The sequence below is a fragment of the Notamacropus eugenii genome, chromosome 6, assembly GCF_028372415.1.
Source record: "Notamacropus eugenii isolate mMacEug1 chromosome 6, mMacEug1.pri_v2, whole genome shotgun sequence".
Lineage (NCBI taxonomy): Eukaryota > Metazoa > Chordata > Mammalia > Diprotodontia > Macropodidae > Notamacropus > Notamacropus eugenii.
This window is the reverse complement of record NC_092877.1, coordinates 377,575,842-377,647,930: the sequence shown is the minus strand read 5'-3', so window position 1 is coordinate 377,647,930 and position 72,089 is coordinate 377,575,842. Positions and strand designations below refer to the sequence as shown.

Sequence of the window (72,089 nt, the reverse complement as noted above, 5' to 3'; positions counted from 1 at the left end):
AGTAATACCACATGAAGAGTGGATGAAGAAACAAGAGAAACCTAGTTTGGAGAAAAGCGAGTTGTATTCCCAAATTTTTGAAGGAAACTCATACAGAGGAAGAACCAGTCTTGTGCTGCTTAGTCCAAAAGGATAGAAGCCAGAGCAATGGACAGAAATTACTGAAAGACTGACTTAGGTTGGATATCACAAAACATCTCTGCCATTGGAAGTGTCCTCAAGTGGAATGGGTGTTTTGGGCAGGCGACGAGTTGTCCACTTGCATTCTTCAATCACCAGTCAGGATGTCAGAGAGGGGAGTCTGCTTCAGGTATTGGTCAAACTGGATTGCTGATGGAATTGTGTTAACTGTAAACAATGCAGTTGACAATGCAGTTTTATTCAGTACCATTTCTCCCCCTTTCTCCTGTATTTTTCAGTTTATGGAACTGCAGCATCTGAGAACTGGAAGGCACCCCAGTGGTGACCTTGTCCAACCCATCTCTGACTAAGAATCGCTACCACAATATCTCCAAAAAATGAGGGAATTATCCAACATTTCCTTAAAGACGGGCAGAGAGTCCTCTAACTCCTAAAGTTGCCATTCCTACTGTTAAGTAGCTTGAAATGGGTTTCTTTTGCACTCTCTACTCATTGCAATGCCATGGCTGGCTTGCAGTGGAGGTGAGCACATAGAGAGTTACCCAAGAGAGTTTCTAGCACCCTCCTCACTCCCTGAGGAGTCCAAACATTATTACTTCTTGGTATGGTGACAACCAAAAGTTCTATGAAGTTCAACATTTCTATAGATTCACTTTTCTATAGCTTCTCAGTCACCCACAGGACAAGATGTACCAACTCTGCTGCAACAAGCCCTTGCAATCATGTCAACATTCAGGCTGGGGATGCTGGGAAGAGACAAGCCACTACACAGAACCTGAATTCACCCTTGGAGAAGTTCTGCTTTGGAGACACTCCTAGAATTCATCAAAAAGGAAGTAGTGGCTGTCTAATGAGCAGGAGCCATGGCATAAAAGATTTAGAACTGCCTTCAAGTGACCTCAGGGGTCATCATCTAGTCCACCCCTTTCATTCTACAGATTAGGAAAGTGAGACCAAGAGGTTAAAATGACTTGTCTAAGTTGATGAATGGACCCCAGACTTGGACACAGGTCCTTAGATTCCAAGTTCAGCTATTTTCACTGTACAAATTACCTCTGTTTACTCCCATTCACACCATTCTCTTCAGAGATGGGCCCTGGGAAGTTCAACAAAAGAGTGTTTAAGATTCTTTAAAGCAGAGACTGAACCATTTAAAAAATATCCTTCCCCTGTGCCTACTGCAATGCCTTGCATGTCAGTGAGTATTTTAAGGAATCCATGGTCTCCTCCATGGGGTATTGACTCCTATGTTGCAGAAGTGATTGTACATTGAGTAGATGCCCACTGCATACCAAAGGAGGAAGGGAGGAAGGACTAAGGGGTCCTTGAAAAATGTAGGACCTTGTCGATCAGTCAATAATTTCGCAAATATTTACTTTACAGATGGGAAAAGACTGGAAGGGGAAGGTGGAACAGCAATGTATCCTGGGTGGCAGGCATCTCTTGTCCCACCCCTCATGCCTTTTGCTCAACACCTACTCCATGCCTTCTCTCAGCAGACTCCAAGGTCACCTCCCTAAGGAAGCAAAGATCTCTATGGCTGATTGTGGGGAGGCTACAGCCAGATGAGAGAATGAGGTGAAGCTAGACGAAAGAAGAACTCACCTGAGGCTGGACACTGTTGGGAGGTGAGGGGGCTAGAAGTTACCTTAGGGGAGAATTATATTTCAATTAATTCTTCCTACTGACTAAATGCTAAACCCCCATATTTCCACCTTCCAAAGGAGAACCAGTGCTGTTGGTGATTGTCTACATTTCTGCACTCTGGGACAGCATCCCAGTTACCTCTCCTAGTTAGCCCATCTTTAGGAGACAGTTGGTGGGATGTGCTTAGAGGTGGAGGGATTAGGACTTTGTTCGGGAAAATGATCAATCTTTATTTGGCTACAGTAATCTACAGTTCTGCTGATCCCAAACTACTAATTCTGATCAGTTGGAGAGATATAACATCATGATGGGAAACAGGAAGTACCAAGAAGTCCTTAGAGAAGATGACCTAGAAAAGTCCCATTTCCTTGGCTCTCTGCTAACTGACTATGATGGTGCCAATATCTGGAATGTGCTTTAGACTGGCTGGCACAGAATGGAGAAGCAGAGACTTCCTGGGATATTGACCAATCCACCTGATGAGTGGGGTTGAGTGGGGCATCTAATTCACTTTCAGAAAGAAATCTCCATCCTGTAAGTCACAAACATACCAGGATTTGGAGGGAGGAATAACTTTGGGAATAATGTTTGGGTAAACAGAACAATATGGAGGACAAAATTACGTTGTCCCTTTCTGGAATTCTGTGGCTTTAGTTTCTAATGTTTGGAATCTTGAAAAGAGCAATGGATTTGGAGTTAGAGATCTGGGAGTGAACCCCAGTGGTGAGGTTAACCAGCTGTACAGTATCATAGGATGTCCAAGATGAAAGGGAATCTAGCCTAGTGTGTTTGTGTAGAAAACTGTTTTACAGCATCCTTCAAGAGTGGCATCCAGTGCCCACTTAAAGATCTCCAAGGATGAGAACTCATTTCCTCCCACTGTAGTCTTAGACTTGAGTTCACTTTAATAGGTGAGTTTTTGCTTCATCTCACCAGGGTTCAGGCATCCATGCTACTTCTTGGCTATCTCCTCACTGTGTATCCAATCTCCTCCTCCTCCATTTTCCATCTCACCATTATATGTTGTCTTCTATCATTAGACTGCATGTTTTTAGAGGGCATAGACTGTCTTGCTTGGTCATATTTGCACAGTGCTTGGTAGACATGAAGCGTTTAATATGTGCTCTATCTATCCTATGCTATCTGTCTGTCTGTCTGTCTGTGTCTGTCCTCTGTCTCTATTTCTCCCTCTCTTTTTCTCTCTGCCTGTTTATCTGTCTCTGTGTCTGTCTATCTCTAAGCAGAACAAGTTTTCTTCTACAAGACAGTCCTTCAGATTCTAGAAGAAGGCATCTATATCCCACCTTAGTCTCTTCTGCATGATAAACTTTACAAGTCCTTTGCCAGGTCCTATCTCAGGACACAGTTTTCTATGTTGGTCATTCTAGTTATCTCCTCCCCACCCTTGATGTGTTCTCTGTTTGCCAATACCTCCCCTAATACGTGGTGCTCACGACTGAACATAATTGGCCTGATACTGTCTAGTGAGGCCAGGGTGCAGTCAAGGCTCTAACCTCCATCAGCCTATCCATGCCATTTTTTTGTTAATAGCACCTAAGAAAGTGTTAACTTTCTTGACTGCTGTGTCATACTGTTTAATCATTCTGGCCCTACAGTTCACTGAAAAACCTAGGTTGTTTGTTTTTTGTTTTTGTTTTTTTTAAAACACGAATTCACATGGAAGCCATGTGATAAAATGGAAGGGGCAGTGTCCTTGGAGTCAGAGGACCAGCTTCAAATCTCACCCTTGACAATTACTTACCTGTGTGTCCTAATATGTGTCTCTTTAACATCCCTGAGAGTCAGTTTCTTAATTTGTGAAATAAGGGGATTTAATTAGAAGCTTTCTGAAGTTCCTTCTAGCTTGAAAGCAATGGTGCTAAGCACCTATTGTTGCCCATTCATTTTATACTTGTAATATTGATTTAAAAAAAAAAATCCCAAGGGGTGGAACTTGTAACCAACTTGACCAGTAGAATACAGTAGAAGTGTGTCTAGACAACAGTTCCCTTGAAGAAGACTCCGTGGTCTTTGAGTAAAGATTGGATGGCCACTTGCTGGGTACATTGTTGTTGGAATTCTGGTTCAGCAATGGATTGGATTAGATGGCTGCTTAATTTCCTTCCTGACTTCCTTCCTGTCCCTCCTCCCCACTCCTGGAGTCTTTTTAAAAAATTAATTTATCAGGCAGAGCCAAGATGGCAGAGTAGAAAGACGCATGTACACATAGCTCCGAACCCACAACCCATAGAACATCTGTATAAGGTAACTCACGGCGAATTCTGGAGCAGCAGAGGTCACAGAACAGTGGAGCAAAGGAGATTTCTGTTCCAGAGGGACCTGCAAACCTCTCGCAAAAGGTCCATCGCACTGCGGATGTGGAGCCCAGGCCAGCCCTGCTGCGGCCGTGGCACTGAGAGGAGCAGATCCGAGCGGGCCTCAGGGACAGGATCTCCACCAGCCGCGCGGGTCCCTCCACCCACAGGTGATGGGGGTCAGTGAGAAGATCTCTTTAGTGGGTCGAGAGGGGAGTGGGGTGCCCCCATAACTCAGACCCCCTCGGGAGGCAGCAGCGGAAGCGGGAGCAGACGAGGCTCCCCAAACAGGCAGGAGCCTGGATCCATTGTTGAAGGTCTCTGCATAAACCCCCTGAGGAAACTGAGCCCGTGAGGCGGCCCTGCCCCGACCTGAGCAGCTGAACTTAATCTCACACTGAATAGCAGCCCTGCCCCCGCCCAAAGCCCTGAGGCTGGGAAGCAGCATTTTAGTCTCAGACCCCAAGCGCTGGCTGGGAGGATCTGGAGGCGAGGTGGGTGTGAGGAGAATATTCAGAGGTCAAGACACTAGCTGGGAAAATGCCCAGAAAAGGGAAAAAAACCAAGACTATTGAGGGTTACTTTCTTGGTGAGCAGGTTTCTCCTCCCCTCCTTTCTGATGAGGAAGAGCGGTGCTCACCATCAGGGGAAGACACGGAAGTCAGTGCTTCTACATCCCAGCCCACTCAATGGGATCAGACCTGGGAAAACCTCATAAAGAGCTCAAAAAATTTTCAAAATCATGATAGAGAGGTGGAGGAAAAACTGGGAAGAGCAATAAAAGACTTGCAAGCTAAGTATGAACAACAGATCAGCACCCTGCTAAAGGAGACCCAAAAAAATGCTGAAGAAAATAACACCCTGAAAAATAGGCTAACTCAATTGGCAAAGGAGGTTCAAGAAGCCAATGAGGAGAAGAATGCTTTCAAAAGCAGAATTAGCCAAATGGAAAAGGAGATTCAAAAGCTCACTGAAGAAAATAGTTCTTTCAAAATTAGAATGGGACAGATGGAGGCTAATGACTTTATGAGAAACCAAGAAATCACAAAACAAAACCAAAAGAATGAAAAAATGGAAGAGATAGTGAAATATCTCATTGGAAAAACAACTGACCTGGAAAATAGATCCAGGAGAGATAATTTAAAAATTATGGGCCTACCTGAAAGCCAGGATCAAAAAAAGAGCCTAGACATCATCTTTCATGAAATTATCAAGGAAAACTGCCCTGAGATTCTAGAACCAGAGGGCAAAATAAGTATTCAGGGAATCCACCAATAACCACCTGAAAGAGATCCAAAAAGAGAAACTCCTAGGAACGTTGTGGCCAAATTCCAGAGTTCCCTGGTAAAGGAGAAAATACTGCAAGCAGCTAGAAAGAAACAATTCAAGTATTGTGGGAATACAATCAGGATAACACAAGATCTAGCAGCTTCTACATTAAGGGATTGAAGGGTGTGGAATAGGATATTCCAGAAGTCAAAGGAACTAGGACTAAAACCAAGAATCACCTACCCAGCAAAACTGAGTATAATACTTCAGGGGAAAAACTGGTCTTTCAATGAAATAGAGGACTTTCAAGCATTCTTGATGAAAAGACCAGAGCTGAAAAGAAAATTTGACTTTCAAACACAAGAATGAAGAGAAGCATGAAAAGGTGAACAGCAAAGAGAAGTCATAAGGGACTTACTAAAGCTGAACTGTTTACATTCTTACATGGAAAGACAATATTTGTAACTCTTGAAACTTTTCAGTATCTGGGTACTGGGTGGGATTACACACACACACACACACACATGCACACGCACACGCACACACACATAGAGACAGAGTGCACAGAGTGAACTGAAGAGGAGGGGATCATATCTTAAAAAAATGAAATCAAGCAGTGAGAGAGAAATATATTTGGAGGAGAAAGGGAGAAATGGAATGGGGCAAATTATCTCTCATAAAAGAGGCAAGCAAAAGACTTATTAGTGGAGGGATAAAGAGGGGAGGTGAGAGAAAAACATGAAGTTTACTCTCATCACATTCCACTAAGGGAAGGAATAAAATGCACAGTCATTTTGGTATGAAAACCTATCTTACAATACAGGAAAGTGGGGGATAAGGGGATAAGCGGGGTGGGGGGGATGATGGAAGGGAGGGCATGGGGAGGAGGGAGCAATTTGAGGTCAACACTCATGGGGAGGGACAGGATCAAAGGAGAGAATAGAAGTAATGGGGGACAGGATAGGATGGAGGGAAATATAGTTATTCTTATACAACACAACTATTATGGAAGTCATTTGCAAAACTACACAGATTTGGCCTATGTTGAATTGCTGGCCTTCCAAAGGGAAGGGGTGGGGAGGGAGGGAGGAAGAGAAGTTGGAACTCAAAGTTTTAGGAACAACTGTTGAGTACTGTTCTTGCCACTAGGAAATAAGAAATACAGGTAAAGGGGTATAGAAAGTTATCTGGCCCTACAGGACAAAAGAGAAGTTGGAGACAAGGGCAGAGAAGGATGATAGAAGAGAGAGCAGATTGGTCATAGGGGCAATTAGAATGCTTGGTGTTTGGGGGGGGAGGGGACAAAAGGGGAGAAAATTTGGAACCCAAAATTTTGTTAAAATGAATGCTAAAAGTTAAATAAATAAATTAATAAAAAATAAAAAATTAATTTATTTATTTCATTCTGAATTTAAGAAATGAAACAAATATTTCCACAACAAAGTGAAATAGGAAAACAAAGGATTGCACCTGAAATTGCAAATTCCTTTCAAATATACAACGTTATCATATGATTTTCTTTTTTCTCCTCCCTGCCAAACTTTGAGATGACTACAATTAGTCTCTCTCTCTCTCTCTCTCTCTCTCTCTCTCTCTCTCTCTCTCTCTCTCTCTCTCTCTCTCTCTCTCTCTCTCTCTCTTCTATTTCAGGATGCAAGCAGCATCTTCCGTCATGGGATTTTTGTGGTTAATTTGGGTATTTATAATAGTCAGAATGACTTGGTCTCTCAAAGTTGTTTTTAAAACAATATTGCTGTTACTATATACAATGTTCTCTTGGTTTTGCTCATTTCACTCTTCATTATTTCATGGAGGTCTCTTCAAGCTTTTCTAAAATCATTGAACTCATAATTTCTTTTGGCAGAGTAATATTCCATCCTGAACATCAATCCCAATTTCTTTAGCTATTCCCCAATTTACAGGCATCCCCACAATTTCCAGTTTTTTTCCATCACAACGAGCTGCTATAAATATTTTAGAACATATCGATTATTTTGGGAAGGAGCCCTAATGGTGATATTGCTGGGTCAAAGGGTATAGGCAGTTTAATAATTTTTGGGTATAATTCCAAATCTCTCTCCAAAATCAACTCACAAATCCACCAACAATGAATTAAGACTCCAATTTCTCCATATCCTCTCCAACATTTGTCACTCTCTCCTTCTATCATTTTAGCCAATCTGATAGGTGTAAGATGATATCTCAAAATTACTTTAATTGGAATTTCTCTAATCAATAATGGTTTAGAACATTTTTTATATGGCTATAAATGTTTTGATTTCATCATTGGAAAACTGCTTGTTCATATCCTTTGACAATTTATCATTTGGGGAATGATTTGTATTTTTATAGATTTGACAAAGTTCTTTAGACATTTGAGATATGAGACTTTTATCTGATAAACTGTCTATAAAAACTTTCTGCTTTCAGTTTTCTACTTTCCTTCTGATCTTGGCTAAATTTGTTCAAAACCTTCTTAAATTAATGTAATTAAAATCATCCATTTTACATCTCACAACCCTCTCTATCTCTTGTTTGTTCATAAATTGTTCATCTATATATAAGTTTGATAGGTAATATTCCATGTTCTTCAAATTTTCTTGTCATGTCTTCCTTTATATCTAGGCCATATATCCATTTTGACCTAATCTAGGTAAATGGTATAAGATATTGGTCTTTGCCCAATTTCTGCCAGACTCCTTTCCCAACATGTTTTTTTTTTTTTTTTTACCAAACAATGAATTCTTATCCCAAAACTTAAATCTTTACACTGATCAAACACTAGGTTATTATAGTCATTTGCTGCTGTAGATTGTCTGTCTACTTTGTTCCAGTGATCCACCTTTCTGTTTCTTAATAGTTTTGATAATTACTGCCTTAAAATATAGTTTAAGATCTGGTACTGGTAAACCTTCCTTTGCATGTCCTGACCTCTTCCCAACTCAGAGAGTCAGTGTCCTCCTGTATGTGCACATGTAGCTTCATATTTAATCCTATTGAATATCATCTTATGGGTTCTACCTCATTGTTTTTGTCTTGTAAGATCCTTTTGGATTCTGTCATTCAAATGTGTAATCTGACAGCTTTGCATGATCTGAAAATATGGTAAGCTTTCATTGAAAATGAATATCATGTAAGGAGCAATGGAGAAATGCCCAGTAGTTATGAGCATGCTAGGGTGGTTCAGTGAATAAGGTGCTGAATTTGAAGTCAGGAAGATCTGAGTTTGAATCTTGCTTTCAGACTTCTGCTAGCAACGAGCCTGAGCAAGTCATAACTTCTCTGTGCCTCAGTTTCCTTCTCTTTTAAAAGGAGATAGTAATAATATTAACCTTCCAAGGTTATTGTGTGGTTAATATAATTTATGTAAAGCAATTAATATCTCTAATTGTTGGGTACATGAAGGATATAAGTAAAATATGTTTTCGGGAAAATGCATGATGAGAGAATATGGACTGGAGACTACCTGGGGCAATGAGTAATAGGTGGCCAGCTTCAGCACTTCTGCTGTCGATAGCAGGAGAAAGTCAGAAGGGTGTCCAGGACATTAGGTGGTCCCCTTGCAGTGAACTGATAAGAAAGCAGGTCTAAGAGTCCTCTGGGATGGGCAGACAAGGATGGGCTATGATAGGCACTGATGGAGAGAACTCCCAAATTTATGAGATCACAGATTCATTTGTGTAACGAGGATTAGTTACCTAACATTTCCTGCAGGTTATTGCTAAGATCACTGAACAGAACAGGACAAAAGAGGCACTAAGTGGGGCATCCCTCCTGGCTCTACTTCCAAGCTAACAACAATCCACTAATCACCACATTTTGGGTCCATATCACTTACTCCATTCCAAACCCCCTCAATTATACACATCTCTATGTTGTCCATAAGGCTATCCTTAGAGGATTGTTCCATGCTTTGTCATGATCTAGCTGTGATCTTGGCTCAATTCCTTGTCCACTCTGAGCCTCTGTCTTCTTATCTGTAAAGTGTTGTTCTGTTGGTATAGTCATACCCAATTGTTCATGGCCCTATTTGGGTTTTTTGCTGCAGAGATACTGGAATGGTTTGACATTTCCTTCTCCAGCTCATGTTACAGAGGAGGAAATTGAGGCCAACAGGGCTAAGTGACTTGCTTAGGGTCACATAGCTTGTAAGTATCTGAGGCCAGATTTGAATTTACATAGATGAGTCTTCCTTACTCCAGGCCCAGCACTCTGTTCACTGTACTACCTAAATGTCCATCATCTGCAAAGCAGTGGGCAAGAACTCACTTTTCAAAGAGTTGTTTACAAAAGGGAACAGTTTATAAAGTATTAAATGTTACAGAAAATACCCCTGTTTTTTTTTCTGTTGATTCGTTGACTTAACAGGTAGGTATGTGCTCATGGTGGGAGATACTGTTGCAACAGTGAGGGAGTTTCTGAGAAGTGAAAATTCATTGAGTGTATTTTTGCAGATAATAAACACCCTCAGGTTAATCAGTGGAACTTGAGTGACTCCAGTTTGTGTGAGGTGTAATGGAGAGAAAGAACAAAACACCTGTGAGCCTGGTTCCCAGCAACTGGCAAAAAAGATCAGATGTGCTTTCTGTCTTAGTCCATGATGGAATGGAGACAGCATTGGTCTGGTTGGTGGCCAGGAGAATCCCACCTTTGATACACAGATTGTGAACTTCGGTCAATTCCTTCCCCTCTCTTGGATTTAGTTTTCTTATTTGTAAAATAGATCTTATAGTACGGTGGAGAGAGAGCTTGTCCTGAAGCCAAACAACCAAGGCTTGTATAACCCTTCACCTCTAACTCTGGGTTAATCAATCTCTGTCACCCTGGCAAGTTAATAAGTCTCTGCGTCTCTGTTTTTTTCTCTTGTGAAATGATATGGTTGACTAGATGGCTTCTGATGTCCCTTTGTGCTCTAGAAATATATAAAAACATGATAGACCTCCAACGACTAGCACCTTTTAATTTACCTTTGAATTATATATATATATATACATACACACAAACATATATATGCATATACATGCAAATATGTATTTGTATTGTGTATTGTATTTGTATCACATATACATGCATATCTATACATTCATACAAATATGCCTATATCAATATCAATATCTATGTATCTATCTATCTATTTAAACTCATCTGTATACATATTGTTTCTGCTAGTAAAATGCCTCTTCGGGGCCAGGGACTTCACCATTTTTGTTTTTGTACTGTGTTTAGCAGTCTCCCCAGTACACAGCAGGCATTTAATAAATACTATGGATTGACTGACTGATTTAAAGGCTTAATTTGGGAAGCTTGTAAGATAATGCACCTTGAACACTTTGCAGGAGGTCTTGGTGTAGGGGTAGGAAACATGCATAGTGGAGAGAAAGCCAGTGTCGGAGTGAGAAGACCTGGGTTCATATTTTGCTTCTGACATGTGCTGTTTGGGAGACCTTGGGCAAGTCAATCTCTCAGTGTCCTCAAATGTTGCAGACCAAACAGAGACCTGCATTGGTAGAAGATGTGCCTCACCAGGAGTTCTGTATGCTGGTGAAAGCATGTCTGTTTTCTCAGGGGAAAGAGTGCTTAGAAAAAAAAAAGCTGCGTTAGCTATTATCATTCAGATACTTTTTTAGCTTTATGGGGTTCTGAAGAGAAACATTTCTATGCATCTGCTGTAGCAACCAAAGTTTGTATTGCCAAGGTTCTAAGATTTCGTTGTCTTGTATCTTCTCTGGTGAAGGTCACAATCATTCTTTGCCTTGAGAAGTAAAGCTCTTCAGGGACCATATAAGTCAACTTACTCATCTTACAGATAAGGAAACTGAGACCCAGAAAGATTATTGAATGACTATCCATTACACTTCCCACAGTGACAGTGGCAAAATATGAATTTGGGTCTTCTGAATTAAAAACTGATAGAGGTTTCACTGTATTACTCTGCCTCTCCAGTGAGCTGGCATGGCACAGACGGTTGGTGGCTAACCTTCTGGGCATGAACATCTCTATAATTTAGCTTCAATGCAGCCTAGGGCAGATACGTATCCTCCAGGGATCAGACCTCTGTGTGCTTCAGAGTAAGCCTGAGAAAATGCAGGAATATCCCATCAGACCTCACCGCACACCAGACACCACCATTAGGATCCCAGCTCAGCACCAGGTAAGCTGCCAGACCTCCACAGCCTACAGAAGCACCGGCCATCCCATCCCCAGCCCTAGAGTGCAGCACCAGACACAAGGGTCCCCTGTGGACCTCAGGGCAAGATCAGTACAGCACCAGGTGAACAGCCAGAGCCTTCAGTCACCAGCACAAGAATCCAGAGACAGTGCCCTTTGCATCCTGGGAACAGAACTCAAATTTAAAAGAAAGGAAAAAGGCCAAAAAGGGAGGGGGAGATGAGAACAAACAAAAACCAAGAATCTGACATAACAATGACAGGGAAGACCAAGATACAGACTCAGAATAGGACAACAGTGTCAAAACACGCATGGGCAAAACCCCAAAGAATAACAGAAAGTGTTCTCAAGCCCAGAAAGAATTCCTGGAAGAGTTCATAAAGGAGCTTAAAAATCATATAAGACCGAAGAAAAAAACGGGGAAAGAAAGGAGACTGATGCAAGAGAATTAAGTTTGGAAAACTGCCTGAAAAGTAGAAGTGAACAGATGGAAAAGGAGATAAAAAAATCCACTGAAGAATTGCTTAAATTTAAATTATTTCTTACTCCCCAAAGAGTACAATTAATCAAATGGGGAAAAGTATAGAAGTTAATTGAGGAAAAAAACACCTTAAATGTTATGATTGGGCAAGTGGAAGCTAACAACTCTGAGACATCATGAATCAATGAAACAATTCAAAAGAATGAAAAAAAATGCAAAATACCTCATGGGAGAAACAACTAACCTGGAAAACAGATCCAGGAGAGACAATACCAGAGTCATTGGACTACCTGAAAGTTATAATAAAAAGAGGACCTGGCTAGCATCTTTCAAGACATTATGAAGGAAAACTGCCCTGCTGTCCTGGAACCAGAGGGCAAAATAAGCATTGAAAAAAATTTGCTTCAGGAAAGAGATTCCAAAATAAAACCTTCAAGGAATATTATAGTCAAATTTCAGAACAATGAGGTCAAGGAAAAGAATATTGCAAGTGACCATAAATAAACAATTCAAATATTGAGGTGTCACAATCAGGGTCACGTGAGACCTGGCAGCTGCAACATTAAAGCATCTGAGGTCATGGAATATGATTCCAGAGGACAAAGGAGGTAGAACTACAACCAAGAATCATTTACACAGCAAAATTAAGCATAATACATCAAGGGAAAAAAATGGTTCATTCAATGAAATAGAAAAATTTCAAGCTTTTATAAGGAGAAGCCCAGAATTAAACCAAAATTTTGACCTTCATTATCGTGACCCAAGAGAACATAAACAGGTAAAAAGGGAAAAGAAAACAGAAGGAATTCAATAGAGCTAAACAGTTTATTTCCCTGTACAGGAAGATGATAGGTGTAACTCTTAAAAATTGTATCACTAACAGTACAGGTAGAAGGAGTAAACATAGACAGAAGGTAGGGGTATAGGTGTATTTGAGGGAATGACAAAAAATAAGGGACAAGAAAGAAAAATGGGTGCAGAAGGAAGGGAGAGGTAGAATAGAGTAAATTAACTCACATGAAGAGGCAAGAGGGGAAAATGGAAGGGGGAGGCAGTGGACATTGCTTGAAATTTACTTCATCAGTGTTGGCTCAAAGAGGGACACAATTAGATGAACATAGAAATCTATCTTATCCAACAGGAAAGTAGGAGGAAGGGAATTAAATAAAGGGATGGGGTGGGGATTGACAGAAGTGAGAGCAGATCTGGGAAGGTAGTAGATAGAAGCAAAACATTGGTGATGTAGGAAAGGGTGAAAGGAGAGAAAGGACAAACAGGAGGAAGAATAGGATGGAGAGAAATACAAAGCTGGTAATAGGAATGATGAATGTGATAGTGGATAGCAGAGTAGATAAAAAACTGGTATCCTATAACATGTTGCTTACAAGAATCACTCTTGAAGCAGAGAGACACACATGGTAAAGTAAAGACTTTTTATGAACTGATGCAAAGTGAAATGAACAGAACCAGGAAACACTGTCTACAGTACCAGCAACATCATGTGATGATCAACTATGAATGACTCAGTTTTTCTCAGCAACATAATGATCCAAGACAAGTACAAAGGATTCATGAAAGAAAGAAAATACTAGCCATATCCAGAGAAAGAACTGAAGGACTCTGAATGCAGATTGAAGTATTTTTTTTCACTTACTTTATTTTTTCTTGTGGTTTTTATTTTACTTCTTATCTGTTTCTTCTTCCACAACCATGATGAATATGGAAATATGTTTTACATGACAGCATATGTATAAACTATATCAAACTGCGTACTGTTTTCAGGAGAAAGGAGGAGAGAGAGGGAGGAAAATTTGGAACTCAAGATCTTGTAAAAAATGAATGCTAAAAATTTTCTTGATTTGTAATTGTGGGAAAAATAGAATACTGTTTAAAGCAAAAAAAAGAGAACTGGAAAGGAGTGTGTGTGTGTGTGTGTGTGTGTGTGTGTGTGTGTGTGTGTGTGTGTTGAAGAGGTTACAGATAGGGGCTACAGATGAAATGGAATGGCAATGAGATGGTCAAGGAATGGTGTGGCTGGAGTTGGTAGTGTAGTGGAAGATGGCAACCGCCAATCATTACCAGGCCATAGTTCAGGCAGGAAAAAAAGTCCTCTAGGACTTGGAGGCACTGGGCAAGAGATGGTTAAGGAGTGCTTTGGGATTCTTTTGAAACTGTTTGTGTCCTTTGACCACTTTTCCATTGGGGAATGACTGGGTCTATTTGTGTCAGTTTCCATAAATAATCTGGATATCAGACCCCTAGCAGAGATATTGGATGCCAAGATTGTTTCCTCCCAACTTATTTTCTTATTCTAGTTGCAATGATTTTGTTCAGGTATATCTTTATTTTAAATAGGAAAGCGAATTAAAATTTGCCCTGTTTAACAAATTTGTGAAGGATTTTAGGAAACCTTTAAAGAAAGACCAGCTAACACCCAATAGTATCATGGATTCTTCTAGGTATCTGTTGCCTTTTGGAGACTGTTATTGCAATGAAATACAAAAAGGGCAGGAGTACTAGGAAACCCAGAATGTTATCCACAGTGCCCAAGGCCATCCCCACTTGACACTCCTTTCCCAAAATGGAATTGGAGGAGCTCAGAATCCCTGCTCTTACTAAGCTGCTGTAGACAGTGTGTAGAGGCACCACATTAGCCCAGCACACATTCCATCTTAGACCAGAGAGTTACACACTTTGGGATTCCCCTGCCCTTCACTTGTCCTGTCACTCAACAGGAGATCTTCTTCTTACACAATTTCTGCTCACTCTCTCCAAGGATGACAGTTTTCTTCTCTATACACAAAGCCCTGCAGACACCCAAACATTTATTATAATAACTAGATCTTTCTCTAGCCAGGGTTCAAGCACCAGAATGACCAACACCAGCCCCAAGGCTACATTGACATGTACTGGAGAATGCCTAGTGACCAGGTGCTCCTTTGGCTGCAAGTTCCAACTGAGCTTCCTTTCCCACACACATATTTTGATACTCTTACCTTTTAGCTCTCTGAGATATATCCTGCTACTGTCATTGAATTATTCAGGTGACATTTCCAGCCCTTTCCTGCCCAGAAATTCCCCAACTGTAGCATTCTCCACTACCTAGCAGAGGCTGCTGGGGGGAATGGTGCCCTTGATCTTCTGATAGAGATAGAGACTGGACTAAATTTATGCATACTTCTAGCTGAAGAAAGCCCCTCTATCAAGGTAGGTTGGCACCTTCTCTTCAAGTTAATGAAATAAAGCTGTCAAGAGTGCTGCGAAGTTAAAGGACATGACTGGCTGGTATTCCTTGAGCCATATATGTCATAAGTGTGACTCAAACCCAGATCATCCTGACTCTGAAACTGGAGCTCTACCCAATGAACCACACTACCTTTCATAAGTCTGAGTCACTAAAATGTAGCATTCCTCAGACACAAGGCAGAAGGATGACGTGGTGAAGATGTATTTGAGGGTCCTCCATCTCCCTTAGAGCAGAGATCATTCATCTTCTAATCTCCTATTCTTTTGGCTCCTTGGCCACCTAACACAGGTAGTCAATGCCTCCAGGATCATAGGGTCCCACATTTGCTTTTCCTGTTCATATATCCAAGGCTTTTTTTTTTGCTTTTCATACCCCCCTTGCTGTCCTGTGTCCCACCTTTCCCCAGTACTTTTCTCTGCTGGCTCATCTGATAGAGTGATTTGAACTAACGTGTTCAAAAGTGGTTCATCTATTACTCCTAACACATAAAATTTGGATTCTCTGGGCTTATTTGTTTTGGGTTTTGAGAAAGATTTTCAGTGAGAAATAGTAAATCCCTAAACTGGAAGGGATTTCAAAGATAAAGGTCTCATATCACCTGTTCCTTACTCCCTGTGAGACCTAGGCAAAGTCACATCAAACCACTGATAATCAGTTTCATCTGTAAAGTAAGGGAGCTGGACTAGGTATAATCACCAAAGTCCCTTGAAACTCAAATTCTATGTTCCTCTTTGCTAGCTTCCATGGAGAGAAGGTAGGGAGGCTCAGAACAAAGGAGCCAGAGGAAACTGATTCCTGACAAATGGGGAGGAAACTGGTGTCCTCCAACCAAATGATTCAGTGTCAAAGGAGAGGAGGAAAAATAGCCTTTTAATACTCCCACCTGAAGAGGAAAAGATTGGATGTACAAGGTCATCTCTGAGCGATATGATTCAGCTGCATGAATCCCTCCCCTCTGCTCTAAGAATAGCAAATAGGGACCCCCACCCCCTGGGGAACAAAGACCCTGGGGGTGATTCTGTTCCATTTCCTCCCCAGACAAGGACTAAAGGACAAGGTTCCAAGTTCGCCACGGAGGTCAGGAGTGCCTGCCAAGCTCTCCGGCATGGAAGGAAAGAGGGCAGATGTTCATGAGCCATAGTTTACAGAGCTGTGAATCCCAGTAACAGGCAAGCAATCCCTTCCCTGGGTGCACATCTGGGGCCCTGGAGGAGGTGTTGCCAACACCCTCCTCGAGGGAGGGATGTAGCCAGCCAAGAAAGTGCAGGCAGCCAACCTTTGGCTGCCTGAGGCTGGAAGGAGATGAAAAGACTCGGACAGCGACCAGCTCCCTCACTGTGAGGCCGGCTGCTCCCTCCAGGAGGGCCCCCGCTTTTATGGTGGGTGGGACAGGATTCAGGACTTCAGCTCTCTTTATGGTAGAGTTTTATGAATTTAGAAGGTGCCCACTGGCCCTTCGAAGTGACACATTTAAGATAACAAAGCTTGCCAGGAGCCAGGAAGTGTGTAATGGCACCCAAAAGGAATGAAAAGGTTTGCCAAGTTTTTCCTGGATTTGAGGTAGCCCTGAGGGATGCTGACAAATGAAATTATCTAGGACTTCTGAGAAGGGGCTGCTCCCCTCTCCCTCCCCTCCCCACCCTGTTGGTACATTCACCTTTTCCAACAGACCCTTTGGGTGTACCCTTTACCCTTCACTTCTAGAGATGAACCCCCTCTGCCCTGCTCTCCTCAACAGCAAATAGGTGGGCCCCCACCAAGAGTGTCCTGTTACATGTTTAACACACACACACACACACACACACATACTTACTACAGGATAAACTTTTACATTTAATCTTCATTATCAACCTTTTCTCTTTCTTTTTTCACTTTCTTAAGTCTAGACAATCAAAACAATCATTCAAACCCTGATTGATAGTGTTCACACTGTTTAGCCAATGCTTGCACTGAAAATTTAGCAACCATCTTCTGGAATCCAGAGCTTCCTCCAACACACCTTTTCACTCATCCCCTCTCAGTAGTTGTCCTGGGGGGACATAATAATACCAACTAATCTTTGGTGACGTGGTTGATAGACTTCCTCGATTAGTTCTTTCAGATCTTTTAGTTGGTTGTTGTTTTAAATTTTAACAAGAGACCTTTAGAGACAAATATAAAAGTCTAATACATGTGGCACTCTGATAGAGATGTATTTGAGCAACTGGGCAGAGGCATTACACCTTCCCACCCCCATTTTTGCTATCTTCTCTCCTGCCATAAAGCATCAAGTGCCTTTACCCCATGACCCCATTCAAAACTTGATCTCAGGCATTCTCATGCTAGTATGAAATTGTCAATGGGTTCTTTCCCAGGAGTGTTTGCAGGGGCACAAAGATTCCTTTGCATGGGCTACAGCCCATCCCTCAAATACTCTCCCTCCTTACCTCTCTCTCTCTCTTTCTCTCCCCTCCCCCCCCCTCAGAATCCTCATTTTCCTTCAAAGCTTAATTCATGCATCCCTTCCTACATGAAGCCTATTCTGACTTCCTCAGTAGCTAGATAATGAGATATTTATAAAAAATCACAATATAATATCTGGCATAGTATTAGACACTTATTTCCTTCTCCCTCTCCCCTTTCTCTCCTGTCATTACTTTGCATGCATTTTATGGGTTTTTCCCTGTCCTAATGTTGTTTTCCCTGGTAGAAGTTAGTTCCTTTATGGCAGGAAATGCTGGTTTTTCTTCTTTTTATCCCAGAACCTTGACTTGCTACCATTTAGCAGAATGACTGGCACGTAGCAGAAAAGCAAGGGGCTCTTCCTGGCACCCCAGGAATCCTACCAAGTAGCCACCTACTCACTTAGCCCTTGTTGTCTAGCTTGTTTTATGGAGATGGGATCTCACATACTTTCACGAAGCCTGTGAGTGATTCACACAAGACACATACAGGCTTTTGTGGTATTCTGTGGTTTTATGTGCAAAGCAAGTCTCATTTGAGGAAGGCCACTTTAATTTTAAATAGGCCTTTGGACTGCTTTGTTCTAAATGTCCCAGGTGAGTAAACTATTTCCAAACAGTTATTGACGATTGCTAGGTGTCTCAACATTTTCATCATCACTATGGGCCAATATTGCCTGGTGTGATGTCAAAATGATGATCAGCACTGAGGAGCAGGGCCAGAGGCCAATTTCAACAACATGCACACATATTGTGGATATTTTATCTCCCACTAATCCTACCCCTCTTCATGGTAGCTAGACCTGCTTCTGTCTCTTTCCTCTCACGGTTTCTCTTACACTAAATGCTTTTCCCCCACTTGTCTCTAACCTAACCCCACCTATGCTTCACATTTCAAATCCCATCTCCTTCAGATATGCCCCTTGCCAGGTTCTTGTGTGCACCTACTTATCTCCACAGATATTTTGTGTATGGGGGGAAAAGTGTTACCCATGTTTAGGGGTAGACTGGTACATTTTGATTACCCTTCGTTTGGCTTCCATTGAGTAAATGCTGTGAGGATTATTAATTTTGCCTTATCATTAAGTATCATTAATCATTAAAAGAATGATTAGTTTTTAAGGGTCAGTGGTGTCAGAGACTGATTTTGTGTAAGTGGAATGCATACCACTGGGGGCTCAGCAGCTATGGTGACAAGTAATAAGAGTGTATTCCTATCCCCTTCCATAATCCCTACATGTATTACTTAAGATCATAAGAATGTAATGCCTTGAGAGAAGTGACTGTTTTGCTTTTTTGTATTTGTATCTGCAGCATTTAGCCCACTTAAACATAAGCCCAATGTCTCATACATACTAACAACTTAGTAAATGCCCTCTCTCTCTCTCTCTCTCTCTCTCTCTCTCTCTCTCTCTCTCTCTCTCTCCCATACACACACACACACACACACACACACACACACACATGCACAGACACACACACACACACGAATGCCCACATACCCCATATGGTTTCTTACATTTATCAGTCTCTTTCCTGACTCTTTATGGCATTGTCATTCAACTCAATACAACAAGTATTTATTGAGCACCTACTGAGCACCAGACATTGCCCTAAGCAGTGAGAAGACAAAAAACCTCCGACCAAAAACCAAAACAGAAAAAGAAAGAACACCTCAGGGAGCTTACGCCTAGTGTCCACACAGATGAGTAAATAAGTAATTTAAGAAGGGAGGGCTCTCTAAGGATTCCCTAGCTCTATTGACTCCTTGCCCTGATTCATTCATTCATTCATTCAGAAGGTTTCTGTGGCATGCCCCAGTCATGTACCATTCTAGGCCAGCTTTTTTTTAGGCTTATGTGAGCTCAGCAATTCTGGCAGTTATGTGGTACAGTGGATAGAGTGCTTGACTTGAAGACAGGAAGACAAGTTCAGATCCTGCCCTGGTTACTTATAAATTGTGTGGTTGCCCTACGTAAAATATACAGATAATAACTATTTCTACTTCCCAGGTTTGTTGTGAGGATCAAGTGAAATAATATATGTAAAACACTTTATAAATGCTAGCTATTAAGTCTGACTGACAAATTGATATTAACTAATGACCAGGCACAATGATGGAGGCTCAAGATCTAGATAACATTTGGAGAAACACTCCCTCAACCCTGAGGCTAAGCCTAGATCCCCAAGGAGATATAGGAACCACTTTCTGGGGACCCACCTGGTCAATGCAAGTGGGATTCAAATAGCTCCTGTCTACATGTCAAGTCGAGAGCATTTATTAAGGTTTATTTAATAAACTCCCCCTCTTCTGTGGGAACTATGTGTCAGGCACTATGCTAAGCTCTGGGCAAAGACAGGCAAAAACAGTCCCTGCCTCAAATTGCTCCCACGCTAAAGAGGGAGAAGAGATAACGTATGAGCCAGTTACGTAGAATGTCAATGGAAGGCGTTGTTTGTCCTTCATTTTCGACGAAGACCAATGACATCAGGGGGTGATGTCTTGACTTGCTCATGAATTGGATTTAAATGAGGCAGAGCTGCACAAAATCATCAGCCTCATTTTCTTCCAGAGTTATCAAAGTCCAGTGATAAGACAAAAGTCAGGATGACTGGTGATGGCCCAGGGTGCAGTGGATGACCTTGGAGTGTTTGATATCTGACCAAGCCCCAAGCATTCCACAGTGCCTGCTTTTACCGCCTTTATGACCATTGGAACAAACTGTCCTCATTTACCCATTCTGTTGAGGGAATTCTTCACATGCTTGGAATAGACTCCCCCTCCATCTGATAAAAGAGTTTGAGACCCCTCTGTTAGCCTCAACCTGGTTTAATCTGTCTGACAAGACAGTTTTACTGAAGTGTGGCTGCTGCGTATGCTACAGCTTCTTGGAGGCACAGGTGAGAGTTGGGTGACAAGTGGACACCAGCGGTGAATGAGCAGCCCGGAATAGAGCTCAGCGAATCTCGAAAAGTGCTAGTTGTTTCTCTGTTGTTGCTTTGTTTTTGCCTTAAAAAAGGGAAAGTAATTTCAGAGGGAATTGTAGAAGTTGGGCTTTTAAGTTAAGACTTGAAAGGAAGTTAGGAGGTGTAAATGAGGATGGAGAGCAACCCAATTACAGGAGACAGAGAGTTGAAAATGTCTTTTGAGAGGAACAGAAAGGTCAATGCCATTGGATCACAGAGTCACTGCCACAGAGTGGCAGGGTGGGGTGTGTTAGGAAAGCCTTAAAAGCCAAACAGCATTTTATATTTGACCTGAGAAGGAATAGGGAGCCATTGACTAGGGGTGATGGGTGGGGTATGACATGATTGGACTTGTGCTTTAGGAAAATCACTTTGGTGACTGAATGGAGGATGGATTGGAGGAGTGGGGCAGGGAAGACTTGAGATAAGCAGGCCTCCCAGCAGCTATTGCAATTATCCAGGTGTGAGGTGATGAGGACCTGGACTAGGTGCAGTAGCAGTGTCAGAAGCAGAGAAGAGGGATACTGGAGAAATGTTGCTGAGGGTAAAATAGAAAAGAGATGTAGAAATGAAATAGACATGTTGGAAAGGTGAAATAGACAAGAGATATTGCAAAGTTTGAAATAGACAAGAGATGTTGCACAGGTGAAATAGACAAGACATAGTACAGAGATGAAATTGACAGTCTTTGGCAATAGATTGCTACAGTGGTAAACAGAACATATACAAAATAAAGAAAGCTAGTTAGGGAGAGGGCACTTTCAGCGGGGGGTACCCGGAAGGTTTTAGTTAGACTGCTGGGCTTGATCTGTGACTTGGAGACAGAGATTTTAAGAGGTAAAAAGAGGAGAGTGACTTCCTGACACTGGAGAGAGCTGAGAAAAGATACAGACATCACAATGCAACTCCTGTATGAGAGGAATAGTGTGGTTATAAAAACTGGATTGCAAAGGTAGATGAAAGCTAATCCTATTTGGACTTGCTCTGGTACAAAAACTCAGAAGAATCTTCTGGTTTGGTTGTGTGATGCTGTAGGGATGACCTATGGATTTCACCAAATTAGGAAGGAAGATTGACCCCTTTATACCCAGTCCCTCCCCCCCGCCCCAGCCTAAAACTTTACTCTAGCTGCCCCTTACAGATGAAGGGGAAACACAGTGGGTAGGATAAGCCAGGACTCCCACTGTGCCTGTCAACAAATGAGACAAGGTTTCTAAGAATCAGCACCTTCACTAACTAAATGGAGAATGAGAAGGGGAAGGGTTGAAACACCTTAGACACTGACAGGTTGTGGAATGTTGCCCCTCCCGGCCCTCTGGACTCCAGGGCAGTACCCAGCCAGGCAGCACAAAGGACTCTTTGAGCAGGAGATGTCTGAAATGCCTCAGCCTCCAAGATCTCAGGAAACATTTTTTCCAAAGAAGACTTTGTACCCTTTCCCCCAGCCCTTTCTGGAAGGCCAGTTGGGTAGAAATGGTCCCTGTGGTTGGAGCTTCCTAAATCATTTACCTTCTGTTGGTTCTGCATAAACTTTGCCTACCTCCCTCTCTTCCCTAAGCACACTGAGCTGCCTCAAGCTTTCTTTTTGTCTCTCCCTCTATCTTACTTTCTCTCCCTCTCTCTCTCTTCCTCTTCTCCTCTCTCTTCTCCCCCTCCCTTCCTCTTTCCCTGCCTCTCTCCTTTACTATCTTTGTCTCTGTCTCTCTCTGTCTCTGTCTCTCTCATACACATACATGTCCCTCTGTTTTGTCTCTCTCATTCTTCACATTCTCTCTTTATGTGTCTGACACACACAGTCTCTCTCCCTCTCCATCTGCCTCTCCCCCTCTCTCTTTCTTTCTCTATTTCTCTCTCACACAGTCTCTCTTATCTATCTCTCTGTTCTCCTCTCTTCCCCTCTTCTTTCTCTGTCTCTCTTCTCTCTGTCTCTATTTCCCTTTCTCTCTCTGTTGCATCAGTGTTCTAAACATATCTGTTTCTTCTTTCAGCCCAGGTAGTGTCTGCCAAGCACAGTTTAGCTGCTGTGTGCACTAGGCCATGCTGTGTGTGGAGGGGGCTTATTGTTGAGCCAAGGGAGAAAGCAAATTGGCCTCCTCTCAGAAGTTCTCACGAAGGTAGGTCAGAAAGAGTCAACTAACTGGGAACATTGAGTAATGAGATGCTTCCAAAGCCCAGTGAACTGTCCCAGCCCCAGTAGTCTATGATAGATGCCCTTTGGTTTTGGTTGATTTTTAACTGTGTGTGTTGAAATCCTGTGAACCAAAAAACAGAAGAAAAACACAGTGAACAAGGGTGCTAAAGAAAGAAAGAAAGTAAGAAAGGAAAAAAAAGACAGAGAAGAGAAAGAAAGAAAAAGAGAAAAAAGAAAGAAGAAAGAAATAAGGGAGAGGGAAAGAAAGAAAAAGAGAAAGGAAGAGAGGGAAGAAGGGAGGAAGGATGAGTAGAAGGAAGGAAGAAAGGGAGGGAGGTAAGGAGGGATGGAGGAAAGAAGGAAGGAATAGCAGACCATAGCAGTGTATATTATATATATAGATATCTGTCTATCTATCTATCTATATCTATCTATCTATCTATATCTCAAGTTCTTTGAGGTTACCCAGGTCCAGCCCTACCAGTTTAGATGCGACAAAACTCACATCCAGTTAGGTGATGACCTGCCCGTGGTCACATAGCTATTAAGGATCTGAGACAGGATTTAACTCCAAGTCTTTTTGACTTCAGGTCTGGGATTTGAATGCAGCTCCTGAGCCACCGAATCCAGTGTCCTCACTTCGGCATGCTGTTTCCCAATGTTTTTGTTCTGCATAATCAGGTCTTGTCATCTGTAAAATGAAGGGGGTTTGGTCCCTTCTGGGTCTGAACATATGCTCCTAGATCCTAGCATGCCGTTGGGCAGGAGTCTGGGCCCCTCAAGCTGTTTTCCTCTAGGTGTGATGGTTTTAGGGCTGATCCTCTCATAATCAGCAGAGCACACTGATGACACACTGATGAAGTAACTCTTTGTGGGTAAGGGCACAGCCTGAGGTCAGGGACCAGAGCAAAGAAAACAGACTCAAAGAACAAGCCCAGAGCCCCTGCCCTCGCTAGCAGCACAGTCTGAGAACGTAGATTCCCTGGCCCAGAAAGAGGAGGGCTGAGAGAGAATGCAAGAACTGAATCTCCAGATATGTGTCTTTTCCTGTCAAATGCATCCAACTTCGGTAATGTCTGTTGTTTTAGCTTTCCCTCTGTAAGAAACTGCATTTCAGAATTTCTTGAAATTAATTTCCCCATACAAGGATCCTTCTCCAAAATTCTCCCTTCAGTCCCTCAGAGGCATGAATGAATAACCAAGTGTATTCTCTCATGGCAGTTCACTCAGTTTCTGGCTGATAGATCTCTGTTAAAAAGGTAGTACCCTGAATATCAGGTCTTCCTTTCCCTTTCTTGTGGATACTGATCAGGCCACAGCTGATCGGGGCTTCCTGGCTCCAGTAATAATGATAATCATCCCTATTGCTATAGCACATTGGGCTTTGGTAAGCACATTATTCACATCTCTGGAGTGTAGGATGTTCAAGAATCACTGTCCCTGTTTCCTAGATGTGAAGACTGAGGTTCCAAAAGGAACAATGACTTGGCTATAATCACAAATTGGAACCTAGCTTATCGAGGGCACAAGAAATTCTCCCGCAGTCCTGACTGTCGCATTGGAGAGGATCCAATAGATGAAAGGAATTTCAGAAACAAACCAGCACAAAGCTAAACTTCTCTGGAAACAAAGAACTGAAAAGCCAGAAAAGCAGTGGGTTCTGCATCTTGAGCTGATGGTAACCTCAGGAGGTGTCTTGTCCAGCTGCTTCATTTTACAGAAGAGGAAACTGAGGCTCTGGGAGGGGATGGGTTAGTATGTAGCAGTCTCCGATGTCAAATCCATCGCTCTGTGCTCCTTTCCATACTGCCTTTCACCTCTCTGTGTCTCAGTTTCCTCTTTCATAAGATGAAGAGGTTGGAGTAGATGACTTCTGGAGTACTAGTCATTCTAAATACTCTGAACCTTCACATTCTGAGATACAGACTGAAAAGACTCGAGTTTGTGTGGCCCACAGTAACAGGGTGTGGAGAAACAGCGACACCCAGTGACTGAGTTGAGTCGCCTGTGCAGAGTCCACCCTGAGCAAAAAAAAAAAAAAAATAGTATAGGAGGCAAAGAATGGTTTCAGGGCACCCCACTGTACTTCTCTCCCTGCCTCCCATCTCTGCCCCATCAAGACTAGCTTGAACAACTTTGACATCCCCAGCCCTGGGCACATAGTAAAATATTTCCTCAATACTGGCTGCTTGGTTCGATCACCTGAAAGAACATTTGTAAAGCACTCAGCACAGTGTCTGGTATATGGTAAGGGCTGTTATTATTATCTCCATACTCAGAGCTCTTGAGTAATCAGTCCTTCATTTGGAATGCTCAGGAATCTCCTCATGGGCACAGATCCCTCTGCTGGCCTTGGGGGATTCTCAAACCAATTCTTCAGAGATGGTATAGTCTTCATGCCATGACTCACAACCAAACCCCTCCAAAGACTATTGGTGCTAGAAAGATGGGCTTTTGTCTCAAGGAAAAGCTTGAGGGCATTAAAAACCAACCACCCAATAAACAACAACAAAACTTTTGTAGTTTCCCAAAGGTAATTCATGGAACTGTTCAGGGCAACCAAATAAAAAAAATAACCCCCTGGGCACTCAATTGGGGCAGGGGGTGGAGGGGGGTGGGGGGTTGGAGATAGGGAGGGTTGCCATATTGCACCAAGTGCCAGTCCTGCAGTTAGAAAGACAACTTCATGAGTTCAAATCTGGCCCCAGACACTTACTTTTGTGTCCCTGGGCAAGTCACTTAACTCTGCCTCAGTCCCTTATCTGTAGAATCAGCTGGAGAAGGAAAGGACAAACCACTCTAGTATCTTTGGCAAAAAGAAACCCCACCAAGTGGAGTCATGAAGAGTCAGACGTGACTGAACAACAACATTCTATTAGGACTTTTTTAATTAAAAAGGAGGGAAAGACACAGACCCTGATGCCCATCTTTGAAGAGCTTACAATCTAGGTGGGGAATAAAGCAGAGCAGATCTAGCACTGACAGGGAACCAAGAAGATGTCTGGTTCTACTCTACAATTGAGGAAACTGAGGCCCAGTGCACTTCAGTATTTTGCCTAAGGTTACATAAGGAGTAAGCATCAGAGGTTGTATTTGAACACGTCCTCTGATGTCAGAGCTACTGTCTTTTCACTATGTTGCACAATAAATTAGCAAAGGCTGCACAGACCCTGGGTGGCATTGACTATAACCCTCCACTCCTACACTGCCCAATTGGACCAGAATGATCAGCTCACTGCTCTTGTCTGTAAGACTCACTCAGTGTGTCTCATATCATCGTCCTCGGTCACACACATCAAGTCGGGAGTGCAAGATGGAAGAGACATGACTAGATAGTGAGAGGTATTTAAAACATGATCTGGAGATTTTAGCAAGCCCAGCCTGAGTCAACAAGGTGACAGAGCAGGCAGAAATGCTGCTTCAATCTTCAGTTTAGCACAATGCCTGGCACATAGTAGGCGCTTAATAAACATTTGTAGATTGCATGCTTGATTGCTCTGGGTGCCATGGTTTAAGGAGGGTGCTGACATTCTGGGGAGTGTCCCTTAAATTAATGCCATGTGAGGATAAGTGGGAAAAATGATGGATGCTTAGCTTGGAGGACAAAAGATTGAGGGGGACTTCAAAGCTGTCTTTAAGAATGAGAATAACTGGCATTGAGAAGAGGGGTGGACCCAGTCCTGAGCTCTTCAGAAGAGCCTTCCTATTGTATATACTAGCTCAGATGTACTGTCCTTGAGGACAGGGCTCTTCTCCTTCTTGTCCTTGTATATCCAGCACAGAGTACAGAGCCTGGCACTCAGTTTGTGTATCTTCAGTACTTGCTGATGGATTGTACACAAGGCACTCTTGGTAGCCTCCAGACTGTTTGTGGGATCTCTAGGGGCCAACAAAATGAATCAAGATGTGGGCTCTGTCCCCTCCTCTCCCCACCCCCTAGCTTCCTCTGCTCCCTGCTGAGTCGACCCGATCTTCTAGAGAAGGTGAGGTTGTGGATTCCTTGCCCAGCTGACAAGCCCGAGGGTCCTTATTGAACAAGGCCCTGAGTGTCTTCCGAAGCCTTCCTCCTTGACCATAGTGTTTGCCAGGAACAAACAGAGCTGAGCACACAGGACGAAATGAAGCCAAACTGAAAACTCCAGGCCCAGGCTGTTGGAGAGGGTCTCCATCTCACCAGCAGTCTGGTCTCCCTAATATTTGCTCCCATTCTCCCTTAACATTCTCAGAGCGCTTCCTTCCCAACAACCCCAGAGATAACCTGGAGGCCTCCCTCCCCCATCTCACTAATAAAACCTAGTGACCAGGTTAGAGATCTGACTTAGGGATAGATAGGAAAATAGGAGGCCAGATGGGGCAAAGTCCAGCGATCTCCCCAGCACTTGTTGGGGGCTGGGGACTTGCTTCTTTAGTATTTCGATAACAGTATTTCAGCAGAAGTGGCTTTGTACTCCTATGTATCTTGTCAAATGCATTAAAAAGCAGAGGTGCCACAGTGCATAAAGGGGGTCTGACTCATCTTCTTGAGTTCAAATCTGATCTCAGACACTTACTAGCTGTGACCCTGAACAAGTCACTTCACCCTGTTTGTTTCAGTTTCCTTATCTGTCAAATGAGCTGGAGAAGGAAATGACCAACTACTTCAGTATTTTTGCCAAGAAAATCCCAAATGGGGTCAGGAAGAGTTAGACTTGACTGAAACAACTAAGCAATAAAAATTGGAAAGTATTGTTCTGAGACGGGGTCCATAGGCTTCACCAAACTGCCAGAGTGGGTCATGACACAAGGTTAGAACCCTTGGGCTCCTCTCATTTGGCCCAGCTACTCTACCTCTGCCTTGATTTTATAAGGAAACAAGAAATCAGACTGGTTTGATTCCTCTTCAGTAACATTGTATGGATCCAAGGGGTGACATGAAGTTGGGAAGAGGAGCAGGGCACCTACTATGTGCCAGGGGCTGCGGTAAGTGCTCTACAAATATCTCATTTGATCCTCACAACAACCCTGGAAGATAGGTGCTATTATCCTCATTTTACAGATGAGGAGACTGAGGCAGAAAGAGGTTAGTGACTTGCCCAGGGTCACACAGCTAGTAAGTATCTGAGGCTGAATTTGAACTTAGGTCTTCCTGATTCCAGGAGACCCAGAACTCTGTGCTTTGTGGTACCTCCTAGCTGACTGTAAGGAGAATTCTTTCTTATTTTCACTTATAGAAGAATTGCATCTATCTATGTATCTATCTATGTATCTATGTATCTATCTATCTATCTATCATCATCTATCTATCATCTATTGAGATGTCCTCATAATGATGGAAGCAAGATAGCTCTTGTGTTGCGAAGCTTACTTCACTTCTCTGCCAAGGTTTTGGTTCCATGACAGGCTTTCTTTCCTTCCTCCTTTTCTCTTTTCTCCTTTTCCCTTTCTTCTTCTTTCCCACTTTTTCTTTTCCCTTCCTTTTGTTCTCTCCCTCATCTTCTCCTTCTCCCTCCCCTTTTCCCAGAAATATCCCCTTTGGGCCAATTCATCAATGTCTGTGCAGGGTGGGTCAGTTTGCGTTTGGAACTTAGCATTTCCCAGAATCACCTTCTTTGAGTGAGAAATGACCTCAGGGGCCATCACTGAATCCAAGCCAGACCTGACCAAGGAATGTTGATTATAGCATCTCCATCAAGTGGTCACTTAACTTCTACTGGCATCTTTCCATTAACAGGGAACTCAGTGTCCCCTGAAGCAGCCCATTCTACTTTCTAAATGAGTACAGAGACCACACCTGTGCTTTCACTGGTCTAGGAAACTCCATGGAGAGCAAACTCCCTCCACCCAATGCAAGACAGCCCCCTTTCTGCAGCTAATTATATCAGAGAATGACAGAGTACTGAGAAGTAAAGAGCTTTATCCAGGGTCACACAGTCAGTCTGGATGGGAGGTGGGACTAGAACCCAGGTCTTCCTAGTCTGAAGTCTGGATCTCTGTCCTCTGCACCACATTTCCTCTCCAGCAGTCCTCTCTAGTCTTGGAAATATGAGTAACTCCAGGGCTTATTGTCACAATGGACCAACAAAGCTCATCTGCTGCACACTGGCAAAGTGGCCGAATCCATTCCCAAGAAAGAAGTGCCATCTCTTTACTATCTCCTGGCAGGTTCCAGGACCCTCTGATTGTCTTCTCCTTCTACAATCAAAACCTATCCCCAACAAAAGTCAGTGAGTCATTCATACTAAAGAGTAAGTGAAGAATGAGCCATAGCATCCTAGAAAGGACCTAGAAGATCCAGAGACCTAAGAAGCCATCAGTCCAATCTCCTCATGTGACAGATGAGGAAACTGAGGCCCAAAGTGGAGCAGGTCACCCTGAGAATATGTGGCAGGGATAAGCTGCACCCCCGGAACCTCTAACTCCAAATCTAACCTTCATTCCTTTGTACTTTGCTGCTTCCCAAATGCTTCAGGCTTTCTCCTTCTTGAAGAATTTTCTGTTTTAATGTGAGACAAAACCAATGAAATTTATCTTTAGTTGCAGAATTACAGGCATCAGAGAGGCATTTTAATAGGCAGAGGGAACTGGGACTTGTGTCTTAGAAACTGTCACCCAGAGAGATAAACTCATTCCACGGTGACTCATCCTTCCCTTGAACATGCCTAGAGAGCCTGAACCTGATACACACCAGATCGACCTTAGCCCCTGGAGCACATTTTGGGGAGTTTTTGAATTGATCAAATGAGTCACACCATTTTCCTCTCCATCTTGAAATGTGTCTGTCTTTATTCTGGAAAAGTCTACCTAGACTGTTGAGAAGTTGAGTCACAGTCACATTCTTGCTTTAGTCTCTATTAATTCAATCCAATAAGTGTTTATTAATCACCACAGTGTGTCAGACATAGATGACACAAAGAAAAAAGAAACAGTGTTTGTTCTCAGGGAGTTTATTCTCCTGAGGAGTGAGGACTAACATGTATATAGATAATTAAGTTCAACATATGTATATAAGTAAGTACAAAGTAACACTGGCAGTGGGGAGTGAGGCTGGAGGCATCAGGAGAGACTTCCTGTAGGAGGTGGCCCCTCCGCTGAGCCTGAAAACAGCTACAAGGAGCAGATGCTCTTTGTTCTGGGTGTGTCATTTTGCACCAGAAGTAGATTCCCGAGTGGTGTTGGTGAGAACTCCCCATTTAGATAGACCAGGTTGCCACGGACAATGGTAGCGAAAACCTCTCCATGAAGGTGAAAGCCTAGATAGGGGGTCAGCTGGGATTGAAACGAGACACCTGTGAAAAAGCCAATCTCCTCATGGAGGTTTCCAGCAACTCTGTTCCAGGAGGACTGCTCTTAGAGGGAGGCCAACCTCCTTTCACAGGATAAGAGACTTCATGAGGAGCACGGAGGGCAGTGACTTGCCCAAGGTCACACACCAATTGTTGGCAGAGCAGGGACTAGAAACTGGCATCCTGTTGCCTAGTCCAGTGCCAGGCCCTATTCTTGCTTTGAAATCTCCTGCCCTACACTGAAGTGTAATTAGTAAAACCCGGAGAAACCTTGAACAACAAGGAAGAGGCAGCCTTTCCTCTCCAGTGTTTGGCCTGTCTGTACTCCCTATTGGTCTGAATGGACCTGTCTGTCTGTCTATCAGTCTGAATGGACCTGTCTGTCTGTCTATCAGTCTGAATGGACCTGTCCATTTGTCCATTGGTCTGAATGAACCTGTCGTAGCACTTTCATTACCTGGAGGCTCTCAGAGGGCAGGGAACAGTTAGCTTTCTATCCATAGCACTTAGAACAGTAGTAACCGGCACATAACACACCCTTCAGAAATGCTTGCTGACTGATTCCTGTCTGTCCTTCCCTTTGTTCCTCAGAGTAACTCTCTGAGGAAGTGGCCAAGTGGGATAATTCTGATGAATTAAAAAAATCAATTCATAAATATGGAAATGAAGGGTAAGACAGGGTAGATGATTCAGAGCAAGGCTAGCTAGGAGCCTATGGGGCTCAATAACAGAGAACGTAGAATGGCTTGGTTGAGAGAGGCAGAGTGCCCAGGACTAGGGAGATGCCCTCTGCTCCTGGTCTGACCCCCCAGATTGTGGGGGAGGAGGGACTTGAGCATCACTATTTGGGAAGGTTAGACAGAGGGGAGTGAGCAGGGTGCTGGGTAGATGGAGACCATGTCACAGGAGGATTGAGGACAGAAATTAGCGATATCTAGCCTGGAGAAGGGACGACTTGGGGCTGGTGGAGTGTGGAAAGGGGATTGGACCAGGTATATTTAGCCCCAGAGACTAGAAGGTTGAGTTTATGAGAAGCCAATATTGGCTGGACAGAAGAACAACTTGTAATGATTAGAGGTCTGTCAGAGTGGAAGAGACTGCTTTGAGAGGCAGGAAGTCCCCCTTACCTGAGAGTGTGTGTGTGCATGTGTGTGCATGTGTGTGTGTGTGAGCGTGTATGTGTGCGCCAGGGGTGTGTGTGTGTGAGCGTGTGTGAGTGTGGGTGTATATGCCAGGGGTGTGTGTATGTGTGTGTGTATGTGCATGTGAGTGTGTGTGTAAGTGTGTGAGTGTGTGTATGTGTGTATGTGTGTGTAAATGCAAGGAGCTCTTACTCAGGTACAAAATTGGTTAGACAGTCCCAGAGGTTCCTTCCAATTCTCAGATTCTAGAATCCATCTCAGATATTTCAAGCAAGACCTTATATGATGGTGAGAGACCCTTCTAAGTCACTTCCTATGATTCTATGATAATTGGAGGAGAATCTCTCCTCTCTTTCCTAGGTGTACAGAGGCAGTCCCCAGAGCCCATTAGTGCTCAAGGCGTGGTGTCCTGGGCAGGAGATACCCTTTCCAGTCTGCCCTGGGGAGACCTGTGGTCCAAATGAGACAACAAAAAACCCCCATACCTTGTTTTTGTGTTGAATCATTGTTTCATTGACCTGAAATGAAAGGACATGCATCTTAGTGATTTAATCTTCCTAATTCTCATCTATCCTAGAGGGTAGGGTTGGATGGAAAAGGAAAGGGAGGCTTTAAATATTATTTTATTATGGACCTTAACCCACCAGAGTTAAAGGAGGGAGGACCTGGCTGAATGTGAGTGCCCAGAGCTTTTTCTTCTAATCTAGACCTCCCCCGCCCTTCTTGTATAGCTTCTGTATGTGAGAAAGAAAGAGATAAAGTTTGTCCTCCATAGCATGAAACATTTAGTAGCTAAGTGATAGGAAGGGAGTACTATAGGGCGTACTGATCAAAAGAAGTTTCAAGGTCCTGCATTTGCAGGAGAGTGCCAAAAGAAAGGGGAAGATGAGGCCAAGGTATTCCCGCAGCTTCACTTGCTTAAAAAGTTTCAAAAGTATGAACACCTCACATAAAATTATCCCTCCATTTTTGAATCATGGGATCTATGTTGAAGCATGTTTTGGAGGAGAGAACACACCAAGGACTGTTATGTAATGGGAGTAACCCTGAGGAGTCTGGACCAATCCTGACTCTAAGGGGAGATCTGATTGCCCAAACAATATTTAAACTTGTTTTTGCTTCGGTACGAGGTTTTGTTCTGTTCAATTCTCTGTGGACAGCACCCATGTCCGATGTGTAAACAAATTTGCCTTCCTCTTCCCACTCTGTCTTTGAGTTACCTTCATGAGAATGGTGTGTTTCCAACATGTACATGTCCCACCAATGCCCTAAACCCAACCTGATCAAAACTGGAATTATGGTCTTTGCCCCCAAACCTTCTCCTCCTTCTGACTTCACTACTTCTACCAATGGGATTACCCAGGTGGTTAATAGTCATTTGTCCCTCCACTGGAGGTAAGCTCCATGTCTGCTTTCCCACTCCCTCCTCAGGACTAGCATGGTGTTCTATACTAAGTACTCAAGAAATGTTCATTGAATTGGATTTGAATAGGATCACACTATAGAGAGAATGGCCAGAAGTGTGCTAGCTCTTTGGGGGGGGGGGGGGGCAGGGCTAGCCTCCACCATATTGCTTGTGCTCTGAGCTGCTTTGCTTTGTTTTATTCTTATGGTAACATGAGTTAATTGACCTCCTCTCCAGATTGTGTCTGTTTAGTTCCCACCTATATCAAAGCCCAGTTTAAATTCTACTTTCTCCATGTGACCTCTCAACTTTCAGGATCTCCCCTATTCCCACCTGGCCTGCAAGGGGCTCTGTATTCTGAACTCTCATAGTTCTTCCTCCCCTTCTCATAGTCTCGTCACACTAGCTTGGATTAGAATGTCTGTGTGGGCACATCCTCTGGTCTTCGCTCACCTCAAACTCCTTATCTGGATCCCAGATCACCAGGTCGGCATCTTGTCCTGGACACAAGGATCCCTTCTGCGTGTCAAGCCCACTCAGTATGGCTGGATTCTTGCACATAAGTTTGACCACATCATGAAGGGAAAACCCTCTGAGTCGTGCTGAGGTCCAGAAAAGTGGGAGGCCTGGGCACAGACAGGAAGGGATCATGGGTGTGAGTGTCTGCTGAATTTGTGCCCTACATGCAATATGAGACTACTATACTTGGTTAAGAAGTCTTGCGTCTCCCTTCTCAGACTGACTCAGTTAAAGAAACCTTTAATAAGAGCCTACAATGCCCTGCCACTGGGCTCAGTGTTGGCTGCCCTCAAAGAGCTTTCTTTTGGTTGGAGAGGAGGGAGGGGGAATATAATGTGCACACACTGAGTGAATACAAAATTATGGAAAGCAATGTCACAGGAAAAGGGGCTAATTACTGGTTTCTTCAGCAATGGTTGTTTTGAAGGCAGCTTAGGATTGTGGGAGTCTGAGGTCAGGAAGGAGCTCCATCTTGGCTGAGGAGCAGAGGAACACTGCAGGGAGACACTGAGGGCTAATGGCTCACGGTCTCAGAAGGAGAATGGAAAAATTAAGCCTTCTTTTTACTCATTTCACTATAGTTTTTCACTGGTTTCTGTTGGTGAAAATGTCACTTGGGGTGACATTCTGCCTTACGAAGGTTGTCAAATCCACAAAATGGAAGACAGAAACTACATAAGGGCATTGCCAGAGACTGTTGGGAACTTGTCAATGTTCCTGTTGGCATCTCCTCTGCCAACTTCAGCAGTGTGCAGACTGCTGTTGTCAGAAGGCCTGGGTAGCAGAAGGCAGCTGCCAGAAAGCTGAATCTATGCATGGCTAACCCTTTCCACCTTAGGGACACAGGTTTCAGAGTAAAAGGAAGAGGGGTGCATGGCTCCTAGAAGAGGGAGGCCCCATTCTGCAGTACGCACTGGTGGAGACATGGGAAGCCCATCCTTTCCGCCATTTCACAGGTGGGAAAGTAGGCACGGTCACCCCCTACTTGTGTCTAATCATACCAGGTCTTGTCAATTCTGCCAGCACAGGCTCTCATCCTTTGCCTGCTTCTTTCCATTTAGACAGCCACCCTAGGCTCCCCCACTTCATCACCTGAATACAACAATAGTCTCCCAAGTGGGCTTTCTGCCTCATCTTTCCAATTCATCCTTGACAGCTGCCAAGTTGTCATTCCTAAAAATCAAATTTAACCATATCTCCTCCTTATCCTCTATACAAAAATCATCAATGGCTCCCTGGGATAACACATGAAACCCTCACTCAGGCACTTGATCATGGAGTCCGAATGCCTCGTTTTGCATGGAATGAGATTGACAGGGACAAGATCATGTGCCTAGCTAACAGCAGATCAGAGGAGCCTCAGATCCCCATCTCTGGCTGCTAGCTGAGGGCTCTCTCTACTGCTCTGTGCTGAGGTGGACTGGTGTTCGCTAAGATCCTCTGGCTATCTCCTTCCAAAGCCAGGGCTTGAAGTCATCCAAGAGTCTGGGCAATCCCCAGAATGACTAGATAAGACAACAACAGACTAGATCCACCCTGAGGCTTCAACCTGTGGAAAAGGAGAGTTACTTTGGTAAAGAGGGCAGTGGGCGAAATACCTGGAGTTGGGGGGGGGGGGAACATTTGAGGGATACTGAGGGAGAAATGCAAAGGACTTGAAATGACATTCAGTCGGAGAATTTTAAAGTTGGAATGAATGAATGAAGCGTTTATTGAGAGCTCCCTACATCCGAAGTTTTGTGCTGCGGAAAGGGCTTCTGTGACTGCTCAGTCCCATCCCGTCCGTGAGCAAGAAGCCCAGTTGCTACAGAGCAAGGCTGATCATAGTGACAGCAATAGTGATGCTAACTGCAGCTCACACTTGCACCTGCTTGGAGGTTTGCGAAGGGCTTTGCTTGTGTGGTTCCATTTGATCCCCACCATAGCCTTGTGAGGTCCATGCTATCCTGAGCTCCACTTTTATAGAGGAGGCGTCTGGGTCTGTAAGAAGTGAAATGCCCTACCTTGGCTCACATAGCAAAGAGGCATTAGAGGCAGAATTCAAACTCAGACCTTCCCGACCCCAAGGCCAGCACTCTCTCCACTCTCCACTGCAAGATAAGCTCTACCTGGCTTCTTACTAGGAGAGCCCCTTTCTGAGGACTCTTACCAAACTGCAAGGAGGAGATGCCGCCCCATGCCTGGAGGAAGTCACCACTTTCTAAGTTCTTTAGGTCTTCTGTGCAGGGTGAGTGGTCTGAGATGACCAGGTCAATGTCTCCCTCTTGTAAGGCCATCCAGAGCTGATTCTGAGAGGGAAAGACAAGACACAGTCAGGCTCCCAAGGGGCTAACTTGTCTTGGACTTCTTGGTGCTGAAATGGTGGGAGGACATGCCTTCCAGGCTTGACCCTGGGTTCTGGAGATATTCCTCAACATGGATCCTCTTTGGATTCTTAACAAGATTCATCCCTTACTGGAATAAGGACCCCCCCCCCCAAACATGGTCACACTGCCTGGAGAGCCTGATCAGATTTGGGACCACTTGTGAGGGAGAAGGGCCCGATTAGACAGTTGTACAAATGTTAAGCAGTCAAGGAAAAGGCAGACTAATCCCTAGCATTTTTACAGTGCCTGAGGGTTTGCAAAGCACTTTCCACATATTATCTCATTTAATCGATGATATATTAGCTACCAGGATAGAGGCAGAGGCAAAGATGATGAAGTAGAATTTATCGGAGAAACAAAAATTCTGTATGAGAAAAGGCATTAATATAATTCAGTGAACCCTTAGGGAAAGAGAGTCAGCATGGTGTATAGTGGATAGAAAATCAGGAAATCCTGGGTTCATGGGCTGTCTCTGACAGACACTGGCTATGTGACCCTAGACAGAGACTTCTCCTCTTCAGGGTCTAGGCAACTTTCAAAGCTGAAGGAAAGGGACTGCCTTGCCTTGGTCCAGGAGTTCTGGTTCCTCTCTCCATCCCTCCCCCTTTCCCATAGCTCCCCACAAGTCACCTGATTCTTCTCACTCCTGATTGGAGGACAGCACTTGTACTGGGTGCCCCCAGGGGGCACACACTTAGCAGCCAAGGAGAGATAATGATGGGTGGTTTCCACGGTGAGGGGTGCGCCCTTCCTCCTTGCCTCCCTGATGATTGGCAAGGCTTGTGCACTTGAGAGGTGAACAATATGGCATCTCACCCTATTAGCAGCGGGGAAAAGAGGGTTTAACACACTTTCTCCCCTCCTCTCTAACTCCATTAAATCGCATGCTTCCTACAAGAAAGGCCATCTCTCACTTATCCTTAGAGTCCAACTGAGGATTTTGTCTCTATATCATCTCCACTGCACTCCAGGAGAAGCAGGTATTATTTTCATGTATGTCTTTGCATCTCCATTGCCTAGGATGGTACATGGCAAGCCAAGTTCAGGCATCCATTAGGCACCTACTATGTGCCATTGTGCCAAGCACCAAGGATATAAAAGTAGGGCAGAGAAGAACGGGACAACTATGTAAAAACAAGATATTGATGGGGCAAACTGGAGGTGATCCTGGAAGGAATGCACCAAGTTGGTGTTTAATAAATGATGGTTGACTGGCTGATTAACCATATCAAGTATTGTTGAACTGATGAATTGAACCAGTGATCTTGTGCAAAGTGATGGAATCCACATGGCCTTGGAGTTCCAGGACTGACTTTCTAACCCCAACTTTGCTATCTAAGACCTGGATCGTCTTTGGTAAGTCACTTAATCTTCTCACTCTCACTGTCTTCATCTGTAAAGTGGGATGGCTGGAATCAATATTTCTAATGACCCTTCGAGTTCTAAGTCTATGATTCTGTGAATTCCTTTTCTGGTGTTATTGAGGGCAGGGTCATTCCCAGTTTGACTATTTCTTTCTTCTGTTTCTTTTCTTGGCTTGGGAGAGGGGAAGAAAAGGAAGACAGTGGGCTACTCTATCTGTAATCTTCCCAGAATGCTCATTGCAAATTGCTCCAAAACGACTCCATCGGGAGGGAGGTCTATGATTGGCCATTGGCTGTGGATTCTTCATGCTCCCTGGGGAATGGTACAGGCCTGAGTCACTGTTCCCCAACCCAGACAGGCAAGTCCCCATTCCAAAGAAAAATTTTGGTCTTATGGCAACTCAGCCACAGCTGCAATGACAGCTGTGATCAGACTTCAAGGCCTCCCCTGGGTCAACCTGACCTTTCAAACATGAGGCCTCAGAACAAAACCAGGCTAGCTTATGGATAGGCACAACCAGGAGGCAAAGAGAATTGGGCTTGGGGTGCCCTAAGAAAGAAAGAATCCTAGAGCTTCAGAGGTGGAAAGGAACCTAGGGTCCATCTCATCCAAGATGTGTCCAAATAAGAATATCTTGTATGGCATCCCTGAGGGCATTCAGCCTCTACCTGAAGACTTCTAGCAGGGAAAAAGTCACTACCTTCCGGGGCCACCTGTTCTGATTCGGGATGACTCAGATGGTTCCAAGCTTCTCCTTGCAGAGAGTCAAACTCTGGCTCTTAGTACCTTCTGTCCCTTGATCCTAGTCCAGTTGTCTGAGGCAAGAAAGACAAGTCAAGTCCTTCTTCCAAGTAATGGTCCTTCAGATATTAAAGAGAACTACCATGTTCCCCCTGAGGCTTCTACTTCTCAGACTGAATATCGCAGTCTTTTTCACCCAGTCCTCTTATGGCCAAGATGCAGGACTTTTTAATAAACTGGTTGTCTTCCTCTGGTCACACTATCATTGATGCATTCTTGGAGCTTACAGCCTAATTGGGGAGTTAACGTGTATATCTATATCTACATCTATCTTTCTGCACACACACACACGCACACGCACATACGCACACATGCACACACAATACATTTAGAGCAAATGGAAGGTAAGCATCTCAGGGAAGCATTACCAACTCGGGGTAAAGGAAAGTCCTCCTCCAGAACACGATGTTTGAGCTAAACGTTAAAGGAAGCCAGAAATTTTAAAAGGTAAAGATGATGGCAAGAGGGCAGTCCAGGTAAGGGATACAACCAGGCAAAAGCACAGAGATGAGAGATGAAGCATCCTGCATGAAGGTAGGAGACAGGCCATTTTAGCCTACTGTGGCACCCAAATACGGCCCATATGATCTCACTGGGCAGATCCAGAGAGCCTTGAATGTATCACTGGAGAACAGCCTTCCCATCCCATTGCTGTCCCTCCTAAGAGGTGACTGCACTCTCTCACTTACTTGTATTGTAGACAGAGTTCACAGATGGTTTGGACAGCCTTGACCTCCATAGCATCTGGGCGGGATGCTAAGAATGTGCTGTACTCAGAGGGTTCTGCACATAGAGAACAAAGGGGAAGATGGACATGCCCCACAGAAGGACCAACACACTGAAGCCCTGGATCTCAGAGATGCCTGGGTCTGTGACAACCTATGCAGTGTGTGAAGACATATGCCATCTTTTTGGTATCTAGTAGACCTTCCATCCATGGACCTCAGGGGTTACAAGAAATGTTTCATGGTGTGGTAGATAGGGTGCTAGATTTGAAGTCAGGGGACCTGGGTTCAAATCTATGCTGTGCAACTTACTCTCTGTGTGACTTTAAGCAAAGCCATTTAGACTCTCTGAATCTCATCTGTAAAGGAATGACCTCCAAGGGCCCTTCCCAGCCTCAATCTAGGCTCCAATAAATGTCAACTAGATTGGACTGGATCCTGTGATCCTGCTCCCACAAGACTTAAGAACAATCTGGTCTCTAGGCAAGACAGAAAACACATTTTTTGGTGTAAAAATGAATGACTATTCAGTGACCATTTTTTTTCAGTCTCCCTGAACCTATGATTGTTTACTTCTTTGTCTTTGTATCCCCGATGCCCGGCACATAGTAGGCACTTAAATGTTTGCTAGTTAATTAAATCATAAATTTAAAGCTGGAAAGCCCCTCCCAAGATCATCTATGCCAACACCTTCTCTTTACAGATGAGGAAACTGTGACCCAGGCCTGTTAAATGACTTGCCTAACAACCCCCAGATAATAAGTACAAGAGGCATCAGTAGAACCTGTGTTCTTTGGCTCCTGAGTCCAGGATCTTTACACTACCCTGCCAAGTACCACTTCAAAAGATTTGTGATTCCATCGTGTAAAAATCACTTCAATCATACAGATTCATTCTCTTTTAAGAGGTGATGTTCCATGGGTTATTATGGCTCAAATTATGAGTCACCTGGAGACCAATGTTGGGGTGATGAGCCTCTACCACTGTAGGACACCACAGAGACCCCACCTATGTCTGACTCTTATTCCAAGGGCAGACTGTGGCTTCCTCAGCTCAGAGGGCATTCGAGAACCCACCTCCAGACCACCATGAGCAATGGGAGGGTAGAAAGGATGAGGAAGCTCTTTTTATCTAAAGTCCTTAAAACCTATTATCGCCCAAAGTACTCCTGTACGCATGTGGAGCATGATATGTGAGGTGGCACCTACTTTCACCCATAAACAAGAAAGTCATTTGTGGCAGAACCAAATGTTCTCTCTCTTCTTTTACTTCTCCACAACATGCAGAGAAAATATTTCCAGTGGAAACTTGTCAAGCATCCCCTTAGTCATTCACGTCTTTGCAATGGCAACCCTTTGAGATCATTTGGTTCAAGAAATGATTCTATTTCAGTCATGTCTCATATTGTGATTCTTGGCATCAGCCAAAGTAAGTCACTAAGAACTGAAATAAAACAAATACCTGGTTTTTCCTCCTATTACCCCAATAATTGTAATATTGCCCAAAGAAATGACAACAGTTAGATTATAGGTTAGATTATAGGCATTAGAATAAAAATACAAGGATGAGACTATAATTATAACATATAATAATGGTATAAGTTAGAATTAAAGACAGGTCCATAGTGACCTACCTCCACTGACAGATTTCTCCAAACCCAGGTCTTCCTCTGCGTGAAACTGCAGAAAAGAGTCCAGGGGACAGGGAATATTAAAATGCATTCTGGTGTCACTGCTCACATTTTGCATTTGTCTCTTTGTCTGTGACGTGAGACCTGAAAGAGACCATCTAATCTAAATCCACCCTTTGATGGCTGAGGGAACAGTAGAGGAGAGGTTTGCTCAGAGTCACCAGGGAATTAATAACTGCGTCCGAATCCTAAGTTGGGTCTTTTAACATCTCCCCAGTGGTCTCATCACCATGCCCTCATTGACTCTTTTCCAAATTTAGGTTAAAGTGCCAGGCTTAGAGTCTGGAAGACCTGAGTTCAAATCCAGTCTCAGCTACTTACTAACTGTGTGACCTTGGACAAGTCCCTTAACTCCTATTTGCTTCAATTTCCTCATCTGTAAAAGGGAGATAATAAAAGTAGCTGTCTCCCCAGGCTGTTGTGAGGATGAAATGAGAGGTTGTAAAGTGCTTAGCATGGTACGTGGCACATAGTAGGCACTATATAAATGCTTGACATTATTATTACCATATAACATCCATATTGTGGTAGTACAGTTTTGCTGGAATTGGAGAATTTTAGATAACTGTTTTTATCCCACTTTCAGAGATGTCTTAGAAAATTTTAGGGAAGGAAGGGACAGGATAGTTAGAGGCTTGGAGCTGGAAGACTTTGGAGGTCACCTGGTCCAAGCCCTTCTTTTGTGATCCTGGACTTAAATTCTAGGGAAACTACTGTTTCCTGGCCTGGACATCAGTGGAAAATGATAAAAAAAGTTTAAAAATAGCTTGTTGTCCTAGAAGGAAATTTGAGAGCCTTAAAAGACTGAATTTTCCAAAGGTTCATCCATCTATTCCCTTTCAATCATGTTCAATTATCCATTTTCAGTATATGATATATGTTTATGTATATGTGTGTATATGTGTACAGTATATATATGTATATATGTGTATGTGTATATGTATGTATGTATGTATGTATTTCTGATGGAAGCATTGTCTATTTTATTGCACATCCTAGGCTGGACATCTTCATCCACTTGGTTTTTCCTGTGTGGATGGTGAGGCCAAACTCTTCTGAATGGATAGGAATTTCCTTTTGGAGGCTGTACGTACAAGAGCACCTATAATATAATTCCCGTCTCTAGGGAATCCTTCTTCAAGTGGGACTCTGAGTTAGATCTCCTCTACAAGAGCTGTAAATACTTTGGGCAAGCCCACCAGCTCCTGCTTTATGCCTCATTTGATATTAAGGATCAGAGGGTTGTCAAATACAGTTATCCCTGCTGCTATCACTTTCAGGGAATATTTTATCATTTTGACATGTTCATGGGAGACATTTTGCTAAACGCTATGTCTTTTTGTATTGGGCCAAATGTCCCTTATAGTCACTGAACAAGAATCATAGTGAGATTTGGCATTTTCTGCACCTTTCAATTATATGATGGTACAAATGTGATGTATTATGAGATATCCCTTGTGGAAGTTGGCCTGATCCCTTTTAACACCCTCACCAAAGACATCCTCATCACCCAGGCAGAATCTTCTTATTAAGAAATCACATAGATGGGAAAGGAGTAAGTGGGTAGGTGTTCTCCCAGTCACTTTCATTTAACACTAGCAAAGTAGAGCATTTAATCCAGGCCCTTGGAATGCTCTTCTCTTTCAGAAACTTGAGAACCTCAATACGCTCAAAATTGTGTTGTCTCTAACATAATCCTTATTTTTTTTATACTTGGTGTAATCCAGCTAAGTGAGGGATGACTGACAGGTCACGTCCTGGGTGAGATCATTGATGGAAGGCACATGTTGTCATGTCAGATTGTTATCCTCGTGATGTCGAGAACGTGAGCAAGAAAGGGCCTTAGCCTGTTGGACATATGCTCCATGGCAAACTTAGGAGAGGACAAGAACAGGGAGCATAGAGAATGGGAGGGTACAAGTGGGTGGCAATCTGCATCGTTGGAAGAAAGATCCATAATGAAATAATTATGTACATAATTATTATTATAATTTATGTATGTACACACACACACACACACACACACACACACACACACACACACACACACACACACACACAATGGGTATTGGAGATAAACCTTGAGGAAGAACTAGCATTGCCCTGGACATGCTCCTCCCTCTGAAGACTTCTCTAATTCCTTGATGGCAACCTTGTCCACATGTGCACATTCTCTTTTCTTCTTCCTTCTGCTCCCATCCTATTTTTCCAATTTTATTTATACCTCCTCTGCTCCATTAGAATAAAAACTCCTTGAAGGCAGGGATGGGTCTTTTTTACTTGAATTTATATCTGGAGTCCTTAACACCTCACAAGTGCTCTAGTAAGTGCTACCTGATCTAGTGGAATGTCACTAGTCTTTGGCTTTGTTCTTTTCAACCTTTTTAAAAGCAGTTATTTATGTGAAGGTATAGATGGCATATTGATCAAAACTGTGATGACACAGCTGGGAGAAAGAACTGAAGTGGTGGAGGAAAAAATCCCAATTCAAAAGGATCTCAAAAGGCTAGAATGATGCACTGAATCTCATAAGAAAAAAATGTGATAAGGATAAATATGAACTGCTGAACTTGGGTCCAGAGCTTGGCTTCTTAAGACAGAAGACGGGAAGTGTAGCTGGTTAGCATGTCTTGTGGAAAAAGGACCTGGTTGTGGCAGAGCCCACGTTCAGTATGAGTTAGCAATGTGACATGGTCACCACAAAGTAGAAAGGGGCTCATGTTCTCTCTCTCTCTCTCTCTCTCTCTCTCTCTCTCTTCCTCTCTGTCTCTCTCTCTCTGTCTCTCTCTCTCTGTCTCTCTCTCTCTTCCTTTCTCTCTCTCTCTCTTCCTTCTCTCTCCCTCTCATTCTCTGTTTCTCTCTTTTCTCTCTCTTCTCCTTATCTCCCCCTCTCTCTTCCCCCTTTCTTTCCCTCCTGTCTCTTTCTCTTCTCCCTCTCTCCCCTCCTCTTTCTCCCTTCCTACCCCCTTTCTCTTCTGATATTTCTGCCTTCCTTTCTCTCTCTGTCTCTCTCACAGGGTGGTTCTAGATATCAGTCCAGAAAGAGGGCAATAATAGTTCCAATCTCCTCTGCCCTGGTCAAATCGCAAATGAAGAAATTGCATCCGGTTATGGAGACCACATTTAGGAAAGACTTCTACAGACTACAGGGAGCCCAAAGGAGGCTAACTGGGAAGGTTCCTGCATCCATTAGTTGAAGGAACTACAGCTGTTTAGCCTAACTCAGAGGGGACATGATAGGGTTCAAGTATCTGAAGGACTGTCACATGGAAGAGAGATTAATCTTGTTCTACTTTCTCCCAAATGGCAGAACCAAGAACAAAGGGTTAGGTTTTATATCAAGAAAAAACTTCCTAATGATGAGAGCTATTCTGAAGAGCCATGTCTGCTACAGGAACTTCTGGGACCCCAGAGGTCTCCAAGAGAAGGCTGAATGGGTAGATTATCCTGGGGATTCTTACTCAAGTACTTAATTAGACCATTTTGTATCTCCCTTAGTGCCTAGCACTGTGCCTTATCCTTACTAGGCACTGAATCAATGGGATAGGGCCTAGACTTCATGACTTTGTCTGCCAATTCAGGTTAGCGCTTTCTCTGAAACTTATAGTTTTAGAGGATTGTCCCAGAGTAAAGAGAGGTTAAGTGACTTGTCCAGAGTCAGCGATGGGTCTTGAACTCAGATCTTTCTGCTTCTAGCACTTAGCGCAAGTACCTGGCATAGAGTAGGTGTCTAATAAATGTTTATTGATTCATCAGTTGGCATTGAGACCAGCACTCTATCCACATGTTAAATGACCCCTGACATTTCTTCTATCTCTGGATTATGATTCTCTAACAATGCTGAATGAGTAGAAGCCACTAACTCATTAGGTCACCCACCTCCACAATCAATCCACAGGGAGGGAGGTACCAGCATACAGCCTGGGAAAAGGCTGGTGAGGAGAGGAATGCTTACCAGAAGGACACAGTCTGTTCCCTGCAGTTCCCTCATTGCCATGTGCAAGTCCTTGATGCTGACATGGGGGAATTCCTCTACCCCACTGTCAATCATGAAACATTTAAATCCTGGCACTCCAGCCTCCCTCATGGGTTTGAGCTCAACCTAGAAGAGACAGGAGAGAAGAAAGCCTGAAACCATGACCTTCCAATAAAATCAAGTGCTCAGCAAGGGTCACAGAGTGATGGCAGGTCGCCTCATGGAGTGTCTGGTGTGTATTGAACAAAAGTGGTGGAAAGGCAAGCCATAGACAGAGGACCTGGCTTGCTGCAAACTGGAGGCGTTGTAGGAAGTCCCTTGCAGCTCAGATGCTGGATGACTCTAGGATTCTACCTGATGATGCTACAGTTTCTATGCCTGCAATAAGGGACCTAATTAGGTCAGGATTGGGAACAGGATAGGGGAGACTTTCTGGGCTCCTACAAAATCTGCCATTTTCTCAGCTCCATTTGGGTTAAGATTTGTTATTACCACAAACATTCAACCTAATCAATTCCAGTTTCTGAGTCAAGAGGGAGGGAGAGGAATCCTCAGAGCCAGCCCTTGTCCCTTTGGAACCCTACCCCTTTACACACACACACACACACACACACACACACACACACACACACAGACACACACACACACCTCTTCTTGAAGCTATTGTACACAAGAGAGGCAGCTGATATGCCTCTCCTAGTGAATTATTCACAATATCATCAGTGACCCCATCCCCTAAATTTTCTGGGAGTCATAAAGCCATAAAATTTCAGACTTGAAAAGGATCTCAGTCATCTAAGTTCAATCCATGCCTGAAAAGGAATCTTCACCACAGCATGCAACCTCAGTGGTCTTCCAGCTTCTGCTTGAAGACCTCCAAGGAGGGGCTCCTCTCATTGTGAGCAAGGTTTTCTTGAAACAAAGCCTATAACTGCCTTTGCAAGTTCCACCCACAGTTCTTGGCTGTGCCTTATGGGGCCAGAAGAGTATATCCTCTCCTTCTTCCATATGACAGACTTTCAAGTGATTCAAGACAGAAACCTTCATGCACATTCTTCCCTGAGCCTTTCCTTCTTGTGCTGAATGTCCCCATTTCCTTCACCTAATCTTTACGTGGCATGACCTCGATGTTCCTCAATATCTTGATTTCTTTTCTCTGGATATGCTGCACCTTATCAATATTCGTTTTAAAATATAGCACCCAGAACTGACCCACTCCAGGACCATCATCTCCTAATTCTCAGAAGCTTTGATGGCTGCTATATGCCCCTGACGCACATGGAGCTTAAAATCCACTAAGACCTCTAGATGTTTTTCAGACAAACTGCAGTCTAGCCATACCTCCCCACTTTATATATTTGTGAAATTGATTGTTTGAATCTGGTTGTAAGGTTTGACTTTCGTCCCTATCAAGTTTTACCTTATTTGATTCAGCCTGGTGACTGATTTGTCCTGATATTTTACATCCTGATTGTCATTTAGTGCACTAGCTTTCCCTCTTAGCTTTGTGGCATTAGTAAAAGAAAATGTACCTTGAATAGGTGTTGCAAAGAGATAGTCTTTTGTTAGCCCATGTTGATTATTTGGGACCAGGAAATATGATTCCATAAAAACTTTATACTGCATTTATAATCAGCCCTGCACAGGCCATATGGAGAATGGTCTGGGTTCTTCATAGTACGCTTTGCAAAAAAGATATCTGCAAGCAGGAGCATGTCCAGAAAAAAAATAGTCAAATGGTAGAGGGAGTGGATAACATGTCACGTATGCAAAGATCAGTTAATGGAACCGTGGATGGAGAAGATCGAAGTGGGCCAGACAACTGCCTTCAATGCTTTCCCATAGAAGGAGGATCAGCTTGTTCTGACTGGCCCCGGGAAGTGGGGCGGAAGTAGGAGCCACAATGAGTGAATGAAGGCAGACTTAGTATTGATGGCAGGAGAAGCTTCCTCACAGTGAGAGCTGAACCAAAGTGGGATGGGCTGTCTGAGGAAGCAGTGGGCTTCAAGCATAGGCTGCATGGGCCCTCATCTAAGACTGGAGAGAAGCTACCTGCCCAGGTGGGAGTGCAGCTTGTTAGCCTCTGGGGACCCTTTGAACTCTGACATTCTGTGATTAGATGAGAAATATGAGCGACTGATGCAGAACAGCCAGAAAAAATGACTGCTTTGTTCTTTCAATGAATACTTAAATGCCATTTCATTCAACCTTCCCAACCATGACCTTGAGCTGTGTCAAGAGAAGTGTTATTATTCTATCAAGAACTGGGCTAGACCAGATGACTGCTGACATTTTAAAATTCTGTGATCCTATTACTGTCCTCCATCTACCTGTGAGGAGACTGAGGCACAGAGACATAAATGACATAGAGTGACGTGGGGACAAAACCAGAATTAGAACTGGTGATCCCTGGCTCCTAGACTGAGGTTTTTAACCTCAACCAACCAACCAGTCAACTAATCATTGATTTAGTGCCTACTGTGTGCCAGACTCTGGGCTAGGCATGAGGCACAAGCACAAATACCCGAGAGCACATGGTTCTGAGTCTTTTAACTGTCCGTCAGACAACTTCCAAAAAAAGTGTATTGTTATTTGCATAATAATACTAAGGTATGATTAGCTGATACTTTCCCCTTTTCCAACAGGCTTTTTATTCGTAGGTGTCAACCAAAACAGCATGTCTTGACGGATTGAATGCAGAAGATATGAGAATATAGCTGTCATTCGTTAAACCATACATTAAAGATATTTTCAAAAACATGTGAAATAATGCTACTCTTTCACAATTTTTTGTTTTGGTTAATATATTTTCATTAACAATGTTATTCATATTAGCATATAGTGGATCTATTATTCTAAATGAAAAAATATTTTAAATTATATTAGTTTTAATTTCTAATTAATTTAATTTCTAAATATCAATAGATATAACCTATATAAACCAAAGGGCTTTGAGGTCTTCAATAATTTTTAAGAACATAAAGAGATTCTAAGACCAAAAAATCCGACAACTGCTGCACTAAGTCATAGAGGAAAGAATTTCTTGGGAGTTAGGATTTTTCCTTCCTTTGTCTTGAGGGCAGGAAGCTTTCTTTGTACCCTTCGTGCTTAGCACAATGCCAGGCACATAGTAGGTACTTAACAAATGCATGTTGATTGATCGATCCTGGTCTCAAGACCAGGAGTTCTTAACTCTGAGTATGTGTATGTGTACATGTATGTATGGGCACATATGTGTGCATGTAAGTCTGAGGTGATTCCTTTGGCAGTAGTCTGGCAAAATTTATGGATTCCTGCTTGTAATAATCTTCTTAAATGCATAAAATAAAATATGTGGGATTATGAAGGAAACCAATTATTTTGAAGTCCAGCTATCAAAATGTTAAAAAAAAAATAAAACCAAAATCAAATCCATGGATTTCAGGTTAAGAAGTCTTGCTCTAGATTCCTGAAGTCAAAGATTGTTGAATTATAGAAGTAATTATTATTATTGTTAAAAAAACGTTTTTATATAGAGCACCAGCCCTGGAGTCAGAAGACCTGAGTTCAAATCAGGCCTCAGACACTAACCATCTGTGTCACCCTGGGCAAGTCATTTACCTCAGTTGCCTCAAACAACAACAACAAGTTCCCCAAACAATGATGAAAATGAAATATTAGAGGAAGATCACCTGCCGTAAAGCAGTGAGTTCAGTGGAGGAGATCCAGGGACCCCAAACCTGGTTAGAACGTGAGCTTCCCGAGGGCAGACAGTCACACTCTTATATGGTGGGATCCGCAGTACCTAGCACAAGTCTTAATACAGAATGAGTACTTAATGACTATGTCTTGATTGACTGATTGAACAGACATTTAGATTCCTAGGCTTTCTTCCAGATCCAGCTCAAAGCTCTCCTGCTGGAAGCCTCTCCTAGAACCTCCCCCCACCTCCACTAGTACCTTCCCTCTGAGATTACCTCCCCACTGCCTATATCTTGTTTGTACAAAGTTATTTGCATGTGGTCTCCCCCATTAAATGGTGAGTTTCTTGAGGGGAAACTCATGTTTTTGCCCTTCTTTGTATCCCAGGCACTTAGCACCACAGCTAGTGTATAGAAAGGGCTTGTAAATTCGTGTTAACTGACTGAATGACTGGCATTTATTGAATATCTTCTGCATTCCAGGCTTTGTTCTAGGTTTTCAGGGGAGGATTTAACTCCAGGACAGCAAACAGTGCAGTTACTCACAGTGTTCCCAGGGATCAGCCCACCCCAGAAGGCCACATCCACATGACATTGAGTTCTGGCTGCCCTGAGCTTGGTGTGCAAATTGATCAAGGTGGTGGTTGGAGGCTGGCAATTCCTAGAGAAACAGGAGAAATCAGTTAGTGGGGTTTCCCTCTTAGATAAGAAAACATCCCCCAAAGCTGTGTGAATTCTATACAGGCTGGGCTCATCAGTGTTGGCAGCACATGGGTGGCTATCTGTGCCCTTTTAGACTGCAGGGCAGGCAGACCTCTGGGAGATCTGGCAGTGCTGGATAATGCTTTGGGAAGGGGGGAGAGAGAGAGAAGAGAGGCTGGGCAGTGAGAGGGAGTGACTGAGACCCTGTGAGCAAGAAGCATTTTAAGTTCACAGAAATGTCAGCACCTACAGAATGGGGCTAACCTCAAAGGACTCCCTGGGGTCATATTTAGCAAACAAACAAAGCCATCTCCCACCAGAAGCTTCCACATTCCTCTAACTCTTGAGAAGGACAACGTGGTACAGTAGAACCAGAGGGCCTGTTGGCAGATCCCACCTCTGACAGGCACTGCCTGGGTGGGCTTGGTCTCTTCCACTGCCTCAGTCTCTTCATCTGTAAAGTGAGGGGCTTCTTCCTGGGCTTTCCTTTGTTCTGTGATTTACTGCGGCAGTTGTCAGACTTAGGATCCCTTTATGGTCTTAAGAATTGTTGAGGACCTCAAAGACCTTTTGTTTGCATAGGTTATATCTATTAATATTTACCATATTAGAAATGAAAACTAATACAATTGAAAATGTTTATTTATTCATTTAGAATAATAAATCTACTATACGCTAACATGAATTACACTTTTAATGAAAATAGCTATATTAACCAAATTTAAAAATTTAGTAGGGGATCCTATGATAGGACTCACAAACATTGGCATCCACCAGGAGAGGGCAGTATTGGTTCACATGTAATTTCAGGAAAGTCCTGAAAGGGGAGCTGAGACAGTTTCTGGGGTGTTCCATGGCAGCACTGGACAGCAGAAGGGAAGGAATTGTCATTCCCAGGGGGCAAACTTGGACTGAGCTTTGCCAAAACTTCCTGTATTCCACAAAGCTCCAAGGCCCATCATTATAAAGGGTCCTCTGAGGTCCTATGTTCATCCCTGGGAGGTTGCATTCAGTTCATTTCTCTGAGAAAATCCTCCTTTTCTCCACTACATCACAATTGTAGAGAGCTATAGAAAAAGAAGTCCAGCCTTGGATGGACAGCTCTCTCTGGGGAGCGAAGGCAAACAAAATGTGTGCATGTGTGTGTGTGCATGTATAGGTGTGTGCATGTATGTGCAATGTACATGTGTATGTATGTGCATGTGTGCGCATACGTGCACATGTGCATGCAAGTGCATGTGTGCATGCGTGTGCATATGCGTGCTTATGTGCGCTCACATGCATACAGAAGGAATTTGTTTAGCTCAGCACTGATTAAGCACCACCTGTGTAAAATGAGGGGATTGGACTGAATTACCCAGAAATCCAGTCAGGATAGTCATTTTTCAGGGTTTGGAAACTGTTCTGTGGAAGGGGGCTAACTTTGCTGTTTGGCCTCTAAGGCAGAGCCAGGGGCAATGGAGGTGATTGCGTGGATGGGTGGAGGTTGCAGAAGGGCAGATTTAGGCTTAACGGAAAGGAGATCTTTCTTATTACTCAAGGGGTTTAAACGAGGCATGGGCCTTCCATCCCCAGCCCTGGAGGTGTTCACATAGAGGCTGGACAGCCACTAATGGGTGCCTGTACAGGGGATTCCCTTTGAGCTTGGGATTCCGGGCTGCCAGCCCAAGTAGTTCTACTGTCTTGTGTTTCTCTATCTGTGCATGTCCATGCGTTAGAAAGGTTAACATGTAGGAGCTGAAAAAGAAATGCCTTTTGAATGAACCAATGATTGGACGGATGGAAGGATGGAGAAGTGTCTTACGAGTCAAGCTTGTGGACATGTGGCCCAGGACTCTGCCTCTTATGCTAAAGGATGCCAATGGGAATGAATTGCCGAGCATTGCTCTCTCTCTGGGTGTGGTTCCCCAAATCAGGAATGTCCCACCCTCCCCTTTTGATAACCCTGTCTTGTCAGTAAAATATAACAACAGTAGTTAAATGCTAAAAGTTAAATGTTAAAAACTGGGCATTTGCAGCAGCTGGAATAAAGCAGGCCTGCAGCAGAGGTCCATATCCTCTGTGGATGAGATGGGCCTTGGTCTGACCCACAACTGGGGGTGGCAGGGGTTCCTCATCACTACATCACTGCCCAGAAAGTTGGTCACAGCAGAGTCAGCCTGAGCCTGGACAATCACCTCCATTCGCTCTACCTGGGGTTGGCTCTACCCATAGACCAAGGAAACACTGACTAATGACATAATGACTTAAGAGGCAGCCTTGTGGTAGAGACCTAGGACTCTATCAGGAAGACGAGTTCAAATCTGCCCTCAGACACTTCTTAGCTGTGTGACCCTGGGCAAGTCATTTCATCTCAGTTTCCTCAATTGTAAAATGGGCATCATGATAAACACCTACATCCCATAATTGTTGTGAAGATCAAATGAAGTAATAGTTGTTTAAGAAAAGCACCCAGTGCACAATGCCTGGCACAGAGTAGGCACTCACTTTACGAATGTTTATTCCCTTGTTCTCTAAGGCGTGTCTCAGTCAATGCCCCTTTGTCCACCTCTGGTGCCCAACCTTTCACACCTGAGCAGCTGAACTTCCCTCCTGCTCCATCCCTCCCCCTGGCAGCTAAAAGCAGAATCATCTCATCTCAGAATGAACGGGGGCTCTGAGGTGCTCTCCACCCCACACTTGGTAAGAAGACAAGAAGCTTTGCCAAGGTCATGGAAGCCTGGGCTTTGTGCTAAAGGCCTGTCTCTCAAGCAAGGCTATGATCAGTAAAAGGCAGAAAGCTCTCAGAACAAAGACCCCAAAATAGGGAACAGATATAATAGCATCTTGTTTCCCTGTGAACTAAAATTCTAAGATGCCCCCAGTGGGAAGCGGGGATAGCTCCTAGAGACACATGTTTAGATTGTTGTCCTGTGTGTCTATCTGCATGTGGCTGCCCAGGCCTGGGTGGACAGAACACGGCCTCCCTCTGGGAAAGGAGGTGGCCTGTACTGGGGGGGCAGGAGGTGTGGGGGGCCCTGGTCCCACCAGGCTCTGGGATTTGCTCCCTCTAATGCAAGTCACCCAGGTGAGATTGGATTAACAGGAACCACAGCAATTCTGAAGGAGGAAAGAACACTAAATTTGCAGTTTGTTCCTGGGCATGGAGTACATCCTCAAATCAGCTCCCGGGAGTTCCTTGTTTAACTAATTGTTCCCAACTAGGTGCTAAACTCAGCTGCTGCTAAGCAGCAATGTACTCTCGAATTTTTCTGTGTTCTGGGGCAAACTGCCAGTCACTGGATTCTAATTGAGCTCTGGCCTAAGTAAAGAGAGGAATCTTGTACATTGACTGTGTACGGACCTATCAGTCTGAGACTTTTTGTTTTTTGCTACGAACTGATGGTCATGGGGGACATCCAATCACAGAGATCTTAGAAAGAGTTGGTCTGTGGAGGCCGCCTTGTGCAGTCTCCTCAGCTTATTCAGGAAAAAACCTAAGGGCCTTGGAGGTTTAGTGATGTGCCTGAGGATACACAGGGAATAAGCATCAGAGGAAGACTCGAACCCAGGTCCTCTGATTCTAGACTCAAGGCTTTCTCTGTACCACTGCTAACATTCCAGTTCTCAGCACCCCCAACATCTGGTGCCAGTGTGATCACCTCTGTCATCTGGACCCTGGAGACACACAGCTCTGACCATCAAACATGACCTAATTTCCTCCTACTAAATATGATGCATAGGGAATGATGGGAAACCTTCCACTGAAATGACCTTGTACGTATTTATATGAATAGTAAGTAACAGATGTTGCTACTGCTTAACATGGTGCCTGGCTTAGAGCAGATGCTTAACAAATACCTGTTGACTTCGGCACTCAAAAGTTTACTCGTACCTCACAGTCCCACAAAGTAGCTACTATAGATAACGTTTATTTCTACTTTACAGTTGAGAAAACGAGACTCTGAGAGCTTAAGTGACAGAATCATTGATGTAAATCTGGGAGGGATCCCAGAGCTCATCCAGTGTAGCCTTGTCATCCTATAGATGAGGAAACCAGTCCAGGAAAGGAAAGGAATTCTCTATGGTCCCATGACTAGTAAGTTTCAGAGGCAAATTTTGAACCCAGGTCTTCTTGACTCCAAGTTATATTCTCTGTCCTTCATAGCATACTACCCTTCTATAAGAGAGGCTAAGCATGGGGCAATGGAAAGAATCTGAGAAACTGCATTCGCATCCTGAGTGTACCATTCATTGCCTTGGAGACTGGGCAAGTCCCTTAAACTTTTATGTGAGAGAACAAGGCAGTGTATATAACCATATAGATAACATATGACTTGTATTAGTATAATACAAATACTCATGATGTTTAAGGTCCCTTCTAGCTCTTAGATCTATGTAAACGAATTCTGAAGTTACATAAAACTATGAAATGTTGGCAAACATAAGAGGGTAGGTAGGTTTTATATTCCTGCAAGTTGTTAGTGGGAGTCTTTGGGTTCATGCTTCAGCCTGTAGATCTCTTCACCCATTCCTGAAGTCCAGTATTCCCTCCTTTCATCCATCCTTGTACCATCCCTGTCCCCCTTTCCCAAAATCCTCCCCATTGCCCAGGGTACCGTACAGTGGCATGTCCACCAGGGTGGTGATGCCTCCAGCAGCTGCAGCCCTGGTGGCTGAGTAGAATCCCTCCCAGGCTGTGCGTCCTGGCTCGTTTATGTGCACATGAGAGTCTATGATGCCAGGCATGACCACCAAGTCACCAACATCGAGCACCTAGAGAGGGACAGAAAAGAAAGGAAAATGAAGTGAGGGATGAGCATTAGCACTGAATGGATTACATAAAATACCCCTGGTCTCATGAGAATTAAAGGCTAGAACCCGAGCCAGCGGCACTGTCCTAGGAACTTGGAGTCAGTGGGGTACAGGGGAGGGATGGCAGGAGTCATGGGGGCTAGAATGCCATCTATTTAATGGTCTCCTTACAGAGCCTCAAGAAAATTGAGCACTTTGTGAACGTACTTTGGAAGTTGGCGGGTGGGGTGGGATCCTTTGAGCAGACAGTAAATCCTCAGGATGGTAGTATTTCTAGGAACAATAAAAGACTGTGGCTGGTCCTAAGATGCCCAAGTACAGACTAGAAAGAAACTTCTCTGGACAAAGATGGAGCTCCACTGAATAGCAGTGGCCAAATTAATCATGGTTTCCAGAAAATGTCCTTGGTGGGGATTGGAGGAAGAAGAGAGGAAATCTCAGAAACTAAAAAAAAATTAGTTTTGTTTTTAGGGATTTCTTCGACCTAATTCAACATTAGAGCCTTATTGTTTGTAATTTGTGACTACTATTGCCCAAATTGGGTGCATGCACAGGAATGGGCTTGCACACGCACACACTCATGCACACACACACATACACACACATCCCCACAAGGCTCTTTGGTATTATGGTAAAATCAAATTAATATTGATTTTGTCTGAAGGAAGCTTACATACTTTGGAGATAACTGCAGATGCCACGGGGGGATTAGGGTACCTAGATTTAGATCTGGCAGGTCAGTGAGAGAGCATCTAGTCCAATGCTTTCATTTGACCAAGGAGGAAATTTGACGTGTTCAACCAAGATCACAATGATGTCATTGGAAGACCCACAACTCCAACCCAACCCATCTGGCCCCAAAGTTAGTATTCTCTTTTTTTGTTTATCCATTTTATAAACATTTTTATTATGAATTTAGACAATAATTAATATTTCTATGTACAAATAACAACAGAAAACAGAGCATTGACTAGGAAATCTTGAATCTCCATCCTGGATAGCTCCTTCTTCATTATGTATTCAATTTGACACAGTTGTTTTTAACAGTCTTGCTTGTCTCTACCGCTTTGGAACTTTCATCTGCTCTATTCTGCATTTGGCTTTAATGTTTTATTGAGTATTTCCTCTAGTCTTTTCTCCTTACCACTCCAGAGCTGCCTTTCCATCACAGGATGAAGCTTAGAAATGACTGTTGTAGGGAGTCCAGTTGAGAGTTGGCTCTTGGATTGGAGAGTGATTTTGATTCCAGACCAATTGCTTACCTTTTGGTTTAGTGAAATAGGTTTTGCTAAAAAGAATGATCCCAATGCTAACAACAAAAGCCGACACTTCTACAATATTTTTACATTTCCAAAGTGCTCTCCACACATTATCTCATTTGACACAGATGAGAGTATTCTAGAAGCTTTTTTTCTAAAAATGTCTCTGCTCTCAAAGTCCCATCAGAGGCACGTTGGCTTTTCAAGTGAAGACCTGGAGCTCTTCTGGGCTGAGTGTAGTGGCTGCAGTGGGAAGGTGCCTGGGCTTGGAGTGTGGACCTCCAGGGTCCAACCCATGTCTTAGCATTAACTCCCCGGGTAAGTCCCATTGCCTTCCAGCTTTCTCCACTGTAGGATGAGCGACTTTAGCCGAATGACCTTCACAGCCCCTTCTGGCTCTAGTCTAGCTGTAGTCTGATCAAAGCAGAGAACAGAGGGAATCTTATCTTCTTGTCCTAAAATGCCTAAAGAGCATTGAACATGATTCAGGAAGACTCAAGTTCAAATCCTGGCAAGGACACTTCTAACTGTATGACCCTTTAAAATGAGGGCAGTAGCACCTATTTTTAAGAGGCTCAGAAGAGAGAATGCATTTAAAGAACTTATACAAATATCTGCCTCTAAAGGTTACCTGACTTATCAATGACCTTCCTAAACTGTGATTTATTGAACTAAAGTCAGTACTCTCTGACCAGGACAGAGGGCATGGCATGATCACCTCCCTCTTTCTGGAAGTTCTGCTCAAGAGTATGCTAAAGTCAGCTTATACTGACTCTGGGAGTCAATTGTTAAATTTTCAGCGCAATCACTGACAGCTTGGACATAAGTAAACTACAAATCAGGGCTCAATTTATATTTTGCTAATTGTCAAGAGACTTAGGAAAGTGATGAAGGTGCAGATTAAATTTAAAATGATGCAGATTAAACTTTAAAGTATGTCCTGTGTACATTGAAAGGGGAGCCAGTAGTTAAACATTTATCAGCTTACTTCTTGCTATGCTTCTCATAACATAGCCCAAGATTGCACTGGTTTTTTTTTTGTTGTTTTTTTTTTGTTTTGGTTAGCCCATAACATTGTGGACTCACATTCAACTTGGGGGTCTTTTGAACTCCCCTTTCCTAATAAACTCCTGTCTAGCCACATGATTCCCAACATCCTCATCTTGCATCTGTGAATGTGATTTTTTTAGAACCTGGTTGTGGCTTTACATTTATGCCTTTTGCCCAGTTCCTGGTACATAATGGGTATTTAGGAAATACTTTTTGGTTGATTGGCTTCAATTTATTCAGTGCACTAGTGCAGTGCACTAGCCTCTCAAGATCTTTTTGGAGCCTACCATCCAATAAATAGCTTTTCTTCCAACTTTGTCCTATCTACAAATATGAAAAGCATCCTCAAACTGTGTTCTTTATACAATCCGCTGGCAATAAGGCTGAGCACAGGAGGCAATCAAGGCACAGGAGACCTCCTTCCAAAGAGTCATTAAACTATGGAGGACTACTCTCTGGGTCTAGCCATTCCATTAGTCCCAAAGTCATGTATTTCACCTGTCATCAGGTCTACAGCTCTCCACCTTTTCTAGAGGAATAGTATGAAAGATTGTCAAAACTTGGCTAAAATATGGGGAAACTTGAGAGTACTCCCTTCATCTACCAGGTCAGTGTCCCTCTCCCAAAAGGAGATGAAGTTCATTTGGCACGATGTAGTCTTGGTGAAACCTGGATGGCTCCCTGTGGTTGCTATTTTCTTTTCTAGAGTTTCATCAACAACCTTTTTAACGATATCTTCTAGATTTTTACCAAAAATCAGTGTCAAGCTCATGAACTTATAGTTTGCAGGCTCCATTTTCTTTCCTTTTCTGAAAATCTGAAAATTGGAACTGCATCTTCCCTTTTCCAAACCTGTGGCACCACCCCAGTTTTCCATGATTTTTCAAAAATTGCTAAGCATGGCTCCATTCCACCCATAAGGTTTTTCAAGACCTGAGGCCAGAACTGAGTTGGACCAGGTGACTTGAAAACAGCTGGATGCTTTCCTCCTGCTCTCTCTTTATTTATTTTGTCTATCAACTCTCTATTAGCCATTTTGTCATGTTTTGTTATGCACTTTTCAGTCCAAAGAAAGATCATTTTTCCTAGCAACAAAGGTAGAAATGAAATAAGAGTTGAGTTGCCCCCTTAAGCCTCAATAGCTCCATGAATACTGAAACTCAATCAACAACAGATACTAATAAAAATAACCAAAGAGTGCTTGACCAGGTCAGGCTGGTACCCTGGTATGAGGTAAAACTCTGATTTAATTCAGTCTGGTTCATGAACCTGGCTTGACTATAGTTGGCACCAACTTGGTAGCATCCTCAAGCCCTCTCTCTGATCCAGGTCCATCAATAACAACTGTCATTGTTTAAGTGCACAGCTGTGCTGTGGAGGGCAGGCATCATAAGAGAGACCCTGCTATCCTAAGGAGAGATGTGCCTTGGTGGATGTTAGTGTTATCCTCTGATTGTAGATTTTTCTTAGAGAATTCTCAGTCCGTGTCTAGACAATGTTCATTTTGAGAAGGAATCAAGTGGTCTGTGTATAGCTAACAATAAACCAATCAGTATTTATTAAGCACCTACTATGTGCCCAACACTGTGCTGAGTGCCAAGGATACAAAAAGAGGAACAATACGGTCCCTGGCCTCAAGGAGCTTTATTGTCCAATGAGTAAGACAACATTCAAACAAAGCAAACTATTTACAAGATAAATAGGAAATAATTAACAGAGGGTAGCTAGGTAGGTGATTTTTTCATTCTGCTACCATGTCCCATGAGGGCTTATGAAGCAGCCAAAAAAGGAGACCCAATCTTTCCCTAGCATGCCTGCACATGGTTAGAATTCCAGCCTCTCTGAGTTGGATCCATCAATCCATCAACCAATTAAGTGCCTACTGCGTGCCTGCACTATTCTAGATGGTGGGACAGGCAGCCCTTCTACAACACACCCAGCCAGGCACTCCAATGGATAGGAAGATTTTTTCCCTGACATTGAGCCTCATGTGTCTCTTTGCAGCAGCTTGTACCCACTGTTCCCCATGTCTGTCCTAAGGGGCCAAGAAGAGTGAGTTCAGTCTGGTGTGGTGACTAATGGACAGAAACACCCAAAGCCTATCACCTGTTTGACACCCAACACCCAACACCTCTAAACAAAAGAAAGGGGGTCTCTACATTTATCTCTTCAGATCTTTATTTGGGCACAGTGTGATGGACAGGGCAAGGGAGAACTTGTATCCATTCACTCCTTAGTGTAGCATGGAAGCTGTGTGAGGGGGGCTGCCCACGGAGACAGATGATCAGGTAATGGAGCCTGTCTTGCCTAAGGGGCCTGGAAGGGAAGAAGAGGCCTCCTGCAGAGTTGTGCAGGTAGATAGATAGGTCAGATCAGTTGAGCTACTTGGGAAAAGTGGAGAGGTAAATGTCAGGAATCCTTAGGAATTTGTTTGACTGTTCAGTCCTACATTTCCGAGCAAACAATTTTGACCTGCAGATAAGGCTCTATCCTTGAAAATGTTTACCCTCTTATTCAAAATCTGAGTATTTCCTTTGTCTATTTGCTTGACAAAACCCAGAGAGCTGCACCTGCAGACAGACACCTGCAAATGTTTCTGTTGTACAGGCTTGTCCATCTCCCCTCCCCCCACATGAACCCAAACATCCCTCAGGACTTCCTGGGGCTAGGCAAGGGGGCCCTCATACTTGCCTTATCCCCTGGGCGCTGGACTCTGCTTCCAACGGGTAGAATATCAGTGATTTGGCCACCGGTGATGACAACGTCTGCCTGGATAATGGCATCCTTCATCACCACCTGGGTGCTTCTGATGACTGTGACCTGCGATCCCACCTCCATTCCAGCCGGTCCTGAGAAGGATGATGGAGAGAATGCCATCAAAATCTAGAGCCAGGCCCTTTAAACAAGCACCACACTGTTCTTCTGTTCACTCAAGTGGGAATAAACATAAAGCCGCTTTCTTTATGTTTTTTTTCAGACTTGAGGAGCAAATAATGGCTCATATTTGTATGTTCTGTTAAAGCTTACAGAGTACTTTACCTGCATTGTCTCATTTGAACCCACAACAACCCTGGGAGGTAAGTACTATTATTTTCATTTTAATAGTGAGGAAACTGAGGCAAACAGAGGTTGTCACTTGCCCAAGGGGATGCAGCTGGTAAGTGTCTGAGGTAGGATTCCAACTCATGTCTTCCTGACTCTGGGATAAACTCATTATCTCACCAAAACATAGCTGACTTTCTATGGTAAGTAATAGAAAGAGTCATAACTTGGTGTCTAGCTAAGCTACTGCTTGTTACCCTGGGGGAATGGGGGTTGGGGATGAGGACATGGCAGGAAGATGTATGTCCAAGTGTATAGTGCCTGTGTGCCTGCGTGCATAGGGACAGTATGACAAAGTGGACAAGGGGTCGTCATCAGATTAGATGACGCATAAATTCCATGATCAGAGTCCTGAGGCAGATTGCCACAAGGCAATCCCTTTATCCCTTTATTTCATCCTTTTCAGTCCTCTCCTCAATGTTACATCCCTCCCTATTAGAGGCGTCCAGAATGCTCTCTAAAGGCCCTAAGGATATTGTCATGCCTTATGATTGGGCAGCACTCAGGTGCTTAGAAAGCACATTCCTTACACCGTCCTAGGAGGAAGGTTGGTGATCACTCCCTCTTCATAGATGAGGGATAGGAGGCTCAGGGAAGCTGTCCCTTGTCTGTGGTCCCCCAGATCCTCAGGGTGGGAGCCAGCATTTGACTCCAACACTCTTTCCAGGATGACCCATTACCTCCCACCCAGGGATAGACAAAATCTCCCTAGAAAGTGCTGGATGTCTCTAAAGAAGGTGCTAAGCACTCAGCCCTTTCTCTAGGGCCATTGTCCTTCAAGGTATATTTCCCAGCAAAAAGGAATATCTGTATTTTCAGCATTTAGCATGGTGCCTGGCATACAGTAAGTGCTTAATAAAGATTTACTCTCTGTATTAAATTCCTTTAAATACAGTCAATGGGGAAAAGGGCAGTGCCAACTGCTCAATGACGCTAGGCTTTTGTTGTTGTTCAGCCATGTTGGACTCTCCATGACCCCATTTGGGGTTTTCTTGGTAGAGATACTGGAGTGGTTTGCCATTTCCTTCTTCAGCTCATTTTATAGATGAGGAAACTGAGGCTTACAGGGTTAAGAGGTTTACCCAGGGTCACAGAGTTGGTAAGTGTCTGAGGCCAGATCTGAACACAGGTCTTTCTGACTCCAGACCTAACATTCAATCCACTGCATCATTTAGTTGCCCTTCAAATACAAATAAGGGGGATCATTGGATCTTTTGTTAAGAATGGGTCACCCCATCTGGCCCAGGCTAGAAGTCCAGGAGATAGTCACATCTTGGTCCCACTCTGATCAACCCTGCCTACCCCTACCTGTGCACAGATAACCATAACATGAGGCAGAGTGGGAAAAACCAAGCAGCGTGAGACCAAGGCACTGGTGACCTCAGAGGAAATGTTTATTTCCAATGTGAGGAGTGGCTCATTTCTTGTTTGCCCCCAACATCAGGGTATAGTGAAAGAACTCTAGTGAATCTCCAAGATCCACTCTAACCCCCAATATATGAACTTATGATTCTTGGTGTCTCTGGTTTGTCCTCTGGAGGGGGTGGGGTGGGGTGGGTCAGGGCATGAGGTTTGAAGGATAAGAAGACAGGAGGGGAGAGAAGAAAGAGAGAAATAAGAAGGAACAACCAGGGGGGAGGAGTGAAGAAAAGGGGAAGAGAGAAGCATGATGGGAAGAGAAGGAAGGGGATGCGAAGGGAGAGGGTATCAGTGTGGATCTAAGCAGCTCTGCCTTTTCTCATGTCTTTATTTGTCAGGACCTAAGAACAAGTTCTGTAACCTTTTTCTACCCCCTCTGAATCTTAGTGTCTCCCTCTATAAAATGGGGGCAATGCTGAGTTCTATCCCTCAAACAGTGATGACTCTGAAGGTGAAGATGCTTGTGAAAGGAAGTTGGTGGAAATGGGAGCTATGAGAGGAGAAGAAAGGGGTGGGGTGGGTTTGCAGATTGCATTTCTTTAGGGATTCAAGGTTCACAAAACACTTCTCTTGACCTTGGGAGGTAGGCAAGCAGAATAACATTTTTTTTTAATTCAAATTTCCGATTTCATTGGCATGGGGGTGAAGGGACTCCAGATGAGGAAACTCCACAGATACAAAATAATAATAATAGCTGAAAACCTCAGAGGAGGGCCATCTAGTCCAACACCCTCATTTTACAGAGCTGGAAACGGAGTCCCCTAGAGGGAGGAGGTTCTCAGGTTTAGGAAAGGTGAAGTTGACTTCCCCACTTAAAATAATGAGTTCTGCTGGGGATGTCCACAAAGATGAGTCTTGCAAACCAACTAGACCCCATCAGGGCTGCTACCTTTCCCACTCTGGTTTTCCAACCTAGATAACAAGTCTTCTTGGACCAGGGTGGGCGGTAAGAAGCAGGGCACAGCAGGGAGCTTGGTGGCCTATTCAAATAGGCTTCAGCCCCTATTCAAATAGTCTTTTGGGTTAGTCAGTAGCTGTAACCTTCTTGACCTAATCAAAATGGCTCGTAAAGAGACTGTAAACAGATCTTGGGAGTGCAGAACACCATATCTATCCTGTTAAAATTCCCATCCTGCCCTTACACTGATTTATGGAGGTGGGGAAAGTGAGGTGGGTTGGGAGATTCTCCCTTACATTTCTCTTTAGCATCTCAAGGTTTTTGCACAGTACTTTACAAACCTTCTCATCTAATCTTCACAATAATCCCTCCCAAAGTAGGTACTACAGGTAGCACTCCCATGTGGAAGCTGAGATAGGCTCAGTGACTTGCTTAATTGACTTAAATGGGATTCAGACCCAGGCCTTTTTGACCCCAAATTCAAGACTTTACATGGGTACCATGATGTGATCAAAATTAAGTCCCTTCTGGGGCTCCAGAGGCCAAAGCCCTGCTCTGTACTATATGTTCTCCAGCCTATTCTCCAGCCTCAGGCATCAGTCTCAGAAGTGTGTGGGGTTCGGCATTCTTGTAGGACTGGCTCTGGCTCCTACTTCCAAAGGATCCTTGCTCAGCACTCACCTCTGGTTCCAATAGCTGTCCCTTGAGGCTCCATGGACTGCTAGGCTCCTGGCTCCAGTTCTCACCTTCAAGACTTCTCTTCTTCCTTTGGGTTTCCCTTCCTTTTATACCAAGTCAAGCCCCTCCTCCACCTACTTTCCAGTTCCTGTGGGGATGGAAGTTTCCGGCATTTCCAAAATGAGCTCTCACCTTGGAAGGGTGACTGGCATTCTGGGCAAACGCTAGGACTTTCATTCTTCATTGCCCCCTTCCCCCACCCTTCTCACACTTGGCTAATAAAACCTAGGGAGGATAAAGCAAACATTATTTTTGATTTGTTTTACAGCCAGCTCCTATCTATCAACAACTCAATACTATTTGTAAGACCTTGAGCAAAGCTCTCCCCATCTCTAAACTTCAGGTTCACTCCCTGTTGAGCAACTGAGGGAGCTGGACTGGAAATTTCTCATTTTATAAATGGGAAAAATGAGGCCTAGAGGGCTTAAGTAACTTGGTCAAGAACACGCAGGTGGTAGCAGTTGCTAAAACAGGAAACCAGGTTCTCTGAGCTCAGTGCCAGCGTTATACTCTCTGCTATACTTTTCATGTGAAATTGTATAGAGTAATTCTTTCAGATTGTAAGCTTCATGAGGACAGGCTTGGTGTCTCCTATTAACTTTGCATCTACTCTAATATCTAACACGGTACTTGGCATATGGTGGGTGCTCAATGTGTGTTTGTAAAATGAATGAATGAAAAGCCAGGAAGAAAAGGTAAGCATTACCCAGGGCAGGATATTGTTCAAAAGCAGTGTCCTGGAACATGTTAATCATCAGCGGGGAGCTCCTACGTGGAAATCTGCCTCACATTGTGAGTAGCTAAGGGTCAACCAAATGTCTTTATTCCAATCCCTTCAGGAGACCCAGAGGCTCTAGAAATCAACCTGGGAAATGCCCACAATGATTTCTCTTCATGCCTTTAAATCTTTGACCCTAGTGGCCTCAGGAAATGCCTGAGCATGTCTTTGGTCCTTGGGCTGCCCATCCATAATCCCCTGCCCCTCTCATCCCAGGATGACCTCAACCCCTTTCTTTATGATCCATTTGCTCGGTTGGCAACTTTTGTGCCACTTCTTGGGCCCATTGCCCCCTACCTATGCCTACCCTCTCCATTGCCCTTTGGGTCACCAAAATTTGAATCTTCAAGGATCATGGTGACCCCATGTTCCTACATTCCCAGCCATAGAACATCTCCTGATAAAATGTTGGACTTCTAGAGATAAGTCTTGGGAAGTTACACACAGGTTCTCATTTGCATTCTACCTAGTCTAGACTGTTCAAGTCCAACAAAGCCTAGCGAATGGCTCATGACCATGAAGCCTGACATGGCTTTTGAGGGCCCAGAAACATAGGGAGAAGCAACAGAACTGCTATAGGACCAACGGTAGATGTAGAGCTACAGAACTGCCATAACTTTAAAGATAGGAAGGACCTTCCTCCTAGGCCATGGAGCCTCAGCCCTCATTTTACAAATGAGGAAGCTGAGGATCCGAAAGACCAAATAACTCTCCCAAGGTCACACAAGTAGTAAGAGGAAGCAGTTGGGAGTGTCTAAGGGTCACACATCAAGAAACAGAAGGGACCTTAGAGCTCATCTAGGCCCATCACTTCATTTTACAGATGAGGAAACTCATCTGTAGAATAAGTGACTTGACCAATATCCCACAGGCAGTAATGGGTCAGCTCTGAGTTCCTAAGAATCATATATTAAGAACTGAAAGCAACCTTAGAAGTCATCTAATCCATCTCATTTTACAGATGAGGAGACTAAGGACCATATTGGATAAGAGATTTCAACCAAGTTAAACAGATAATAAGGAGCAACCACTTCAGTCTTTCAGATGAGGAGACATAGAACATTAAATGCCAAAATTCCCATGTGGAGCCTTGTTGAGTTCCTCCAGGGTGGGGGGTGGCAGAGGGAGAATGGGCTCAGTGCTGGTACTTTTAACCCTTAATTGGAGATGTTAGATTCATTCATTGGCTACTTCCCTCATGCAGTCTTCCATGAATGCCCTGATTGTTAGTGTCTGCACCCTCCTTAAATTACCTCATACTTGCTTATCTACCTGCACAATAGAATGTAAACTCCTGGACAACAGAAGCTGCTGCTGCTGCTGCTGCTGCTGCTGCTGCTACTACTATTACTACTACTACTACTACTACTACTACTACTACTACTACTACTACTACTACTACTACTACTGCTACTACTACTACTACTACTACTACTACTACTACTACTACTTCTTCTTCTTCTTCTTCTCCTCCTCCTCCTCCTCCTCCTCCTCCTCCTCCTCCTCCTCCTCCTCCTCCTCTTCTTCCTCCTCTTTCCCATTATTAATCCTGGCAACTGGCATGGAACTGGGCAATTTTTTTCATCTAGACCTGGGATTTAATCCATTTGTGAAAGCCCCACTGTGGAAACTCCCTCTAAGGATACAGATCAGCAATTTCTTGGTACCAGAGAGTTTTTTCATGTGATTTTTAGTTTATTAATCTGATAAATACAGGAAAATTTTGTAGGCTATCAAAATTGTATCTTATCAAGAATTCCAAAGGTGTTACAAAAAGATGTTTTCACATTCTTTCTGGATCATGTACAAATCAGTGTCTGTAGAAACCAAAACAAAAAAGCAAACATTTGAGAGTAAAAGAATCCGAATGAAGTCCATATTCCAGCATGTCCAACTGCATTGTAAACCCAGTCACTACAGTGTGGACAACTCTGTAGGTAACCACTGCATGATTCAGACCTTTGAAGCTGCTGACAATGGTTCCAGTAAATATTTGTTCTTTTAAAAAGGAAAATGTCCTAAAAAGTAAAGTTTTCCCACTGCATAGTCCAACCTGAAGTTCTAGTCAGGCACATTTGAGGAGGGATTCAACCATCTCCTCATACTAATGACAGAACAAGCATCCAGGAAGTGGTACCTCTTTCTGAGATATTCTGAAACTGCTTTGTAGACGGACGTTGAATCATTTCAGCAGGAGGTGGTCTTCAAGTACAGCAGGTTAAAAGTGGTAGGTTTCTGATCAGGACAATACTGGTGGTCAAGGTAATGCCTAACCTGCATCCTCTCTTAGGCAGGTGCTTCCTCTAATCAGGCAGAACCACCAGATAATGGTATCCAGATCAGTTGCTCAGGAACCATTCTTTTATGACAGGGCTGTGAAGGATTGCAAGTTCACAAATGTTTTTCAAAGTCCTCTATTCTGGGATTTTAAAAACGTTATGAAGACATGCTCTCTGCTCAAACTGAAGATATAAAAGTCTCTGCCATGAGATCCAGAGGAAAAGAGAAAAAGACCAGTGAGATCATCTGTCCAGTTCTAAAAGGCCTCTCCAACACAGTGTTCAGGATATCTGTAGGGGAAGAGGGAAGTTGGGAGAGTCAGGTGCTATCCATCACATACTATGATAAGGGCAAATTCAGAGGAAGAGAAGGAAAGCAGCCTCAGTTCACTTAGAAGACTCATTCCTGAAATGAGCACAACCACTCAGTTCGTGAGCCTGCTTCTCATGCAGAGATGGTCCAGGTAGAGAAGCTGTGACAGCATATGCTACATAAGGCTCTGACAGCATTATTGCAATTTTCAGTGTCAATTGTGTTCGTGTGGCAAGAGCCCTTAAAGACAACCATGAAAAATTGGTTAGAGATTACAGTACACAGCCATTATGCCTAGTTTCCAGTGTTTTAAAGAGTTTAAAGTTATCTGCATGTTAGAAAACAGGAAATTAATAACAGTTCAAGTGAACCTCTTGAAAAATTTAGAAAAGTTCAAGGTAATGTAGTTTCCCCCTCTCAGGAAAAAAAAAATATTGCTGGTCTGATGAATAAAAACAAGGAACTTGTAGCCAGGAATCACAGAATGCAGCTTTAGCTCTGCTTCAGACATCACCTGACCCCTCTTAATTGTTTAACTTTTTATATTTCTCCTTTTGCAAATGGGGTACAGATCAGTTAGTGTGAAAAGTGCTCTGAGATCCATAGGGCAGCAGCATCAGGTAAGAGCAAAGAATAATACAATATTATTTGCAGCCCTGGTGACTCCTAAGGAGACAGGAGATTCTACATTCAGAACTTAAACAGAAGATTCAGTTGCTGCTTTTATGGGGGGATAATTAATAATAAATTTCTGAATTTCTTCATACTTTTCCTCCCAGCTCTGCAAAGGTCATGATTTCCACTTTTCTAAATGTAAAATGTCATCACTAAGAAGCTGTTTCTTGTTTTGTTTTGTTTTGTTTTCAGGTACCAGAGAGTTTTAAAGACCTGCTTAGGACACCAAGAAATTAAGTAAATTGTCTGAGGTCACACAGCTAGTATTGGGTAGAGGGACAACCCAGGACTTCGAGGCTGGTCATCTGCTTACTATCCCGTTCCCTGTATGCTGAAATTCTGGAAAGACATGCAGAAGAGTAGTATTAATCAATTACACATGAAAGAGTCGCAACCTGCATCACTGGAGGGAATGATCCAGTGATGAGATCACAGCTCCATCAGAGTAATGGAGCTATATAAAACCAACTACCACTATTTCTTTAGCACCTTTCATGTACAAAGCATGATACGCTAAACAACAAAAATAAAAAAATGCAAAGACAAAAAAAATTGAGTCCTTAACTCTAAGCAAAGACATTGGGGAGACCCCAAAACCTTGTGAGTAGCAGAAAATGGCCATTCAGAAATGTATGTGCCCAAAAACTATCAGAGAGTGAATGGGGCATAGTCTGTAAGTCAGCTTGCCCAAGGAGGCAAAGCAGTTGAGGGATCTTGGATGGATACTACTCAAAAAATAGGCTCCCGTGTGAAGACAATCTCTGGCTGGACCTCCTTGAACACAGGAGACCAGGCTGCATGTTTTTACTTGGAATCAGCCCCAAGTGTCACAAGTCATGTTAAAAATTAAATTGTCCCCTTTTTTGTTCGGACTAAGGTTCACCGTACCTTAAGTGCCCTGTAGAATTAGGTCAGGGGGTAGAACTTGGGGAGAGGGAAACAAACAATTAGGATAAGAAAAGACAAGAATAACAAAGGTCAGTAATACTTGACTTGGGATTGGGCCTGTGTTCTCCTAGACTTTGAAACACCTAATTATAGACAAAGATTTTCAGAGGTTATAAGCGGTCTGTCTTCTTTTAATTTTTTTTTAGTTAACAGAAATCTATTTTCTCTCCCCCTCTCCCCACCTCACCCCGATCCTCATGGGAAAAGAAGAAAGAAAAACAAAATCTTTATAACAAATGTGTCAGACGTCATCTGGTTCCATCCATATTCAGAGCTACAACTAGGGAAGAGTGAGTAGGGCTTTGCCATGAGAGTACTGAATTTAGAGGGCACTGCCAAAATTTGCAGTATTTCAGCACAGAGCAACAAAAGAACTTACCATTTAAATAGCGAGAAAAGCTGGTTCAAATAAAATCGATGTGAGAAATCGGACCTGCCCAGTTCTTTTGCCCTGTGCCTCATGGCAGCCTCCCCTGGAATGGCCCCACAAGAGCGTACAAGGATCTCTGCCTCCAGGATCCATTCCCCCAAAATCAAATTGAGCCATTCTGCTAGGTTCATAGGCTTAGAGCTCGATAAAGCCTCAGCAGTTATGAGATATTGCTCTCTCACCTGTCAAAGAAAGAAATTGAAGGCTGCAGAGGTTAAAGAAAATGTACATAAGGTCACAAGCAAAATTTGAACCCAGGCTCCCTGACTCCAGAGCTAGGACTCTTCCCACTACCCCTATCATGCTTGGTGAGATTTGCTCCAGGCTCAAGAAATTCCTAGTGAAGTGTCTGCCCACACTTAACCACAACTCACTTAAACGAAGTATACTGAAGTCTTTGCTCAGCATTCTCCAGGGACAGGCAGCTCACCCATTCTACTTTGGATGCCTAATTGCTAAGAAGGATCTATGTGTTTATATCAAGCCTAAATGTATGTTCTTCCAGATTCCATTTTGACAAGCCAAACAAATTTAATCCCTCTTATATGTGGCAGCCCTTTAAAGACTTGAGAACATGTCTTGTTTCTCTTCTTCTCCAAACTAAACATTCCCATTTCCCCCAATCAGTCCTCATATAGTACAAATTCAAAGTCCTTCACTTTCAGGGTTGTCTGGTTCTGGATGTCTTCTAGCTATTCAAGGTCCTTTCTGCTCTGTAGTAGCCAGGACTGAGCCCAAAGCTTCAGAAGTGGTCTGGCTGGGGCAGAGGACCATGGGGCAATCACCTCCCTAGGTTTGGACCATCTACCTTTCCTAATGGGACCCCCCAAGGTCCCATTAACCTATTTCTCTCCAGGGTTGCTCTAATTCTAAGGGAGTTTATCTTGTCCTCACTATTTCTATATCTCAGATATGAATTGACTGCGGTGTGTAAGTGTGGGAGAAACCCTGTTAAAGCAAGTTTGCTCTGCTTTAGGGTGGAGTGGAGGGAAGAGGAAAGCACTGGATTTCATCAAAATCCACAAATCTGGAAGTGGGACTTCCCCAGTCTTACCTTCAGGCTGTCTCAACTTAGAATAAATCCATCAAGCATCAAGAATGAATGGGATTGCTGTCATATGTCCCCGCCTATGTCTCGGCATCATGAGGGAAAAGAGGAGACTGAGGATCATCTCTTACTTTATGACTACGATTCAACTGATCAATGATGCAACGAGCATTTAAGAGCTTATTACGTACCAGACATTACGCTTATCATTGGGATTACCAACAAAGACAAAGCCACGGTCTTCCTTAAGGAGCTCACATTCTAATGAGAGAGACAATGAGTAAATATTTATATATGCAATAATTATATGACCATCATTGTGCATAAATTATATAGTTCACCGAATATATAGACACGGAGAAGACGGGAGGTAAATTTAGAAGGGAAGGCAGGCTAAGTAGCCTAGTTTGATTTGACAAAGACCAAGAAGGTTCCTCTGCCTAAAATTTTCTCCCCTACTATGATGCCTGAAATTTTACAATTAGAGATTATGATCTTGAGCACACAGGTTCAAATGCAGATACTCTTGGAAAGTGTATTTCTGAGCTGTATATTGTGTATATTGTATAAGTGTATAAGTGTATATTGAGCGGATTGAGCGGATCCGGCTGAATTAGTTTATCAGATCACCATGATAATCTTCCTGTGCATATTGATGCCTCATTTAACAAATGTAACTTGTGTCCTAGTTTTCCTCATCATGGCAAGGTCAGGACATATGCCAACCTTGCCCAGAAGAGATGAGCTATGGGTGGTAGGAGAGGGGCAAAGATGCAATCTCAACTGGAGGCTTCTTGAAGGTGGGTCAGAGCCTGGACTCAGTTAAGGATTGAGTTTCCAGGGAATGTCCTATTCAAACTCCATGGAGTGGGAGTCATCACCAGACCCCATTCCAAAGATACCTTGTCATCATGAGCCGGGAGAACCATCCCAGGAGGGGTGGGGAGTCACAGCCTAGAGGGGAGAAGGAGAATTCCTGACTGTGTTGCTATAGGGAAGAAATCATCACCCCAGAAACCCTTCTCTGTAACTTCTCCTCTGTTGTCCACCTGAACGCTCTGTTCCTCATCTCTGTCTTTGCACTTGTTGTCTCTCAGGCATGGCACGTACTCCCTTTTCACCTCTTTCTGTTCCTAGAACTTCCCAGTTTCCCTTAAGATTCCATTCCAAAGCAGTCTTGTGCTGCTGGTGCTCCCTCCACCCCCTCATCATCTTAGAGCTATTTTGTGTGACTCTGGAGTCAGTGGAAGTGGATTCAAATCCTATCTCTTTTCTTTCTTTCTTTTGTGATGCTGGCTGAGTACTTTACTTCCTTGGGGCTCAGTTTCCTTCTCAATGGGATGAGGGAGTTGAACTAGATGACATCTGAGGTCCCTTTTGTCTTTCAATCCAGGATCCTCTAGACACATTGTCTCTTCTGAAACAAAAATTATAAGTTTACAGTTGCACCTGGGGAAGGATTAATTGAGCAACCTGCCATACAAATCCATCTTCAAGAACTGAAGGGGTCACCACATAGAGGAGGAATCAGATTGGTTCAGCCTGGAGCAGTGCACAGAAATTTCTGAGAAGGAATTTCTAGACTGTTAAAAGAAAAGCTTCTCAGTATTGGAGAGGACTGGAGAAATGATCTAATTCAGAAGATTGTGGAATCTCCCCCTGAGGTCCCATCCAGGACAGTGGTGGCACATGGTGAGTGCTTCAAAATATGCTTGTCCACTGACTGACTCAGCTCCTGTCACTCTGATTTTATTAGCCATGGGCCCTGCCTTCCAAAGGCTTCAACAAGATCATAGATTCAGAAAAGGAAGGCACTTGGAAGCCCACCAAGCCCACTGCTCTCAGGATCTTTTATGTACTATCTTTCTCCCTTAGAGTGTAAGTTGCTTATGGATAGGAATGATTTTTGTTCATATTTGTAATCCCCAGTGTTTAGCATGGAGTCTAGCACATGGTTAGCACTTCATAAATTCTCTCTCTCTCCTTCTTTCTCTATCTGTCTTTGTCTCTCAGTTTCTGTCTCTCAGTCCCTGTCTCCATATCTGTGTCTGTCTGTCTGTCTGCAGAGAAAGGACCACTTTGGGGATGGTAAAACTGCCAAATCAATGATACCCACGGTCTAAAGGGAGCCATTTTCCAAAGGAAGCTTCTCATTGGTGTCTATTGGGTTGGGAAATCACTCATCCTGAAATTCAGCCTCAGAAGAAATTGCTTCCCAACTAGCGAGGAAATTGCTTTCCAGCAAAAAGAATGAAAAAATAGTCATAAATGAATTTTAACATGGGAGATACTCAGAACTAGAACTGTGAATGACAGTCACTTATTATTTTACTAGAGCAGGGTCCACTCCCCTTGATCCACCAATGCCAGATGTCACCTACTTTAGTTAACCTTGTTCTGAACACATGACCACAGGTGCTGGATAATCACAGGAGGCATAGATGTGGTTCAAGGATGTGGGAAAGAGAAGGAAAGCACTAAAAAAATTGGAATGACTATGCAACATGTATGTGTGTGGGTTTGTGTGTGTATGTATAAACATATATGAATTTCGGAGATCTAGAAAACTTTCCACCTTCTCATTGATGCTCATGCAGCTTCTCAGGAAGAGCTGATGGTAGTGTCAGCATCAAAAGCCAAGGACAGATGGAACACAGATTTAAAGCTCTACAAAGATCCAGGAGAAAATCTAGACTATACCCAAGGAGAACATTCATCAACAGGACTTGCAGGAATAGTGAACTGCCTTTTTGCCACATGTGATCTTTAAGCTTGAGACCACTTTCCCTTGGACTCTTATAGAAGAATATGTCACAGACTTTTGGGGAGATGTTTTTATACCAGCTATTTTTATTATACCACCTTATGTCCCATTCTAAAAGCTAATAAGATCTGAGTGACTGATGATCAGCTAGCAGCAGCAGCAGGAGGAGTAGTAGTAGTAGTAGCTGTAGCAACAGCATTTATATAGCACTTTAAGATTTTCAAAGCACTTTCCAAACATTATTTCATCCTAATCTCACAATAACCTTGATAGATAGGTGCTACTATAGTTCCTTTTCCAGACAAGGAAACTGAGACAGGAGGGATAAGTGGCTTTCCTACAGTAGCGCAACTAATAAATAGCTGAGGTCAGATTTGAACTCAGGTCTCCCTGACTCCAGATCCAGCATTCTATCTAGTGGGCTACCTAGTTGCCTCAATTATGTTCTGGAGCACACCAGTGGGGGCTCATGAGTTATAGAACTTGAAAACCACAAAACCATTAGAGTTATCCCTACAACACTGAGTGAAGATATATCTGTTTAGCTTTCTCTAATATGTATCTTGACAACTTCAGAAAATCATTCTCAATACCTTCTGGATACTCTCCTTAATACCATGTCTTCTGGAATAACTTCATCTGTAGAATTTGAGTCTATGGTCTCCTACCTACCCTTTTGTCTAAACTCCCTGAAATGCACTTTCCAAGTATTTACATTGCCACAAGAACCCCCCGACTTTCCTCTTCTTTTCTAACCATAAAACCTCCAATTTGTCAGTGAGAGTGGAATTTGGGATGAGGAGCTCCAGAAACTGAATTTATATTAAATACAAATTTGCCTTCGTACTACTGTCACCGGGACTATGTCTCTGACTCCCACTTGTATGAGCAAATTCTGTCTCCAGAGAGCGGCTTCTACTTATTTCAGGGTTTTTGGAGTAATCGTATTTTTCTACTGCAATCAGACATAGGCCCCCACCAAAGCAGTTCCTGTTGATTATCCAACAGACTTAATTAGTATTTGGAAAAAGTATTTCCTAAATAGAGACAGCAAAGGCAGTTGTGACAAAGAGACCAAATTTTACTTCTTCACACAGTTCTCTGGGGAGATGAAGTTCATACTCATAGTTCAAAGGTAGTGAGGCACATGTGTA

The 72,089-nt window shown here is 43.4% G+C and overlaps 1 protein-coding gene across 6 annotated transcripts; it reads right to left on the bottom strand.

Moving 5' to 3' along the window:
• Positions 1-19,267: 19,267 nt before the first annotated feature.
• On the bottom strand, positions 19,268-61,752 carry LOC140510274 (allantoinase, mitochondrial-like). Of its 6 annotated transcripts, XR_011969169.1 has the most exons (14): positions 61,644-61,752; positions 58,235-58,392; positions 53,044-53,195; positions 48,285-48,399; positions 44,038-44,184; positions 40,026-40,071; positions 38,357-38,450; positions 36,132-36,318; positions 35,285-35,423; positions 33,070-33,242; positions 31,697-31,729; positions 29,216-29,279; positions 23,313-26,686; positions 19,268-20,719 (listed from the first exon to the last, which is right to left on the bottom strand). XR_011969169.1 is itself a non-coding variant. In XM_072618749.1 (13 exons), exons 1-13 carry the CDS (start codon positions 61,675-61,677, stop codon positions 20,667-20,669), a joined length of 1,395 nt encoding a protein of 464 aa, XP_072474850.1. In that variant the 5' UTR covers positions 61,678-61,752; the 3' UTR covers positions 19,268-20,666. The 6 variants fall into 6 exon arrangements, 5 of the variants coding, with proteins under 5 accessions (XP_072474850.1, XP_072474851.1, XP_072474848.1 ...); XM_072618749.1 differs by lacking the exon at positions 23,313-26,686; XM_072618747.1 differs by lacking the exons at positions 19,268-20,719; positions 23,313-26,686 and adding an exon at positions 28,684-28,991.
• Between the last annotated feature and the right edge of the window lie 10,337 nt (positions 61,753-72,089).

Bases quoted from the DNA above. Each gene is read 5' to 3' on its own strand.
- LOC140510274 (XM_072618747.1), bottom strand. From the start codon at position 61,677: ATGGAGCCTCAAGGGACAGCTATTGGAACCAGAG. The intron at 44,185-48,284 runs GTGAGTAACTGC...TGTCTCTTCTAG, and splicing joins GGCTGATCCCTGGGAACACT to GTTGAGCTCAAACCCATGAG. The intron at 35,424-36,131 runs GTGACTTGTGGG...TTTCCCTCTCAG, and splicing joins TCAGGAGTGAGAAGAATCAG to AATCAGCTCTGGATGGCCTT.